The following is a 72089-nucleotide window of genomic DNA, read 5'->3' on the forward strand; positions in this document are numbered from 1 at the left end:
TTATAGGGGTTGGAGATATTCATATATTCGAATATCTCCAAATCAAGAATGTCCTTCTAGTCAAATGGATGACTTTTAATCTCCTAAGTGTCAGTCAATTGTGTGATACAGGTTACACAATTGAGTTTCATTCGAGTCAATGTCTAGTCAAAAAACATTGACACACTTGACACGGTACTAGTAGGCACAAGGGTAGATAATATTTATCAAGTTTCTTTTAAAAGTGCTACTAATGCTCTTGCTAAGTGTTTCATGTCAAAAGAAGAAGAATCGTGGCTTTGGCATACGAGGTTGGCTCATGTAAACATGAAGAATATCCGAAAGCTGGTCAACAAAGGGTTAGTGCGAGGCTTACCAAGCATCAAGTACCAAAAGACCAAATTGTGTGATGCATGTCAAAAGGGTAAGCAAACAAAAACAACTCATAAAGGTAAAAGCGCTGTAAGTACCTCTACAGTTTTAGATTTACTGCATATGGACTTGTTTGATTGTTGTAGTGTCATTTCTTTGAATGGTAGTAGATATTGTTTAGTAATTATTGATGACTTTACGAGGTATACATGGACCTTCTTTTTGAAAACTAAGGATCAAACCATAGATATTTTTATTTCCTTTTGTAGAAGAACTGAAAATGAAAAATCAACAACAATTAAAACCATTAGAAGTGATCATGGTGGGGAATTTCAAAATCATAGGTTTTTAGAATTCTGTCAAGAAAAGGGATATAGGCATGAGTTCTCTACTCCAAGGACCCCACAACAAAATGGGATTGTGGAGAGAAAGAACCGAGTCTTACAAGAGGCTGCACGAAGTATGCTCAATGAGTACTCACTACCGAGTTACTTATGGGCTGAAGCTGTAAATACAGCTTGCTATGTGCAAAACCGAATCCTGATACATAGATTTTTAGGAAAGACTCCCCATGAACTTTGGTTTGGAAAACCCCCTACAATTAAACATCTTAGAGTGTTTGGTTGTAAGGTGTTTATTTTGAACACCAAAGACCATCTTGGAAAATTTTCGGCCAAAGCTGATGAAGGGATACTGGTCGGGTACTCGCTCACCAGCAAAGCCTATCGAGTCTACAACAATAGGACTAAATTGATTGAAGAGTCCTCTGATGTAGTTTTTGAAGAAATCCCTAACTTAAATGATCAATCAAGGGATGTAGGAGAAATTCAATTTGAACTTAGAAGGCTAAGTTTGAATGATCAAAACATAGAAAGAGTCGAAGTTGACTCTGATGATGATGAGCAAAGGCAACAAAGAACTCAATCTGATCCTTTGCCTGACATTGAGTCCTTGCCTGTGCCTAGTGAGACCATTCATGAGGCACCACCAACATCAAGACAATCTAGGATAGCCACTAGTCATCCCCAAGACCAAATTGTGGGAGACATCCAACAAGGGGTTAAGACTAGGTCATTCTTTAGAAATGAGTCTAATGAAGTCGCATTGATTTCAGAGATTGAACCAAAATTAGTTGATGAGGCATTGCGCGATCCTGATTGGATCATAGCTATGCAAGATGAGTTAGGTCAATTTGAAAGGAGCCAAGTGTGGTACTTAGTTCCTAGACCTAAGAAGACCACCATTATTGGAACTAAATGGGTCTTCAAAAATAAATTAAATCAAAAGGGAGAAGTTGTAAGAAACAAGGCAAGACTTGTAGCCAAGGGCTATAGTCAAGTTGAAGGTCTCGATTATGATGAGACTTATGCTCCCGTGGCCCGATTAGAGTCCATTCGTTTGATGCTAGCTTTTGCTGCACATAGAGGTTTCAAGCTCTATCAAATGGATGTTAAATTTGCCTTCTTAAATGACTTTATTAAAGAAGAAGTCTATGTTGAACAACCACCGGGGTTTGTGAATACCGAAGCTCCAAACCACGTGTACAAGCTCAAGAAAGTACTTTATGGGCTTAAACAAGCACCACGAGCTTGGTACGAAAGGTTGTCAACATATTTACTAGAAAAGAGTTTTGTGAGAGGCCAAATAGACCCAACACTATTTCTGCGTAGAGATGGTGAAAATATTTTTGTAGCCCAAGTGTATGTCGATGACATAATTTGTGGCTCAAATAACAAGGGCTATTTGAATGAATTTATTTCTCACATGGAAAGTGAGTTTGAGATGAGTCTAGTAGGAGAATTGACATTCTTCCTTGGACTTGAAATCAAACAAACTCGAGATGGAATTTATGTCCATCAGACGAAATACACTCAAGAGATGCTCAAAAAATTCAAAATGAGTGACTCTAAGGAAGTATCCACTCCAATGGCGACAAACACTCGTCTTGTAACGACCACCCTTCTTGCTACTACTACTACTCTCTAAGGATGACCGTTACTTGACTACTAACTCTACTTAACCGGTATGATTAAAAATCACATAGAAACTCTACCGAAAAATTTCGGCAGAGTCTCCCCTGTACCGGTGACCCCGAACTGGGATACATAACATGTATACTCAGCCACAGGCGGCTGGAACATATAATTTCACAACCACGCAGTGTAATAGCACAATAAAAATATGAAACAACTCTAGCAATGGCAAACAACCATATCACTCCAACAATAGGAGGTATCAAACTACAAATGCGGAAATAAACTCAATTTCAATATAATAAGTTTAAAAGAGAACTAAAAGAAAAGTCTTGACAATTTTGCCAGCTAATTCTGGATCTCTCCATAGTCCACACATCACACACCGTCACAGCACCTCCTTGTCGCCTTCTTCCTTATACTTTAGCTCTTTCCTTTATCTGCAGTAGGAGGAAAATAGTATCTATAAGCTAAAAGCTTAGTGAGCGCTATCCTACTCACAAAAACTCGATATGCATGTATATAAATAAAAACATGCTAAAACTGAATGCTAACATGTAAAGCTACTCATGCTCATAAATAGCCAAGAAATCAACTAACTGGAAAACTAACATGTATAGCTACTCATGCTCATGAATAGCAAAGAAATCATATCATGCTAACTGAAATACTAAACATGTATAGCTAATCATGCTCATAAATAGCAAAGGAACTAACTGAAATACTAAACATGTACAACTAATCATGCTCATAAATAGCGAAGAAACTAACTAAAAAGCTAACATGTAAAGCTAATCATGCTCATAAATAGCAAAGAAATCTAACTAACTGAAATACTAAACATGTATAGCTAATCATGCTCATAAATAACAAAGAAATCATGCTAACTGAAATACTAAACATGTATAGCTAATCATAGAACTATCCTGTGTATCAATAGGAAACTGAACTGATACATTAGCTGATCTAATTAATGCTAAACTGAGTCTAACTTGTATTCACATAACTAATTTGTGAAGTTTTGAAAACTATTTACATAATAGATCAAAATAATAATCATGCTGCTGATGGGCCCGGCAATTGTACTTGCTGTGCGCGCATCCCTAACTAAACCCGGGATTGCAAGTTCCGAGTCTAGTAGGGTTTACTAGGTTATCTAAACCTAGGGACGACTGTGGGAGCCCAACCCAATGGATATCTAATCCAGTACAGTGCCACTGCTGAAAATAAAATACTGATTTCATAATTAATTTTCTTACCTTGCTTTAACTAGGTTATCTGAACCTAGAACTAGGTTATCTAAACCTAGAGGCGACTGTGGGAGCCCACCCATTGGACCGTAGTCCCATATAAGCTGAAGCAAGACTAAATAAGTTATTTTAAATGCTTCTACTGCATTAACTGAGCTACTAAAATGCCTACTGTACACTATATATATGCTGTTCGTGCCCAGTATATCAAGGTAAAACTAAGCTACAAATAGTCTGTTCAAAACTAAACAATTTAAATTGAGTTTCATGGCAACAAGGAAAAGCAAGCACCCTAGCTGTACAGGGAATCCGAAACAAGGAAAGTAAAGAAGTCTAAACTAAGGTACTACCCAATGCAACCCACTGCATGTTCCGAATTAACCCATTTCTTGCTCCATGTTTAAACCACATTTACCAGGCCAATTATAGTAACAATAGGGTGCTATAACTAAGATGTGCGGATCTAAACTGAAAATTCAGAATAGTTATTACATATATATCAGTGACAATGAGATGCTACAGCTGGGATGCTAAAACTGACATCAGAAGGAAGAAATCAAAGCAAGCATGCTACTCTTAACCTCTAACAAATCCTAAATTCTTCAATGCCTAATTAACAAATTTCGGCAGGAAACAACAAGAGGCAAATTCAATCTAAAACCTTGTAAATATTCTGGAAACGAAACTAAACCATCACAAAGCAGCAAACCTCATAGCAAGGGAAATCACAAGCTACTAATCTTATCCACCGAATCCAAACTACAATTCGAAACAATACAATCTGTTTCCATTCTTTGAAATTCTCGACAACAAAGTGAAGTAATTCTGCTTAGTGAAGAAAAACTAGGGTTCACGGCATCAAGATGTGAAACTAGGGTTCACGTGTGCTTCGGAAGAAAAGTGAGAAACTAAAGAAATTCGGAGCTATCCTACTGCAGGTGAGAAGCAACTCACCTTCGTTTCCTTGATTCACAGTCGAAGGAGGAACCTTCTAGTGCTTCTAGGGCTCGGGTGAACTTGAAATCGAGGCCTCTTCCTCGCTCACGGCTTCCTTCTTGACGAGCGACCTCGGATCGACGAAGAACTCCCGGAGTTCGCCCCTCGCCGGCCGCCGGAGGGATGCCCTAGCTTGTCGCGCGAGAGAGGGAAGGGATTCGGGAAAAAAAGGAAAACTTAATTCTTTTCTTATAACTAGGGTTTCAATCATAACATATATATATAGATCTCGCACCCTACCTTTTCGCGAAATACTCGCGGAAGAGTTGGTTGGCTGCGGTTTTGACCAAGTCAAGAGCCCCGGGTTCAATTCCCGGCAGCTACCTCTTTTTCTTCCTTTTATTTCTATTATCTAACTACGGCTTAAGAATATTTCGCACCATATATATTTAACAAAACTTGCTTAGACCAGATGGTTGGCTGCATCCGATTAGAACCTGGTTCGGGTCCGAGGTCTTGGGTTCAAAACCCGGCTTCAACACTTTCTTTTTAAAACTTCTTTCTCTTGGTAAAAATACCAAACGAATCCCAAAAATTCCATAAAAATACTCTAAAAATTTCTAAAAATCTCTAGAATTTTTCTATAGCATTTCTAGATTTTTATAAGGACTTTTAAAACTCGAATTAGAGAAAATTGGGTCGTTACACGTCTTGACAATGATGAGAGTGGGAAACCAGTTGATCTAACGCAATATAGAAGCATGATCGGTAGTCTTCTATATCTCACAGTTAGTCGACCGGACATACTTTTTGCTGTGGGCATGTGCGCTAGATATCAAGTTTGTGCCAAGGAATCTCATTTAACTGCAGTTAAGAGAATTCTAAGATATCTCAAGGGCACAATTAGAGTAGGACTGTGGTACCCTCGTACGGAGTCTTTTGATTTGATAGGCTATACCGATTCCGATTATGCTGGATGCAAATTGGATCGGAAAAGCACTAGTGGGGGTTGTCAATTTTTAGGTTCATCGTTAATTAGTTGGTCAAGTCGGAAGCAACATTCTGTTGCTCTCTCCACGACCGAGGCTGAATACATTGCCATGGGAGAGAGTGTATTACAATTGTTGTGGATGATTCACACTCTAGAAGATTATGGACTTTCATATAAAGGAGTGCAAGTGTTGTGTGACAACATTAGCACAATAAACCTAACGAAAAATCCAGTCCATCATTCAAGGACCAAACACATTGAAGTGCGTCATCACTTCATTAGAGATCACGTAACTAGGGGAGACATTGCACTCACATATGTTGAGTCAAAGTCAAACCTATCCGATATTTTCACCAAACCCCTTCCGGAAAATGAATTTAGTCATTTAAGGAGGGAATTGAGAATGTGTTTGGCTCAATAAGTCATTTTGACCACATCATGATCAATAAGGACAACTAAAACTACAAGAGAAATTGGGAAATTAATTTGGGTAACTTGGGGACATCTCACACAAACTATAAGGTTTAACAAAATATTTTTGTTTGCTAGAAATGGGGTGAGATGCTAGGATCAACTAAATTATTCAAAATGTATCATGCATCCCTTGAATAATTAGGTTGAAGAGACATAAATTGAGTATGGGGAAGACCATTACATAATTCATGTGTATTTGGCTCCTAGATCTTACTCATATATTCCAACCAAGGAATCTTGGTTGGACCTGTGTCTAGAAATCATCTAACCTTGTTGATGTGTTGATTGATGCCCTTGATTGATATCTTCCTGATTTTGATTGAAAATAGGACAAGTTGGTGAAGAAACCTTGACATATTTTGACAAACTTGTAACTACTCATAGCAAGGATGTATTTTGAACTGATAGCCTGAGTCAGATTTATTACCTTGGTTCACTATAGATCATAGTTTCAGCAAACAAACAAAACAAACTTCTCTGATTTTGAAACCTTGAGATTCAACACATTTGTTATGAAGTGTCTGAAACTTTCGAGCCCTAAATAATTCCAAATCATTAGAGCTCATCATTAGGAAATATTCATTGGTATCACTGAATATAATCTGTGGGCTCTTCAGATCCTAGGTTCTGAACTTGGAAGTTGTTGAACGAAATATTCAGGAGGTTCTCTGATCGGTCTCCACGACTGATCAGGAGGCTCATACCTCTGATCCACCTCTGATCGGTCCGGGGACCGATCAGGAGGTTTCCTGATCGGTCTCCACGATCGATCAGGACCCTCCCTGATCGATCAGGACGTTCCCTGATCGGTCAGGATTTCTCCTGATCGGACAGCCGTCCGATCTTATGATCTTATCACCCCCCTTTAACTTCCCCCAATCCTTCCTCCTCTCATTTCATGCCGAAAACCCTAGCCGAACCACTCCTCAGTCCCGACTCTTCTCTTCATCTTCTCCGAAAGCTTCAAATGGTGCCTAGGTAACTTCCTTTCTCCCCGAAATCTGTTCATTTTTGGCATTTTAGCTTCTTTTCACAGTGTATCTCTGTGTGTTGTGTGTGCTGTCTCGGTTCTCGACTCTGTGGCTCCCGTGGACTCCCATTTGCCCCAACCATGTCCCATTTTTCACCTATTTAGGAAGAAATCAGCCGGTGAGGGTACGTCTAAGTCATCTGCTGAGAAGTCCAAGTCCCAGGCACCCTCCCGACCTCAACCTTCCTCTTTTTCAAGATTCCCGAACCGACAGTTTGAACAAGCATTTCAACAGAGGACATTCAAGCTGCTCCCATGTCGATCTGTGGATCGAAAGTACATGGATGAGTTTTGTCCCTCTGTATCCGAAACCCTGGCATATTACAAACTTGACTCGTTAGTCTATCTTGAAAGGGACATCAACCATGACCTAGTATCTGAATTCTACAACAATCTTCATCAGGACAGTGATGGTGCTTATAGAACCAGAGTTGCTAAAAGGACTATCGATTTCTCCATCATAGAATTCTTTGGGTATTTAGGTTGCCGAATGTGTTCAGGAGATCTTTTTTTCCATTTATCCTGATTTACCCCATCCTTTACCTCCTCCATTTGATGTCTCACCTGATTCCATCTATGAGTACTTCTTCGGTCATCCTAGACCAGATGGACTGGATGAGTTGGATGTTGAGTTTCCTACTTTTGCGGCTCTGAGACTATCTCCACCTGACTATATTCTTTTTAAGATAGTCACAAACTGTCTTCTTCCAATCACATCCAAACCTCTAGCAGAGATCCGATCCTATCATTGTTTGATGCTCTATGGTTTGCGTCGGCGTCTCGACTTTGACATTATGTCCAGCATCTATTCTTCGATCATCTCCTATTCTCAGCCTAGCAGCTCCACCATTTATATGCCTTATGGGCATATCATTACAGATTGGCTCGAGACCCTTCAGATAGATGTGTCTAAGGGTAGGATAGTGAAGATGGTCAGACAGGATTGCCGACTTGGGAAACGGGCATTTTCCAAGTCCGGTATCTTGGGACAGAATGGGGCTGTTCGGTGGAAGGATGGGAGAGGACTGGGAGAGTTACCACGGGCACTTCCTCGACAGGTTGCTGCTCCTCCTCCTGCTGCTGATGAGGCCGATCCTGATCTGCGCTGGCAGATCGCTGAGCTAGAGAGCCGCTTCGATCAGCACGATGAGCTACTGGCTGCTGAGCTCCATGGACTGCGCGTTCGGATCGACCAGCGCTATGATGATCTACGCAGTCAGCAGTTGGTGACGCAGTAGCTACTTCTGGGCTGGATGGCCAACTACCCACCTCCGCAGCATTTCTCGGGCCATCCACCTTCGAGCTCAAGCATGCCGCCTCAGGGTTACGTGCCTCCTGCAGATGATGATGAGATTCTTCCTGTTGAGGATATTGATTGATACATTCTGTGTGTCACTTTGCCTGTCTGTATTTTGGTTGCTATCTGTTGGATCTCTTTGTCTGACATGGATACTTATGCTACTCATATGTTTTTGCTATTCATTTGTCTATTTCTTGCTTTTTCTTATGCTTCAGTTCATATTAATATGCTGTTCCTATGTCATGATTTGATTGTATCTTATCTCTTTCTTATTGTCATATAATACACTTAGAGGGAATTCGAGGTGCATTAAGAAAAAGACAGTATGGGTTAAGGGGGAGCCTTTTGAGTTTTGTCACCTCATTTGCACCTTTTCGGTGTTTGACAAAGGGGGAGAGGACACCTAAGTTTAGAGATGTATAAAGGCTTGATTTTAGGGAGAAGATAACGGGAAGGATCTTGATTCCCGTTATTGACTTAGTGGTGTATCCATCTTAGGGGGAGGATCTTGATTCCCTTAAAATTATGAAAATAAGAACATTTCTGATCTAAACTTAAATCGTGTTGTCAAACAACAAAAAGGGGGAGATTGTTGACCTGGCTGTTGTTTTGATGTTGACACGGATTTAAGTTTGTATCAGATGTTAATTAAACACGGTTTGATTAATGATCAAGGTTGATCAAGTGGAAGGGAAAAGTCCAAGTTGGAAACTTGGCACGCGAAGTCGGAGAGAGCTCGTTCTCCGGACTAGGTCAGAGAGGGGTCGGTAGCTCGTTCTCTGGACCTGACGAAGTCGGAGAGGACTCGGTAGCTCGTTCTCCGGACTAGGTCAGAGAGGGCTCGGTAGCTCGTTCTCTGGACCGGACGAAGTCAGAGAGGGCTCGGTAGCTCGTTCTCTGGACCTGACGAAGTCGGAGAGGGCTCGGTAGCTCGTTCTCCGAACTAGGTCAGAGAGGGCTCGGTAGCTCGTTCTCTGGACCGGACGAAGTCGGAGAGGGCTCGGTAGTTTGTTCTCCGGATTAGGTCAGAATGATTCCATGGTTCATTGGATCGGTCGGCAGACCGATCCAGTGACACATAAGACAGTGGATCGGTCGGCAGACCGATCCAATGAAAACTAAGTTTCCATGGATCACTGAGTGTAATCTGATCGGTCTGTAGACTGATAAGGAAACACTCAGTAGCACACTGAGTGCAATCTGATCGGTCTTCAGACCGATCAGGAGATGGTATTGCGAAGAGAAGAAGGCAGGGATCGGTCGTGGAGACCGATCCACCTGCAGCCTGATCGGTCTCCATGACCGATCAGACAAGCTGTGGACCGATCAGGATATGTCCTGATCGGTCTGGTGACCGATCCACATACACAATTAGTTTTGTTTCTGCGATTCCTCCACTGCATTTGATCTGCCTGATTCATATAACCCTCTGTGCTGTTAGCTTTTGAGTTTGCAGGATAACATGTATCATTCCAAGCCTAATTTCAAATTAAGTACATAAGAGGAATACGACAAATGACCTTTCTGCTGTGATTCGCGGCGCATGGTGCATTTGAGGCATCAACGGCTACTGGTGTGATCTGGCTGCGATCCGCTTGTCTCCTGGTGATTGGTTCGAGCTCAGAAGACACCAGTGAAGACTGTGATTTCATTGGTGTGAGTTCAGAGAACCAGTAAGGAGGAAGAGGGATTGGCTGTAGCGATGATTCTGTGCAGATTGACCACGATCCATGACAGCAGAGGACAGGGACTTAAGAAGCAGTAAAAAGCGAGAGAAAAGAAAAACAAGCAAGTAAGAAAGAAAAAAAAAATTCTGTTGATCGTTGAGGTGTGCTAAGTTCTTGAGCTCTCGGGTGAGAAACTGCTGTCTGTGAGTTCTCTGTTTCCACTGATCCTCGCGTGGTTGTAAGCGATAGTTCATTCTTCTTTGCCATCGAGTTCTGTAAGTCTTGTGCTTTAGCATATATATTTCTTGAGACTTTGTGGAGAGGTTACTCCACCGAGAAGGAGGATCTTTAGCCGGAATTTTTCCGGGGTGCGATCTACCGAAGATCGAGGGGTCGTCCACCTTACGGACACGCGGAGGAGTAGGGGCAAGTTATCCCCGAACCTCATAAATCCTTGGTTTAGTGTGCTTGTTTCCTCCTTGTTTTAGTTTTCTATTTCCGCTGTGCTAACAAGTTTATTTGTAGAAATTTGTGTTTAAGTTTTTAAGAGGCTATTCACCCCCCCCTCTAGCCATCTAAGATCCTAACACGTGCATCTAAGCGGACTAGGGGGTCAACTGAGTGGAAGTATAAGATTGGGTTGGCGTGGGACAGATCCGCTCGGCTCCCATGGGCCTCATAGCATATCTTTTTGGGAGTTAGTGCCGCTGACAGCAAGATTGCTCTAGCCAATAGAAAGTACTTTAGAAGCTTACAGTCATCGTGTCAGAAGACTGATAGTTTGCTTAAGGAATAGGGACACTTTTTGGGTTGATCTTTTCATAGGACATGTGGGAATACGTGCCCATACTTTGGGATGCGTGCACACACGCTGTAGGACCCTTATAAAAAGGGGGGGGGGGGTTCCTTCATCAGGGAGGTATGTGCAACATCTAAGACTCTCATGCTCTAGCTACAACATTTTCACTGTTCTTCGTCGGAAATTGACTTGAGCATCGGAGGACTAACGCCGGCGATCCTTTCCCGGTTCGGCACTGACGATTCTTTGTGCTTTCAGGGAACGCGAGAGGTAGTTCTTTAGTTTGTAGATCCATGGGGCGTCGTCAGGGGCGGATCTAGGCGAGGGCTGGAGTGGGCTGAAGCCCTCGCCTAGATCTGCTGAAGGAGCCTAGGAGGAGTCTTGAGTCCATTTAGGTGTGAGGCGTCTGATAAACAGACAGAAATAGGGAAGAACAGCCCCAGGAGAAGGGTGATAATGTGGTTGTTCGAGACTTGCACGATGCACAATGCACGATGCACGATGCTACCTCGTGGAATTGCTTGCTCTCAGGATACGTGAATTGTGGACTTCTCGATCATGCACGAGTCATGTTCGACGATATGCCCCAACAGGGAATAATCTCCTAGAACACCATGATTCATGGTTATGCAAAGTCCGATGACATCACTTTGCAAGGCAACTGTTCGATGAGATGACCAAACGAAACGTGGATTCCTAGACTACTCTGATATCTGCCTATGGAAGATGTTGCCAGCTGGGCAATGGGCATGTCCCAGAAATTGTTCGACAAAATGGCGTCTAGGAATGCTGTATCATGGAGTGCGATGACCACTACTTATGCCCAAGGAGATTGTCCGTCTCAGGCATTAGCTATGTTTGAAAGGCTGAGGAGACTAGATGTGATGCCAAATTGTGCCACAATAGTGAGCTTCCTCTCTGCTCACAGATGGGAGCTCTTGAGCAAGGTAGATTAATTCATAGTTACATAGCGGAAAAAAAAAAGATGAATGTGGACTCAATAATTGGAACCACACTCATAGACATGTTTGTCAAATGTGGTTGCATGAATAGTGCAGTTGAAGTTTTTGACGCATTAGTGCCGAAGGATGTATTCTGATGGGCAACGATGATCGGATGGCTTGCAATGAATGAGTATGTTGCCAAGGTCTTGGAACTATTTGACCAGATGGAGATGGAGGTCGTAAAACCTAATGAAGTTACATTTGTTGTTGTTCTATGTGCTTGGAGTCACGGTGGGTTAGTGGAGCAAGCGATGTACTTGTTCAATTCCATGAGGGTGGTCCACATACTCAAACATTGCAAAAAAAATAAAAAATTCTCTTAGCCCTCGTTAAAAATGATCTCTGGATCCGCCCCTAGGCGTCGTCATCAAGTCAAACTGTGAGCTTCGTCACCGGGTCGCCATCTCCTTAGATTTTGGACAGGATCATCATCCATCGCTGGAACTTTGGTTGTTGACCAGAATGGTACTAAATCGGTTTCCTGCCATGTTGACACTCCGCACACTTTGATATTTTTCAACTTGTAAGATCAACTAATTAGTTTTAATTATATAAAACCCCTTCTTAGTCGGCACTCCGCACGCTTCACATACCTTTTCTTGATGCACCTTTTTTTTTGGTAGTATTGGGCTCTAATAGTAGTTATCCAATTGGCATGATATGAATTTTTATAAACTATCACACTAAAAATAAATCAGATGTCAGATTTGGTGTTTGTAAGATAACATAGTTTTCCTGGTACCACTAGTATTCTGGATTTCACATGGATTTTTATCTTGCTATTTGATGTTAGGTTCCATGAAAGTATCTATTGATTTAATTCCTAGCATGTTAGATTTTTCAAGCATATCAAGGATATACTTCCGTTTTGAAATATAGTTTTACCAACCTCTATACCGACTATCGAGGAACTATCTGAGACGACCCATGTTTTTTTTTGTCTCGATGTATGGATGCAAATAATCTTACAAACGAGTAATTTTGGTGAAGCCATCACCTATAATAATGTCATCCACATAAACAACAAGAAGATGTGCCTTCTTGAATGAACGATGATGAGACATAAATAATAAGAAAGATATGCCTTCTTCAATGATGGATGATGAGGAAGACCATGATCTGTAATGTTGAATTGACAAAGAGCTCAGATACACTTATTAAACCATTCTCTAGGAGATTTTCCATATGCGGAATTTTTTAGCTTACTTAGGCTCCGTTTGGTTTGTAGGATAGGATTAATGGTGTTAGGAATTATTGGTGTGATAGAGAGTGTTTGGTAGGTGGGATATGATTAATAGTATAGGGATTAATGGTGTGATAAATAATCATTCGCTCTCCCAAGGGATTATTTATCACACCATTAATCCTTATTCCACCTATATCATTAATCCTATCCCACCAACCAAACGGAGCCTTAAGAGGTTAATCTTAGACTTTCCCTAATAGATCACCATAGAGGAATCTATCTTTTATGTCAAATTGATGAAGATGTTTATCGGATAGTATCTCGAGTTTGAGATAAAATGTTATGACATTATTAATATTTTATAATACATTGAGCAACAATTGTTTTTTAAATATATTTTTTCACTTAACAATAAATATTTTTATGTAGTTTATCTTCTTTTGTTATAAAAACATATACAAATTTTGGAATATAGTTGTTCTTCAAATTGTTATGGGCATAAGTTTGACAACACATGAAGTTTACTTATGTATGATCAATGATGATTATGGTATGCCATTAATTTATCTACTTTCTCTTTAATTTTCACATGCATGTTTTTTATACTTTTTATTAACTGTTCTCACTTTATATTTAATACATATAAACATTGAGAAAAATATTTGTTATGAAAATAATTTGGTCATTTTCATCTTGCAATAATAACTATTTCAATATCGTCTAATTTATTTTATTTCCCATTCCTTGATAAAGATTTGTACCATGTCAAACATCCACAATAGATCAAGTCTTGATATGCCATTAATTTAGAAATCTTTAGTGAATCTAAAATTTGAGGGAAACTCATAGGTACTTCACAACAATCATATTGCTAACTAAAAGATATATTTTCTTATGTCAAGTACAAAGTTGGGAGGGTAGTCCTAATCAGTGAAGTTAGTGTTAGAATTGCAATACATCATATATGAACTAAAGGATGTATGTACAACAAGATTGGGCTTCTATCAATCTCTAAAGTTCAATAAAAAATCGAAAACAATAGCACATGAATGACTGACCTGAATCCATCGCTAATGTTAATGATTCTTACTTGTCGTCGGAGTTCCTGCTATTGCGGAAAAGTCTTCTACAGGAGTGGGCGATGACAATCCTTGGCTCTCTCTCGATAAGGAAGAGAAGAGGTTGAAGAAACTCTAGAACCTTCCCTAATTCATAAGTCTCATCCTTTATATACCAAGTCCATCCTATAGGGACTATCCTTCTTAAAGCTCATCCATCATTAACAACCCATCAATGTTAATGAACCGGATTTTGGATCTACACATTGAATCCACATCCATTTAATCCAAACCCTCTTTATATGCATGAAACATTAAATCACTTAATTAGGTTTAGTTATTTTAATGACAATTAGTTGTGTGTGTGTTAATCAAGGCTAAACCCACCTTATGGAGATTAAGTTCACTCATGTGGACTCAATTGGATTTAGTCCATCCATGTGGACTTAATCCTACAATCTCTCACTTGGGCTATCCTTGATTCCTTATACACCACACAACCTCTTAGTTAAGCTCAACATGTCAAACTTTATGATTTAAATACCCATTTAAATAATTTTGTTCATTAAATCAATTAGTACATGACTAAAAAAGTTATAGCTACTATAACTTTTAAAGGACTAAAAAAGTCATAGCTACTAAACTGTAACAAGACCCAACAGTAATCACAGTACTAATATTATTAACGACATAGATCAAATGTGGATGTGTAGTAGAAGAATGACACAAAATGTGATTTACAAGTGTCCATTCTCAATAAGTCCTCTTTATGACCCAAATCGAATCCAAATCATATTTACCAAAATCTTATGCTAAACTGCAGTGGTAAATTATGATTCGACTTTATGACTCCAAATGAACATCATATTTACAACAACCAAATGCAAAACCGCAATAGTAAATATGCACATGTGTTAAAGAAAGTTAATATCATGCATATATAGAAAAACTGAAGTGTATATACAATGAGCCAAAATATATGTTCATGAACATAGAACATTATACAAAATACAGATTCCGACATAATGGACACTTCATCAAAAGGAAGAACCCCATATTCAACATATGCTGATGAAACACCTTGGGTGATAAGCCCTTGGTGAATGGATTCGCTAACATGGAATCTGTCGTTATATGCTCTATCATTATTTGACCATTCTGAACTTTTTTTAATCGCTAAAAATTTTATGTCGATGTGTTTAGATTTCGACGAACTGCGGTTGTTCTTGGAATATAATTCTGTAGTTTTGTTATCACAGTTGATCCTCAATGGCCTATTAATGTCTCCAATGATCTGTAACCCAGTGATAAAGTTCCGCATCCATATCCCGTGGTTGGAAGCTTTATAGCAGGCTATGAACATTGCCTCAATGGTGGAAGTGACTATTAGTGTCTGTTTGATGCTTTTCCTGATATAATCTCTTCCGCTAACATGAAGATATAACCTGAGGTGGACCTCCTGCTATCCAATCATCCAGCAAAATCGGAGTCTGAATATCCAATGATCTCCAGATGGCCTGATCTCCGATATGTGAGCATGTAGTCCTTCGTTCTTTGCAAATACCACATAATCCCCTTTGCGGCTTTCCAATGCATTGGTCCAGGGTTACTCAAATATCTACCCAACATCCCCACAATGTACTCCATATCACGCGTACATGCTGTTGGATCGCTGGGCCGGCTAGAAGGGGGGTTGAATAGTCTGCAAAAATAAAAGCACAACCCTTCTCGAACTTTCAACAGAACACTTGTGTAAAATCGAAAAGCAATAAATTAAAATAGAAAAGAAAGAGGCACAAGATGTATACTTAGTTACAACTGGGGAGGTTGTTAATCCAAGGAAGATGTCACACTAGAATATCTCCTTCAGGCGGAGAAGCCTCTTACAGCAATGAAAGCACAAAGAAATAGAAGTTAAACTACAACAGGAAACGCACAAGTGTTGGAATTACAATTTCCGAGTTGTTGAAAAGTTTCTGGACCAAGGTTGTATTTATAGCCTTGGTCGGAGCGCCCCGAAGGGGTTTCGAGCTCCCTGGGGGATAAAACTTTATCCCTCAACGTTCAGATTGCGATTGACGCGATCTGGTAAAAAAGTCAACTCCGGGCGCCCGGAAGGGTTCTGGGCGCCTGGTGGGGTCCGGGCGCCCTAGACAGTTCCGGGCGCCCTAGATTGTTCCGAGCGTCCCGGACAGTTTCGGGCGCCCCGGTTGGGAAAGTCAACCTTGTTGACTTTTTTTAGCCAGGGTCTTCTGCTCCGACTCCGTTCGCCTCATACTGAGTATTCCGCTCGTTTGGGTGATCTCTGTCATCCGAATTAGGGCTCACTTGAACCCAACTTCTGGTCTTTTCGAGCAGGCTTTCGCTCCGGCTTCTAGTCCCTCGGAATCGTCGCGTGCTTCCTTCTCGTCCGCCAGCGTACTCATCCGCAGTCTTCGTCCCTCGGTCGCACCCCATGCCGACCTTCTAGCTAGCTGCGTCTCTTGCTCCTCGAGCAGTCTTCCGCTCCGGCTTCTCGTCCCTCGGAACCACCGCACGCTTCCTTCTCGTCGGCCGGTGTACTCTTCCGCAGTGCCTCGTCCCTCGGACGCACCGCGTGCCGTTCTTCTCGCTAGCTGCGTCTTCAGCTCGACTACTTGTGCTCCTAAGCTCCTGCACACTTAGACAAAGGTTAAAAATACACAGGACCTAACTTAACTTGTTGATCACACCAAAACAATCTTGGGGTTCTAACACATACCTAAGCATACATCAAATTCCTTATTGCTGATGCATAGGGGAATTATTGCATTTCCTTGATCTCAAGTTCATGATGTGGATATTGTTGCAAGCTAAGTCTATCACCCTTTGACACTGGAGTGTCACCGGGTGCACAATTCTGCATGCCATACCGAATGACTACTTTTTCTATATAGACCTTTTGTGATAGTCCAAGTGTGTATCTTGAACGATTACGAACAATCTATATGCCTAAGATAAAAGATGTTTCACCAAGGTCCTTCATTTCAAATTCATTGAATAAAAATGATTTGGTTTCAGTGCTTGCAAGCCATATATCATCCACGTAAAAAACAAGTATAATGAATTTGCTCTCACTGAACTTGATATACAAACATTGATCAATTGGATTTTTCTTGAAATCATATGAAGAAATTACCTGATCAAACTTCCAGTATCATTGATGAGATGACTGTTTTAAACCATAAATGGATTTAACTTACATAGTAGGTGCTTTGAGTCATCCGACTCAAAGTTCTCCGGTTGCATCATGTATATAGTTTTTTCAATGTTTCCATTGAGAAATGCAGTCTTAACGTCCATTTGGTGTAACTTTAGGTCATAATGAGTTATAAGTATTATGATTACCCTAAGGGAGTCTTTCATTGAAACCGGCGAAAAAGTCTCTTTGTAATCAATGCCCTCCTTTTGAGTGAATCCCTTGGCAACTAGGCGTGCCTTATACTTTTCAATATTACCATGTGAATCTCGTTTGGTTTTAAATATCTATTTACAGCCAACGGGTTTCACACATTCAGACAATTCTACGAGTTCTCAAACACCGTTGTCCGCCATGGATTTCATCTCCTCCTTCATGGCATTGATCCATTTTTTCGGATGAGAGTATTGTTTGACTTCTTGGAATGATGTGGGATCATCTTCTAACCCAATATCAAATTCAGGCTTTTAAAGATATACATAATCACGGGACATCGTGGATCTCCTCTCTCTAATGGATCTTCTTGGTGGCACTTGAATTTGAGGTGGTTGGGAGTCATTCTCAACCATAAGAGGGAATACCTCTATTTGAGATGATGTACCTTCCAAATGAATTGGAGGTGACATGAGAATATCATGACCAACTACCCCTTCCGGTTGTACAATTTCAACTATATGTGGAATGATAACAATTTCACTGTCAGCATTAATAGTTATCATATTAGGATCACTAATGTTCTCCTCAATGAATTTGACATTACTTGTCTCGAAAAAGGATCTACTCAAGGAGTTATAAAACTTGAAACCTCTTAAATTTTCAGAGTATCCTACAAAATGACAACTAACGATTCTTGAGTCCAATTTCCTTTCGTTAGACCTATAGGGCTTAGCTTCAGCTGGATAACCCCAGACATGTAGATGCCTAAGACTAGGAGCTCTACCTGTCCACAACTCGTATGGGGTTTTCGTTACCACCTTACTAGGAACTCTGCTAAGTAGGTAAATTGCAGTTTTAAGTGCCTCACCCCACAAGGACTCCGATAGAGAAGAAAATGCAATCATACTTCTCACCATGTCCTTAAGGGTTCGGTTTCGCTGCTTTGCTATATCATTCTGCTGAGGTGTCTCAGGTATGGTGTATTGTGCCACGATACCGCACTCAGTAAGGTAATTCGCAAATGGTCCAGGACGTTGTTCAGATCTACTATAGTATTCATTACCACAGTTTGATCTTTTGAAGGTTTTGAACATGTCCAAGGATTGCGACTTCTCATGAATAAGGTACAAATATTCGTATCGAGAATAGTTATCTATAAAACTTATAAAATATGCTTGATCATTCCAAGAAGCCTTAGGGAATGGTCCACATATATCGGTATGTATAAGTTCTAAAACTTCATTACTCTGCCTTGAATCCTTATTACTTTTGTTAATTGTTTTTTCATACATTCAATGTATATTCCAAAATCTGACATATCAAGAAAATTGAGAATTTCTAATGACATTAACCTTTCTAGACATTGTTTAGAGATATGCCCTAAACGCCTATGCCACAACATAGATGAATTCTCATTTGTCACACCACGCTTTACATCTATACTATGCATCACAAGATTATCCGTATGAGTTTCAGTGTCCAATCTATATAGTTTGTCAATTAAGGAATCGGTATCACACAAGATAGAATTTTGAAAAATACTAAATTTTCCATTTCCAAATGAACAAGTGTATCCGAATTTGTCCAAACATGAAATAGAAATTAAGTTCAGTTTAAAAGACGTCATTACAAACGTATTTTCCAAATTCAAAAGTACATTGTTCTCCAAACAAACTCTGAAGACACCTATTGCCTCTACTTTTGCCTTCTTGCCCTTTCCGGTATAGATGAATCTTTCGACATCAATTGACATTCGGCTCGTGAGACAATCCTATATAGTTACACTTATGTGAGTAGTTGCACCAGTATCTATCCACCAAGTGTTATTAGGTACAGTAGCTAGATTGACTTCTGAACTAACAAGGTTGAGAAGTATACCTTTCTTGGCACGCTAGTTTGCGTATCTAGGGCAATTCTTTTTTAGATGACCTTTCTTTTAACAAAAGAAACAAGTTGGGTCCTGATCTTGTTACTTTTGTACCTTATGCCCTGAAGTCCCAGTCACTGTAAGTTGTTTACCTTTACTCTTACTAGTACCCTTCTTTTTCTTGTTCGAATATTGAGATTAGGATGTATAGTGAGCACTTTGAGATGTGTCAAACTCTTAATCTCTTTTCTTCCTGTATACACTGAGCTATGAGCTCATTTAGTATCCATTTCTCCTTTTGAGTATTATAGCTAATTTTAAAAGGAGTGAACTATGTAGGTAGAGAGATTAAGATAAGGGTCACAAAGATACTTTCAGACATGTCTAACTTTAGTGTCTTAAGCCTTATAACCAAGTTGGACATCTCCATGATGTACTATCTAATGTTACCCTTCCCTATGTATCGCATGGACACTAACTTTGTGAGATGTGTAGTAGTCGTGACCTTTTCATTTAAGATGAATTGGTCTGCTAATTCCTTAAGGAAGGTTTTAGCATCCTCCTTCTCAGCTATCGAACCTCTTAGTGATTCCAGAATTGACATTCTCATGATCATTATACTCGTGCGATTAGATCGCTCCTACTTGTCAAAGGTCACTTTTTGATCCATAGTGGAATCCTCAGTCAAAGATGCAGGGCGATCATGCCTAAATGCAAAGTCTAGTTCTGTGCAACCCAATAGAATTGTAATATGCTCTTTCCATTGTCCAAAGTTTGTGCCAATAAGCACGGATGTTGTTCAAATTAGTAGACATTGAGAGTACTACATAAACAAAAGCAAAGAACATAACTCAATTAAATAAACAAGGCATGTATCTTTATAGTCGTGCAATAATGAAATGCAACAAGCGAAACATGCAACTATATGGGCATTAATAGAGATATCTAGTGCAACATTACATTAAGTTTTTGGACTAAATTGTAACTTGCTATTGGTACTTTCTAAATATCTCATGATTACCTTCATTTGCCACATAACTCGCCTTCCTTTGGGCTGACGCATTATGCGCATGATACTTTATTCATGAGCTTCCTTATGTAGCTTATGTTTCCTAGCATCACTCACAATGTTTTTAATCGGCCACATAGTGTCCCTTCCTTTGGGCCGACATACCATGTGCATGATCAAGAAGTTTAACTTGATTTGTGAGCTTCCTTAAACATACATCCGGCATAAAAAATGATTTTCCTTTGGGCCAATCATCCCTAGCATGGACATACATCCCTCTACACTAATACTCTTAGCCTCCCCAATAGTTCTTGCTTTGACGATAGTATAAGTTTGACTAAGTAGCAAGAGCGAAGAAGAATTCAGGAAGAAATTGCTAAACCTCAGTTAAAGTCTGTTATCAATCGATCAAGAATGGATGTGAATTAATTGATCAATCGATAGAACATGCATGATTCGATCCACTGATCGTTGGGGGCGAGCGAATCGCCTTTTGCCACATGATTCGATCCACTGATCGATCCAGAAGGCTTTTGTTCGCTCGTTCATCCACTCCAATCGATCAACTGATGAATTGACTAATGTCAATCGATTAGCCAATCGAAATCAATTGGTGAACATTAATCGATTAGTCGGTTGATTCAGAAGCTCTCTGCAAACTGCTTATGATTTCCAATCTATTGACTGATCGATTGGTGACCCCAATCGATCAACTGATCGATCCAAAAGCTCTTTGTTCACTTCCTCATGAACTTCAATCGATTAACTGATCGATTGGTGACCCCAATCGATTTGTCGATCGATCCAGAAGCTTTCCTTTGGATTCTTGTCGCTAACGGCAATCCGAATCGATTGATTCCTCATGCTGATCGATTAGTGAACACGAATCGATTAGCTGATTGATTTCGAACCCCTCTGTTCGTGAACTTGAACATTCCAACCGATCAAACTTGCATCAATAGATTGGTTAGCACCAATCGATCGATTCGAGAAGTCTCTCTTCGCAGATTCGTGACTCTCAATCGATTGGGAACCTTTCCAATCCCAATCGATTGATATCAGAAAACACCCATTTCTGAACTCGATTTTCTTCCCTAAAATCACATCGCCAATCTCGTTCTTTGCAGATAATGCAAAAAAACTCGATTAATAGGTTAAATCCTAATCTATCCATACTACATTCAATGAATATATAGCAATTTCGCTCATCCATATGGAATCAAATGCAAAAATTGATGTATATGTGTCAAAACGTTGAAAAATAATCCTTACGCCTTAAAAACTGATAATAAGCCAAACCTAAGTTCTGATACAAATTGTTGGAATTGCAATATATCATATATGAATTAAAGGATGTATCTACAACAAGATCGGACTTCTATCAATCTCTAAAGCTCAATAAAAAACCGAAACAATAGCACATGAATGACTGACTTGAATCCATCGTTAATGCTAATACTTCTTACTTGTCGCCGGAGTTCCTGCTATTGCAGAAAAATCTTCTACAGGAGTGGGTGACAACAATCCTTAGCTTTCTCTTGATGAGGAAGAGAAGAGGTTGAAGAGACTCTAGAACCTTGCCCTAATTTATGAGTCTCATCCTTTATATACCAAGCCCATCCTATAGGGATTATCCTCCTTAAAGTCCATACATCATTAACATCCCATCAATTTTAATAAACCGGGGTTTGGATCTACACATTGAATCCACATCCATTTAATTCAAACCCTCTTTATATGTATGAAGCATTAGATCACTTAATTGGATTTAGTTACTTTAATAATAATTAGTTGTGTGTGTGTTAATCAAGGCTAAACCCACCTTATGGAGATTAAGTTCATCCGTGTGGACTCAACTGAATCCTACCGTTAGATCATAATATTCATGGTTGAACTAGATGAGCATCTAGAATACGATTTCACATTAACTTTATAAGCATATTTATTTCATTTTCCACTATACTTGCTAAATGATTAGTGTTTAGAGTTCAACTATGATAGTATTTATTTATCAATTTGCAGGCATAGGATTCAAAAGTGTCTTTTTGATATCCAGTAAGCCCTATATCTTCAGCAATGGGTACCAAATATGCTTTGATGAGGAACCATCACCTGATTGCAACCTAGGCTACATTGTGCCTGAGTGGGTTGATGACAATCCGAGCCTTTCTGACATAAAAAATTTGTATGGTTCTTCAAAAAGCCTGCCTACAACTGTTCTAATCTTTCCTTTAAAGATTGAAAAAGAGTCAGTTGTGAAGGAACAACTATCAAATTTACAACCCGAGGTCCTACTTTTTCTTTCAAAAATTAGGCAACTATCTGTGAGGGGAGATAGCGATGACTCTAAGTGTAATACTGGCTGCAAGATCTCTATATCTGGTGAAGACAATTGTCAAATGAGAAGGAACATGAATGCCATATCATACACTCTACATCTTACTGCTCAAGAGGGCGACAAGGGTGATGAGGAACGATGCTGTTATTACATGTGGAAGCAAAGGTTCTTTGTAAAACGGGAATGCATTTCAAAGAAGAGGATGGAAGTTGAAAAATGGGTGATTACTCTGGCTTTTCCCTTTGGAAGGCGGCTGAATCGTGGGATGAGAATGTCTGGTGTATATTCCTTTCTTCCTACTGACATGGAGACTGGTTACCCATTTATAATCCAGGCTGATTTCCTTCTTGTTTCTCCAAGGGAGTCGATACAACTAAATAGCCCATGGAATGAAGGAATTCTTAGCTGTGTACCTTCTGCATTTACGAATGCTTTCACTACACTAATTAAAGGAGCACATGAGGCACCCTCATTTTCCTTACCCTTCTTGTTCAATTTCATTCCAGTGGGGGAATCTCATATCAAGTTGCTAGATTCTGTGAGACAATCCATCAAAGAAAAGCTTATTGCTGAGCGTATAATACCATGTGAATTAAAGAATTCACAAAAGAGGTTTTGTAAGCCCAGTGAAATTAAGAGGCTTGCTCCTGCATTTTGGTGTGTTCTAATTAAAGCACAGAAGTCTGGGGTTGATATACTTAACCTGCATTCACATGGAAGTCATATTGTGAATGCCTACTTGGATAATGATGACTATAACAATGTACTAGGATTTCTGGGAGTGGACTACGTTGATTTAGCTTGGTATTCATCATTCATTCAGGGTTCCAATCTTCCAAAGGGAATGCCTGATGATATTTATGTAGAGCTTCTAGACTTTATTGCTCAGAAATGGAACTCTTGCTTTAAGGACATACCTCTGTTAAGGTTTATTGATGCCACTGGCGGCATATCTTTGTTAAGTGTATCACAAGCAACAAATGGTTATAAGAAGCTATGTATTGCTGACGGTGATGAGATCATCACATGGCTTATCAACTGGAACAGGGAGTTTATATCTGCCTCAAACCTATACTTTATGCCGCAGACCATGCAATTGTCTTTAAGAACGTCAAAATTAGGAGTAATGGATTGGCTCAAGAATTCTGTGAAGCTGCAGAGTTTAAGTCTTTATGACTATGGGTCAATTGTGATCAAGTCACTAACTAGTAGCAAGCATGTCATAGCCTTCACTCATTTTCTATATCATTCTCATAAGTGTAATTATGCTTGGGAATGGTGCATAGACATATTGGTCTCTGGCTTGCCAATAGTAGATGAGTATGGAAAAGTGATACTCAAAATGACAAAAGTCCTTGTGCCGGCCAGCATGGGCAAATGGATAACGTTAATGGGTTCAAATCCTTGGAGGGCTGAAAAATATTTTGTACTGAGCAGGGAGTATTTGGCCACTGCCAATTTTGCAGGAAATGTTACATGTGAAGGACAGATTTTGAAGTTCCTACAACAACATGGAAAGGCCTCTGATGTTCCACAAGTTTATCCTCCAAATGCAGCTTTCAAAACTGTTTACTCTCCTTTGACAAAAGACAATGCATTCTTGTTACTTGAATGGATTAGAAATATAAGATCTCGTGGAACTAATTGTAAGCTGCAGAACTTTTTTAGCAGCATCAAAACTGGAAGCTGGTTGAAGACATCAATTGGTTACAAGCCACCTTCTGAGTCATTCTTGCCGAGCTCAGGTTGGGGAAGACTACTTCAGGTAGCATCAAAACTTGTTGATATACCATTAATCCAGAAAGATTTTTATGGTGAAAAGATAACAGAGTACACTGAAGAACTTAAAGAGATTGGAGTCAGATTTGATTTTACAGACGCATCACAATTTATTGGTAGCCATCTCAGGACTATGACAGCTGACTCCACCTTAACCAGAGAAAATGTCTTTTCGCTGCTCAATTTGGTCAGATATTTGGGAGAGATAAGCTTGTCCCCTGACTATCTAATTCAGAGCACCAAAACTGCAAGATGGCTAAAAACATCTGTTGGTTTCAGATTAGCATCAGAATCCATATTGTTGCTTGATTCAGAATGGACACTTGCATCGCATGTCTGTAATCTCCCCTTCATTGACACTTCTTTCTATGGTGAGCAGATTGCTGATTACAAGATCGAGCTGCAATTATTTGGTGTTTTAGGTGAATTCAACAAAAATTATCAGATTGTGGTTGATAACTTCGAAATGCCTTCAAGCTCGGTATCTGCTGATGCTGCCATTTTTCTACTTGATTGCATACGAAATGCTTACATTCCTGATGATTTATTCGGAAAGTTATCACAGACTAAATGGTTGAAGACCCATCTTGGCTATGAAAATCCAGGTGAATCTTTTCTGGCTGTCTTAGAATGGGAATGCCTTCTTCAGGTTGTCAGCGGCATTCCGGTAATAGATGAGGCAATGTATGGCGGTAGAATCAGGTCATATCAGGAAGAGCTAATGAAAGTTGGAGTAGCAGTAACCATAGATGACTTCTCAAAAGCTATTGCTTTTCGATTGAATCGTCTTTTAGAGGGAAGATTTATCACAAACAAAAATGTTCTTGCATTGCTATCATGTTATAGGCAGTTTGTAAAAAAGAAAATTACATTGACGCATGATCTTTTCCTTTTCTCCGTTGAGAAGGAATGGTTGCATACTAATCTTGGATTCAGATCTCCAAAAGCTTCAATCCTATTCAGTCCAGAGTGGCAACTTATCTCAGCTATATCAAATCTTCCACTTATTGACGGTAATTCTGAATTCTATGGTTACTCCAATGAGATCTATGATTTCAAAAATGAGCTCCAGGCCTTTGGTGTTATAGTTGAATTCAAAGAGGGAGCTAAATTTGTCATAGATGGTATTGACCTTCCCAGAGATCCTTCTGTCATTAACCCAAATTGCATTAAATCCTTGCTAAAGTGCATTTGCTATCTTAAGAAGGCAGAGTCTCTTCCAAAAGAGTTTAAGAAAAAGATGAAAAGTAGATGGATAAAAACAGCCCTTGGCTACAGATCTCCAGAAGAGAGCATTCTCTTTGATCCCAAGTGGAGTTTGCAAAGGAAAGACGGTCCCTTTATTGATGACATCTTCTATGGATCTGAGCTCGCATCTTATAAAAATGAGCTTAAAGAAATTGGTGTATCTGTCGATGCCACTCAAGCATGCCTTTTACTAGCCCTTCATATTAAGTGCCACTCTGATATTACTACAATCTCGAGAGTGTACCTGTTCTTGAATGAACATAAATGGGAGGCTAATGATAAAGATGCAAAGTGGATTTGGATCCCAAGTGGTGGCGGAGAATGGGTGAGCTCCAACAACTGCATACTAAATGATACACTTGACCTGTTTGGTTCCCAACTCTTCATTTTGGATAAATACTATGACACAGAGCTTTATGATTTCTTTTCAAGAGTTTTTTGGGTTTCGGTTGATCCATGGGTCGATGACTACTGCAAGCTCTGGTCCTCATGGGAAGTTTCAGTGCACCACCTTACTGTGCAGCAATGCTCTGCTTTCTGGGTGTTCATTGCGGATAACTGGAATTGCTACACACAGAAACATCTGCTGGAAAGCATATCAAAATTACCAGTGCAAAGTAATGATGGGGTCATTCTTTCCAAAAAACAAGATGTATTCATTCCTGATGATCTCTTTCTGAAGGAACTGTTTGACATGGTTTCTGAAACAATCTTTGTATGGTATCCTCCAGTTACCTCTCCTACACTTTCTAGAGCAAATATGAACAAGATCTATAGCAGCATTGGTGTTCAATCAATTTCTGAGGCAGTAGAAAAGGATGAGTCGTTCAAGACCACCGGTGCTAGTGTTAGGAAAGTCAATCAGAAATCTCTGATATTGAACAATGGATTGCTGAGAATTGTGCTTGCTTTTCTTTCTGATACTTCTCTTGGTATAATTGCCAATGAAAGGCATCGTCTTGTCAAATATTTGCTTGATTTAGAAATCTTAGAAATTGATGCTCCTATTACAGTTAGCTACAAGCTAACACTATCATCTGGAATAATTTTAGATTCAAAAGCTACTAGATTGTTCCATTGGGAGAAGGATAAGGCGAAGTTATTCTTACAAAGAGATAAGGGTGGAACGAAGCGAAAGAGAGATGGTGGAATGAAGCGAAAGAGGTACAACATTGACTATGCAACAAATTTTGCAGATGTGATAGCAAAGGGCTTATGTTCTGAAATGCCAGACCAGATTGCTCCACTTGCTGAGCTCATTAGGCTTGGTTGCTTGTTGGACTTTGAGGAGGATACAGTGAACTACTTAATGAAGACCAAAAATCTCCAGTTGTTTCCTGAAGACGAAGAGTTTCTATCATCTACAAAGGTTCAATTTACTATCTACTAATACATTCTTGTTTTGAGCTAGTAAAGTCCTCTCATGTGTTTCAAACTATACTCACTCTTACGTACTGCAGAATGTGGGAAAGATTGAAGCTGGAAAAACTGCTACAGTCCGCTACTAATTAATGCTCAACTGCGCTGCTATTTGGAATCCTTATGTAGGCTTTTGCTTTCCAACATGCTTTTGGTGATGAAAGTTTCTCGAGTCCTTCAGTACTTTGTAGTATATAATTTTGTCTGAGATAGTTCAGTAATTTTCAAGCTTTGTTAAATATTTATGCTCATCATCACTACTACTGAAAGTTCTTAATGTTTATTATGCTTATCATCGCTATTTTGCGATCTTCTACTTGGTGAAAACTTTGCTTGGATTTTGTTTATCTAATTTGCTTCCTTGAATCAATCTTTATTTAGGATGTTATGTTGGATTAGTACCTAGTTTGGATTTTGTTCATATGCAAGAATGTACAATTCTCCATTATTACTTGGGATTGTAAACATTTTTGCAAGAATGAACTATTGGGTTGTTTCTTATATAAGCATTCCCAAAGTTTTGAGCCAGTTAGGGTTGCACTATGAAATCCTATATTTCCTCTAGTTTTGTGCTAACTATGCTCAGTATTTTCAAGTATTTGGATAAGATTGAAGGCTCAACTCGAGCACCTTTGTATTCTCTTTTACTCTATTTTTCTCATTACTTTATTGTTTAGGGGAGTGGATGATTGTAAAACAGCTTAGATTTTGTTTCTATTTTACAATCAATTGAGTGTTAGGCTCTAATGGAATCATTAGGGATGATTCATCAACTATATCATAAATTGTGGATTAGGAGCTCTCTAAACCATGATAATCGATTTTGTTAATGTTGTTTTGTTTGTGTTTTCATATATATTTTTGTTGAATACTCTTGACACTAACAACATACACAATCATATTCACAAATAACTATTTCACTATTAATGTAAGCCCTCTAGGTCCATCAAAATTCCTTGATGCACATAAAGGTCTGAGATAGAAGGAATTTTTAAGTATGGGGTGCATCATGGACTTTTTGCCAAAAATCATTAATAGCATATAAAAGTGTCACATGTAGAAAATTTAGGTATGAAAGACAGAGGGAAATGTTAGGAGTATAAAGGTGAGCTTTTGGACTCGATCAAAACTCTCTGAGACAATCAATAACTATATGCTTGGCATAAAATTCTCTAATTAAAAAAAAAATAAGCATGGAGAATCTGTGAGGAAAATGCACTTAGTTTTGGCAAAATGTCATTAATGAGCACGCAAGCCTTAAATCTAGGGAAATTATGCATGTGAAGACTAAGGGGAACACTAAGAATGCACAAGTCACCTTTTGGACTGAATGAGTCCTCCAAATCCATCAAACATTTTTCAAGGAAACTGAGCATGGAAGAACTGAGCGGAATGTGATGAATGTAAACATGACCTACTCGATCTTATTACTTCATCCGTTAAGGAAAAACTATAAAACTAAAGAGTAGATACTCATACATATATAATTTTATTACATAAGCAAACCACTATAATACACAAGTTATCAAAATAAGGTTTTTAAAAGATAATAAGCTATAATATATAATAAAAACTTTAAATACATTGTTTTACTATCAATAAACTTTTGCTATTTTAAAAAAACTCAATATCTTCAAACAATTGAACAAAGAAATTGAAAAAGAAATGTTAAAGACAAGAAAAAATACATGATTTTTAGTTTATTTAAAACCAAATCAAACAACTATAGAAGATATTTAGTCTTTTTTTTTTTTTCTTGTAATCACTTATTGGGCCCTCTCAAAATTAATCATTCATGACAATGTTCTTTGATGGATTTTATTGTCCTATAAAGAAAACTAAATTTCAAAAAATTATAATTAGATTTTATTGATTATAAATAAGTTAATCTATAAATTTATTAGGAATTATTTTTTTAAAAAAAATAACAAGTAAAAAATATAAAATCATCCCACTATATATATATATATATATATATATATATATATAATTTTTTTTAAAGAAATAGTTTCTTTTTACTATATAAAACTAAAAAATTATTTATTTACATACAAAAAATGAGAAAAATTACGAATAAAAAAACAAATGTAAAAAAAGTGCTGAGTGAATAATTTGAGTAGCAAAACTTTTAATTTACATATGAGATACATAAACGTATTGACATTAAAAATCTCTAAATCTCCTTCGCTTTTCCTAAGTTTTTTATCATCTTGGAATGCAAACAAAAATTAGAATCATGAGTGATACTGGGGGACGAGATCAGATCCTATGTCTCTAAAATTATCTATTCTTGTATCTCATTCATCGCCTCAGTCCATCACTGGTGGGCTCCAGTCGTCGCTCTGATCAACACTATAATCTTTAGGGAATGTGAACCCAGGGGGGTCACCATCGGTATAATCGGCATCAGAATTCGGCCGGATTTGAACATATTTTCCTCCATCGTCGATTTGAGCTATTAGAATTTGAGAGATGTCCTAAGACAATCACCTTATGATTTGTATTATTTATTTGATAAATATAGGTTCACTCTTTGAGTACATTTTATATATTTGATTATCTTAAACTCATTTACTAAATGTCTGCGATACAATTCATAGCATGAGAGAATTTGAGATTGGATTACAACTTGTGATTATCTTTACATATGCAATTATGAATGTATTAGAATTTCCCTAGTCGTCGAATTGATGCATTTAGACATCATCAATTCTGTAAGACTAGTATGAGTCATACTCCTTGGTTCCCCAAACAATTATTTTCTCACAGATTGGAGACATTAGGATGTCAAGAGTTAAACATAGATGTTAGTTATGGTAACTAGTTCATTGGAGTGACTCGCTGTAAGACTTCATGTGATTCTCTATATATATATAGATATGTCTGTAAAGTTCTTACTGCAGCATGAATGTGAGTTTCCTTCGACTGGAGGTAAACAAGTCATCTTGGTCATGGAGACTTATACTTTGACATCTTAAGCAAGTATCTCATCGATGTGTGGACCCGGGATGATTGGGTATAAGTCAAAGTGCCCGAAGGTATTTGGATAGCCCACAGAGGATTCATCGCTCATTGCGAGGAGACGTATACCCTATAATCACTCATTAAGATTATTACTCAAAGTCTTTGACCAAAACATCACATGTTAAGAGTGCGAGACTCTTAGACACATGTACGAGTAATTTGAATCTGCAGAACGAGAAAATATTATTTGGACTAGGTGTGACGTAATCAATCTATTGGGGATAAGAAATATAGACCATGTCCTAAACCAAGTAGGTATAAGACGAGTAAAAGGAACGAAACACGATTCATTGTAACTATTGTAGGGTTCAGAAGTAATTTTGAAATCAACTATGATTTTCGGGCTAATTGAGGATCATGATGTATTACTATGTATCACTCATGATCGTTCCATAATTAAATAATTAATTATGAACAACCAAGATAAACCGAAAATCTATTGGGTCACACGCACTAACGAGTATCTAAAAGACGTAAAGCAAGTTAAAGAATATGATTCTTATATCAAGAGATAAATGTTTGGTTGAATCATACATAAGACAAATATGGAAATATTTGTCACAATGGAAGCGCGGATGGGCAAGATCTCTTATGGAAGAATTGGGTCATATTTAGTTTAATAATGAATTAGTCATAAACCAACTTAGTTTAGTTGTGAACCAAACCAAAGGGCTAATGAGCTAATTTTTTGTTAATGAATAATGGGTTGGATTTGGACTTTCTAATCTAATTCATTAATGAGGTCTATATATTGATATGGTTGAGAGAAAAATGAATACAAGTTTCATTATTTGGTTGATTAAATTTTGAGAAATCAAATCTACCTCTTCCTCCCTCTTCTCTCTCTCCTGCCGCCAACAACAAGGAGGCTCCCCTCCTTGTTGCCTTGAGCCACAAACAAGGAAGAACTTTTTCCTTGTTTGCTTTCTTTTTCTTCCTCTTGATCCCTCTTCTTCGCTCGTGGCTAGTAACTTCTGAATCAGAGGCTTGTACTCATGGAGTTATCTTGAAGAGCTTGGTGTGGATACGAATATAGGTGAGGTTTGACAATGTTACTATGGTTGATACCCTTCTCATTACAGGTCATCCGTAAGGTACACCTAGCGTAAACTTATTTTCTGTAAAAATTTAATTATGTGATCATGTTTGACATGTTGTATCCTTGTATGAGTGTGATGTGTGTGATGTAATAATTTAAGAATTATTATTGTGTTATTTTCTGTTGTGCATGTTTACGAAATATGTTTTAGCACACACTACATCGGGCATATCCCAATAGTGGTATTAGAGTCTGATCATGCTTCGACATGATCGTAAAATTATTTTACGATTCGTAATTTGTGTTGTAATTAATTTTAGAATTTTTCTGGATTATTAAGATTTTTATATTTTTGAAAAGTTTACTAAATGGTTAGAAAAACCATTTTTAGAAAGTTTCTAATATAATTTCAGAAAATTAAATTTTAAAAAATTCTATTAATTTATAAATTACCATTTTTGGAATTTTTTGAAATTATAAGAACTATTTTATTTTTTGAAAGTTTTCTAAATTGTTAGGAAATACTAAATTTAGAAAGATTTAAAAAATCATAAAAATTTAGATTTGAGATATTCTAAATTAAATTATAGAATTAATCTTTTCTAGAATTTTTAGATTTATTAAAGTATTCTATTTTTGAAAAGTTTCCTAAATTGTTAGGAAATATCGAATTTGGAAATATTTAAAAAAAATCAAAAAATTCAGATTTAAGATATTTTAAATTAAATTATAGAATTAATCTTTTCTGGAATTTTTAGATTTATTAAAATATTCTATTTTTAGAAAGTTTCCTAAATTACGAGGAAATACTAAATTTAGAAAGATTTAAAAAATCATAAAAAATTTAAATTTGAATTATTTGGTAATAAATTAAGAAATATTAATTATTTATTTCCTAAATTGTTAGGAATTTAATTTGGAAACTTGTTTCCAAAATAATTAAAATTCTTGATTTATAGAAAGATTCTAGATGATATATGTTAATTAAATTTGGAAATTGGTTTTCTAATTTAATTAGATAAATCTTGATTTATTAAAATAAGACTATAACATTTTTTTATTTTTAAAATAAAATTATAACATATGTAAATTTATGTCATATTCATACTATATTATATGTCATGTAGATGCATTAATTATGACATGATTAGATTTTTCCATACGTGCGATGTGATTAGATATGTGTGATGTGTCATGCTATGTCATGTGTGTGACGTACCATGTCATTATTTATGCTATGCGTGCGACATGCCATGTCATTATTTATGTCATGCGTGTGATAGATATTATGTAGATAGAATTTTGCATGATGTAGATGAGATTTGGATCCTTTACTTAATATTAAAACATACACCTTCCATTAATATGGTAAGAACCAGAGTTTAAGTTCTTGTTTGAGTTGTTGGTCAAATTCAAGCTCAATTTGAAATTAAATATGTTCAACCCATAGTGATCTAATCTTATGATTAACGGGTCGGTTGTTGTTAGCATAATGTGATAGTTGCATATAAGTGATATGCAATCGGTAAATATGTTATCTACCGCTATAACTAAGAATGATTTATTGGTCAAAGTCAAGGTTATTCTTATCTATGGTGGATATCAACCTACTTGGAGAAAACCTACCATCTCCTTAATTCAAAATAAAGTGTTTGAATTTGATAAATAGGCAAGCTTTATTACATGTAAATTGTTTACATAAATAAAATTATGTCTTTTATACATTCTCGTGTTTGTATTTCTAGGTTTATCATTTGACTATAACTTCTGTTAATCTATGTTTGATTTTAGACTCTAACAAACTGACTGGGCTAAACTTTTTGGACTGGTTTCGAAGTTTGAAAATTGTTCTCAAAACTGAGAAGCTAGCTTATGTCCTTGAATAACCTCTTCCCACGAGTCTTGATGCCAATGCAACAATAGACCAATTATTGGTTCATCAGAAACACAAGGATGATTCTGTACTTGCTAGTTGCATCATGTTAGCCGCTATAACTCCTAAATTATAGAAACAACATGGGCATTTGGATGCTTATGATATTGTCTATCATCTTCATGAGCTATTTGATGAGTAAGCTTGATTCAAAAGGTTCGAGGTCTCTAAGCTTCTCTTTTGCTCAAAGATGCAGGAGGGTTCATCTGCAGTACAATATGTACTAAAGATGAATGGCTACATAGAACGTTTAGCATCACTTGATTTTACGATGAATGATGAGTTAAGTATTGACTTAATTCTACATAGTAGTTTGCCGAAAAGTCATTCACAATTTGTGATGAACTATTGGATGAACAATTTGGAATCGACCATCTCCGAGATGATAAACATGCTCAAGACTGTGGAGCATTCTGCTAAAGGTGAATAGAAAACTATGATATTAGTAGACTCCTTCAAGAAAGGTTCTAAGAGGAAGCCAAAATATCAGGCTAAAGGGAAGAGCAAAAATGCCAAGACAGTAGAACCGACACAAAAGGGTTCATGTCATCATTGTTGCAAGATGAGACAGTGGCGAAAAAACTACAAGATTTATCTTAAGTTCGTGAAGAAGAATAAGGCATTCGATGCTCCATCATCTTTAGGTATTTTCGTTATTGATTGTCATGCTATTTCCTCAGACACTTGGATATTGGATACTGAGTGTGACTCACATATATATAATGACATGCAAGGGCTAAGGAATAGCAGAAGACTCATCAAGAGAAAAACAAGTCTGCGAGTTAGGAATGGAGCAAAGATTGCTGCAGTCGCCATTGGAACATACTTGTTAAAGCTTCATAGTGGACTTACCGTAGAACTAGATAATTGTTATTTTATTTTTGCATTAATAAAGAACATTGTTTCTATGTTTTGCTTAAATAGAAAAAGTTTTCATTTGACTTTTAGTAACAATTATTGTTATATAACTTTAAGTGATGTTCTTTATTGCACTGGAACTTTATGCAATGGTATCTACACGTTAGATATATCTAGTGATGTAGTCAATATCAAAATGAGTGATAAATGCGCTTAATTAGATAATCAATTAACTTCTTACTCTTGGCATTGCCGTCTTGGCCATATAAGTAAGAAACGCATGTCTAAATTGTAAAAGATTACAGTTCTCAAATCATTTGAATTGTATACATTTGATACATGTGATTCATGTTTAAAAGACAAGATGACAAAATTATCTTTTTCAAGAAAAAGTTAACGAATTAATGAGTTACTTGGTCTCATACATACTGATATATGTGGACCAATGTCAACTTATGCACTAGGAGGTTATATCTACTTCATTAGTTTCATTAATGATCACTCTCGTTATGGGTATGTGTATCTAATGAAACATAAATCTGAAGCTTTGAAAAGTTTAGAGAATTCAGAAATGATGTAGAGAAACAACTTGGTAAAAATATTAAAATACTTCGATCCGATCGAGGTGGTGAGTATTTAAGCCAAGAGTTTCAAGATTATCTAAGGGACAATGGTATATTATCACAATAGACTCCGCTTTATACGCCACAACATATGGTGTATCGAAAAGGCGTAATCGAACCTTATTAGATAAGGTTAGATCAATGATGGATCGTGTAAATCTTCCCAAAATATTTTGGAGTTGTGCACTCTTAACTACTGTTTACTTACTAAATAGAGTCTTGACCAAGGTAATTTCAACTACTCCATATGAGGTATGGATTAGTAAGAAACCCCTCGTATCTTATTTGAAGATATGAAGATATCCTTCTTATGTGAAGAGGATTGTATCAGACAAGTTGGGCGCTAAGTCTGATAAGTGTTTATTTATTGAATATCCTAAAGAAACTAAGAGTTACCAATTCTATCACCTCTTAGAACAAAAAGTGTTTGTTTCAAGACATGCTACTTTTCTAGAGAAAAAAATTCTCTTGCAAGAAGTAAGTGGGAGTATAGTTGAACTTGACGAAGTTTAAGAGACTCCAATAGACACTAATGAGATGCCGAGTCGAGAATCACAACCGATTATGATACAACCTCCTCGTAGATCAAATAGGACACGTAATGTTTCTGAGAGATATGGTTCTCTTGTAAAAGAATTGAATGACGTATTACTCATTGAGGATGAGAAACCTACTGATTACGAAGAGACTTTAAATAGTTCAGAGAAGGACAAGTGACTTATAGCCATGAAGTCGAAAATGGATTCCATGTACGAAAATCAAGTTTGGAATTTAGTAGATCCATCTGAAGGCATTACGCCTGTAGGGTGCAAGTGGATTTTCAAAAAGAAAACCGACATGGATGACAATGTAATTACCTACAAGCCAAGGTTGGTAGTGAAAGGTTATCGTCAAAGGCAAGATATTGACTATGACGAAATTTTCTCACCTATAGCTATGATTAAATTCATTCGGATACTCCTGACCATATTAGCTCATCATGATTATGAGATATGACAAATGAATGTGAAAACAACTTTACTTAATGGAAATTTGTTTGAGGATGTGTACATGACACAACATGAAGGTTTTACATCTGTTAACAAAAATCAAGTATGCAAATTTCAATGATCTATATATAGACTAAAGCGAATATCCAGGAGTTAGAATATCCGTTTTGATGAAGCAATCAATCAGTTTGATTTCTCACATTATCCTGACGAATCTTGTGTGTATCAAAAGGTTAGTGGGTGTGCGATCGTGTTCCTAGTATTATATGTTGATGACATATTGCTTATAGGAAAAGATGTGTCAATTCTACAATCAGTTAAAGTTTGATTGTCCACAATGTTTTCCATGAAAGATATGGGAGAAGCAATTTACATCATCGAGATGAAGATCTATAGAGATAGATCCAGAAGGTTGCTTGGTCTTTCATAGATGACATATATAATCAGAGTACTAAAACGGTTTAGCATGTCTAAATCTAAGAAAGGTTTCATACCTATAAGACACAGAATTCACCTTTCAAAATCTATGTACCCAAGTACAAAAGACGAGAAGATTTGTATGGATAAGATACCTTATGCATCCACAATAGGATCTATCTTGTATGATATGTTATGTACTAGACCTGATGTATCATATGCTATAAGTGTTATGAGTAGATATCAGTCTAATCTAGGAATGGATTGTTGGGTGGCTGTCAAGATGATCCTTAAGTACTTAAGAAGAACTAAGGAGATGTTCTTGGTATATGGAGATGATGATATGATCATACGTGGGTATACAGATGCAAATTTCCAGACCGAAAAGGATGATTCCAAGTCCCGGTCTGGATTCATATTCATATTAAATGGAGGCGCAGTTAGTTGGAAAAGTTCCAAGCAAGACACTATTGTAGATTCTACCTGTGACGCGAAATACATTGCAACTTCGAAAGCAACAAAGGAAGCAGTTTGGATCAAGAAGTTTGTTACCGAACATGGTGTGGTTCCATCCATTATTGAAGCATTACCTGTTTATTGCGACAACACTGGAGCCATTGCGCAAGCAAAGGAACCGAGACCTCATCAGCGATCAAAACACGTGTTTCGCAGCTATCATCTGATCAGGGAGATCATTAGTAGGAAATAAATACAACTCAAGAAAATTCTCACTGAAAGGTACCTGGAAGATCATTTGACAAAGGCTCTACCATAAAGCAAGTTTAAGAGTCATGTCTGTGCTTACAGTTTAGGACACCGTGACGATTCACTTTAGGCCAAGTAGGAGTGTTAGAATTTGAGGGATGTCCTAAGTCAATCATCTTATGATTTTTACTATTTAATTGATAAATATAGATTCATTATTTGAGTGCATCTTATATGTTTGATTGTCTTAAACTCATTTACTGAATGTCCGCAATACAATTCATAGCATGAAAGAATTTGGGATTGGATCACAATTTATAATTATCTTTACATGTGCAATTATGAAGGTATTAGAATTTCCCTAGTCGTCGAATTAATACATTTAGATTTGAGTGTAAGATTAGTATGAGTTATACTCCTTGGTTCGCCAAGTAGCTGTTTTCTCACAGGCTGGAGACATTGGGATGTCGAGAGTTAAACATGGATGCTAGTTATAATAACTAGTTCATTTGAGTGACTCGCTGTAAGACTTCATATAATTCTCTACATATTTATAGATATGTCTGTAAAGTTCATATTGCAGCATGAATGTGAGTTTCCTTTGACTTGAGGTATATAATGTTGGGGTTGCAAGGTTGTAAATATAGTCCCATATTGAAAACACATGGAAAAGATCATGGGTTTATAAGAGAAAGATATCTCCATTGGCATGAGGCCTTTTGGGTAGAGCCCAAGAGCAAAACCATGAGGGCTTAGGCCCAAAGTGGACAATATCATGTCATTGTGAAGATATCTAAATTCTTTTCGATCCTACAATTGGTATCAGAGCCCGGACTGCCAGAAGGTTTAACCGCCGACTGTGCACAAGAGCTATGATATGATTGAACCATGTGAGTACAATATTGACCTCGAACAAAGAAAGTGGGGGCTCCTATGTTTGGATCAAAAGGACCAGACACCAGGCAGGAAGTCCTAGTAGGTCGGGTGGACCGAGGGGCAGGAAGTCCTAGTTGCGGCTAGGCAAGGAAGTCCTAGTAGGTCGGGTAGACCGAGGGGCAGGAAGTCCTAGTAGGTCGGGTAGACCGAGGGGCAGGAAGACCTGGTGGGTCAAGGATCGGACGTGGGAAGCCGATGGTCCTTTGTTTGAGGGGGGATTGTTGGGGTTGCAAGGTTGCAAACATAGTCCCATATTGAAAACACATGGAAAAGATCATGGGTTTATAAGAGAAAGATATCTCCATTGGCATGAGGTCTTTTGGGTAGAGCCCAAGAGTAAAACCATGAAGGCTTAGGCCCAAAGTGGACAATATCATATCATTGTAGAGATATCTAAATTCTTTTCGATCCTACATATAAGTCATTTTAGTCATGAAAATTTATACTTTGACATTTTAAACAAGTATCTTATCGAGGTACCTTTCTATTGCACTATAGGTCAAAGACATGCTTTTATGATTTGCTTTTATGATTGTAGAAAGCATTGGAAGGGTCTTTAGTGTTAGAGCATATTTAATGCATGGTTTGTCGAAGGTTTGTAAAATAAAAAAATCTCAATAAAAAAGTTTAAATGATAGTGAAGGCGAGATCTGAGGATTTTAGTTGATCGCTTTGAAAAATCAAATCTATTTTTTTTTATTAAAAGTGGAGTCTATAAATAATGATAAGACATATTACATAAACCACCCATTTAAAATAATTAAAAAATAATCAAACATTTAATTATAATATTTTATTTCATAAATGGTGAGTAATAATTAAAGTTATACGTATTTTTTTTAAATAAATATATTTGATAAGTTAAAAATTATACAAATTGACTATAATTAAATTTAAATTTATAACTTAATTAAATATTAAATAAAACTTATAAATTTAATTAAATTAAAAATCATATGTTAATTAAATATCATAATTAATTAAAATATTAATTAAAAATTGTATAGAGATATTAAATGAAAAATAATAAATAAAGATATGCAATTTATAAAGTAGAACCCATAAAAAAGTTATATGAAAATTTTTCATTGTGCAAATTTTTTATTTACTTATGATGTGACATTGATATGCCATATTGGGAAAAAAAAACTTATTGAGATATTTAATCATGGGTGATGCCATAATTTACGAGACTAGATCTTCTAATCCATAAAAAAGTGGATCAAGGGATGAACCATTTGCAATTTGTGGTTGGATTGTGACTATGATCCGATCATAATTGGTTCCGATCTTTCTCTAGGTTATCGTCTCCCCAGATTATAATTTAGGTTAGGACGGATGGTTGAAGGCCGCTCGGAGGCTGTTGAAGGTAGGCAAGTGCCTAAGCTAGCGGGCGTTGAGCGGGGGCGAACTCCGACCACCCATCCCTATCTAAACTATAACTTCGGGGGAGGGGGGGGGGGGTGAATTTAAGGAGGGATCACAATCAATTACGATCAGATCGTGGTCACAATTCAACCATAATTATAAGTGGTTCATCCCCTGGTTCACTTTTTTACGGACCAGAGTATCTGACCTCTTAATTTACATAAAGATCATGACACTCATCAAATTTAGAATAAAGTTCTACAATTCTAAATGAGATTTTTTGTAGCCCCTAATATGACATATCAATATCATATCAAAAATAAAAATCTACTATTCTCTCTACAAAGAAAAAACTTCTCTATAATTTTTTTATCAATTATACATTACAAATGACTCTCTATATTACAAATCATAAATTTTAATGCAATACTATTTTATCATTAATTATGTGCTCTATCTTCAAAAGTTTTTTTTTTTTTTTTTTTGGAGTTTTAATATTGTTCTTTGACTATAAACCTCTGGTCCATAATGATTCAAATATTTTTATTAAGAGTTTTTGATTTTATAAATCTCTCATAAAATTTATATTGGGGATATTCTGAGTCAATAATAAATTTATTTTCAAGTTTATTCTGAATATCATTGAGTTGACGTAGGACAAGTTTGTTGAGAATATTTGTGCAATCTCGCGATAAAGTTAAATACATATACCTACAATAATTCAAAACACATTTTCCAAAATCCATTTTTTTGGGTTAACTTTAACTTAATTCGCCATTTATTTTTTTAAAAAAATATATTATATAATATGAAATTTTAAATAGGTATAAAATTTCTCAACTACATTGTCATCTTCGTAATTATCCTCCTTGATCAATTAGCTCATAAGATATTTTTTCATTATTCCAATATATATTGGCCAGGTCAAATTAATGAGTTCCATTCTAATCATAGTTAGTTTCATTTTATGTTGTGATTATTAAGAGCATCCATATAAGTTTCTTTATTACTATATTTAAAATTTAAGATAAATAATTTACTTTATTAAATTTAGATAATTATTTTTATTTTTAATGTAGATTTTATTCCTTAAATTTAGAGAATTACTATTTATCAAATCTAAATTTAGGAAATGAATAGGATAACTAAAACAGAAAATTTTTACTTATCTTATTTAAAATTTAAAATAAAATCTTTTTGGATAGAATAATTGATGTAAATATTCTAATTATAATTGTAGTTTGCCTAAGGATAAACAACATACTCAAGACTATTAATATAGCTTTAAGTAAATTAATGAAAAACAGTAACACTCATATAATAAAACTCCAGTATGAAATTGGTGAAGCCCTGGATCGTCGGTAAATTTCACCCTACCTGTACAGGCACTGTCCCAACCACTCACAATGAGGTGGTGGGACCCACTACTTAAGTGTGGGCCCCACCATCTCATTGTGAGAGGTTGGGGCAATGCCTGTACAGGTAGGATCGAATTAACCCTGGATCGTCCACTGCATGCAAATTAATCGAAAGAAAGGAATACAGACAGCGCATGCACAGCATCAACTTCAGCGAAAGCCAAAGAGTTCACGAGAAAAGTCAAACTGTTCGTTCTTCCACGCATCATCTCCATCCTAATCAACAATATCGACGCTTCGTATCCTCCTGCATGCATCGAAAACAAGCGATTCTTTATTGTCTCTCACCTCTTCCACGTTAACCGACGCTCCGTACTACCTCCCCTTTTCTTCTTCTTCGTCTTCCTGTGGTTGTGCTGCTGCTGCAGTTGCACTCACTCTTACTCCTGCTCTTGCTCTAATGGCGGCTGCTGCTGTTGCTTTTTACTCTACCCCTCATTCTGCAAAAGGTTGGAACCGTCAACCTAGCGGCCCCCTCAACCCGGCCCCATAAGTATGAGAGGGAGTAAGTCATGGTGAATACGGGCCCAGCTATGACATGGCGGTCTCAGGTGTTTAGCACGGACAGATATTGATGTTATCGCATTTGCTGCCGCAGACCCTCGACCTCTTGACTCATTCTGCAAGAATCCATGTCATAACCAGTTGATCCCGCCCGTGGGGGCTGCTCTACCCCTCGCGAGCACGTCGAGTGGATACGGAGAGAGAGGTACTACATTGGGCGAGATGACAAGAATCCCCTGGCCGAGGACATCCATCAGGCCGTCCTCTACCTCTCTGAAGAGCTTTATGTTGGAAATAGGAATTATGGAAGAAGAAAAAGAATTATAGAAGAAAAATGTGGAAGAGGAGAAATAACTCTATGTGGAAGAGGAGTAGAAGAAAATAGAAAACTCAACTTGTTCATTCATGAAAAAGAAGTACATATTTATAGGCTTATTGGATAAGCACTAATATGAGATAATCATGATATTTAAAAAAATAAATAAATAAATAAATTCTATTTCCACGAACTCTTATCAATTCATCAAGTTCTATCTCTATCCTATCTTTAGTCAAGACATGCCACATCACCATTTTATTCCATAAAATTTTATCAACAAAAACAAGTTTAATTTTCAACACCCCCTCTTAAACTTGATTTTGTGACTCCAAGCAAATATCGCATTTTGATGAAGTCTTCAAATTTGAGTGGCTTGGTAAAAATATCAGCAACTTGATCTTGAGACTTTATTTATTCCACTTGCACCTCTTTTCTTGTAATACATTCTCTGATATAGTGAAAGCGCGTATCGATGTGCTTGCTTCTATTATGGAAGACTGGATTTTTTGCTAGTGCTATTGTAGACTTGTTATCAACTCGTATCTTGGTTGCCTCTTCTTGTGGTAAACTTAACTCATTCAATAAATTTCTGAGCCAAACAGCATGACAAACACATGAAGTCGCAGCCACATACTCTGCTTCACAAGTAGAAAGTGTGACAATAGGTTGTTTTTTCGACATCCAAGTAAAAGCTGTATCTCCCATAAAGAACACAAATCCTGTAGTGCTCTTTCTATCATCTATATCTCCACCCCAATCACTGTCACTATATCCTTCAAGTTTGAAGTGGTTAGATGTTGAATAAAGTAATCCAAAATCTATCGTACCTTTGATATAGCGTAAAATTCTCTTAGCGATCTTAAGGTGGGTAGTAGTTGGATCTTCCATGTAGCGACTAACAAGTCCAACAGCATAAAGAATATCAGGTCTTGTGCATGTCAAGTATCGTAAACTTCCAACCAAACTTTTAAAAAATGTTGGATCAACTTTTTCTTCTTCATCATGCTTTGATAGCTTGACTCCACATTCTACTGGGGTATTTATAGACTTACTGTTATCCATCCTGAACTTCTTTAATATCTCTCTTGCATAACCTGCTTGTGAGATGAAGCTTCCATCTTCCCTTTGGTTCACTTCAATGCCCAGATAGTATGCCATGAGCCCAATATCAGTCATTTCAAACTCTTTAGTCATCACTTCTTTAAATTCTCCAAACATACTTGGATTGCTTCTTGTGAAGATCAAGTCATCGATATATAGGCATACAATCAAAACATCTTTATCCTTACTCTGAATGTATAATGCATGTTCATAAGGACATTTGATGAAGCCTTTCTCTTGCAGGTGCTTGTCTATTCGGCTATTCCATGCTCTTGGTGCTTGCTTTAGCCTGTAGAGAGCCTTCTTCAATTTTAGAACTCTGTCTATTTGTCCTTTAACTTCATAACCTGATGGTTGCTGAATATAGACTTCTTCTTCAAGAACTCCATTTAAAAAAGCAGATTTTACATCCATTTGATGTATTTTCCACTTATTTTGAGCTGCTAAAGCAATGATTAGTCTGATAGTTTCTAATCGAGCAACGGGAGCGAATACCTCATCATAATCAATGCCAGATCTTTGACTGTAGCCTTTTGCCACCAATCTTGCTTTATATCTTTCAACTTCTCCTTTGACATTCTTTTTTATTTTGTACACCCATTTCACACCAATCGCCTTATGTCCTTTAGGAAGTGTCGTTAACTCCCATGTGTCATTCTTCTCTATCGCCTTGATTTCTTTATCCATTGCATCTTTCCACCTTTTGCTTTTTATAGCTTCTTGGAAATCTATAGGCTCGCAATCCGCAAAGAGACAAAATAGAGTAAGATTATCTTGATTTTCAGTTACCTCATAAATTTCCCGTAAGCTTCTAAAGCGTGGTACTCTTTCACTTGAAGTTGATGCAGATAAATTCTCTTGAGTACTTGATGTTGGTGTTACTAGTGGAGTAGTAGGCTCCTCTCTTGTTTGCTCTACCCTTGGTTGCTCCACCCTTAGTTGCTCCACATCTTCTTCTTCAAAGCACGGGAAAAAGTTGTAATCTTCATTTCGAGATTCCCAATTCCATTCTTCTTTTTCATTAAATATGACATCTCGGCTGATGATTGTCTTCCTAGTATCTGGATTGTATAGCTTATACCCTTTTGAGTTAGTATCATAACCAATAAAAATAAACTTCTTACTTTTATCATCCAATTTGCTTCTTGATTGATCAGGCACATGAACGTGAGCTATACTTCCAAAAACTTTTAGATGAGAAATCCCAGGCTTCCTTCCGCTCCATGCTTCTTGTGGTGTCTTGCCCCACACACTCCTTGTTGGTGATCGGTTGGATAAGTATACTGCACATGCAACCGTTTCTGCCCAAAGTTCCTTTGGTAGCCGCTTGTTTTTGAGAATGCTCCTTGCCATGTCAAGGATGGTTCGATTCTTTTTTTCCGCCACTCCATTTTGTTGAGGGGATCTTGGAACTGTCAAGGGTCGTCGTATTCCGTTGGTTTCACAAAATTCTTGAAACTCCTTTGAGGTAAATTCTCCTCCTCGATCAGAACGCATAACTTTGACCTCGAGACCGCTCTCCTTTTCTATGGTAGCTTTAAATTTCTTGAATATGCCGAAGACCTCTGATTTTTGCTTCAAGAAGTATACCCAAGTTTTCCGAGAAAAATCATCTATGAAAAGAATGAAATAATTACTCTTACCAAGTGAACTTGGCTTTATCGGCCCGCAAACATCTGTATGTATAAGTTCAAGAGGCTTTTGAGCTCTTGAACTTGACTCCTTTGGAAAACTTCTTCTAAATTGCTTCCCACGTAGACATGCTTCACATACTTGATCAGGATATTTGATGTAAGGTAGTCCTCTCACCATCTCCTTCTTTGAAAGCAGTTCTAGTCCTCCGAAATTCAGATGTCCAAATCGAAGATGCCATACTCAAGTGATGTCTTTGTAACAAGCTTTGAGACAGTTGACGACATCATTTTGAATATTAAGTAAGAACATTCTATTTTTTGACATAGGCACCTTAGCAATTAAGCAACCAATATGATCTTTCAAGATGAGCATACCATCTTTTAGATGAATATCATACCCTTTTGCCAAAAGTTGTCCTAAGCTTAGGATGTTGCTCTTCATATTTGGCACAAAGAAAACATTTGAGATAAATTCATGTTTTCCATTCTTCAAACGGATGAGAATCTTACCTTTGCCTTTTACCTCAATCTTTGATTCATCTCCGAAGGATACATTACCACCAACTGATTCATCAAGCTCTACGAACATGTTTCTTTTCCCACACATATGATTGCTTGCACCAGTGTCGAGATACCAAATTGTATCTTCTTCTCTTTCATTATCTTTATACACTAGCAGTAGGGTGTCATCTTCTTCTTTCTTTTCTTCCATATAATTTACTCTTTCATATACTTTATTCTTGGGCGATCTACATTCTTTTGCATAATGTCCAAATTTGTCACAATTGTAGCACTTAACTTGAGATTTATTGTACCTTGAGTTTGCATACCCTCTTCCACGTCCTCTTGTTGAATGTTCTCCTCTTTCATTGTTGTTGTTGGAGACCCATCCTTGCTCATTAGAACGGCCTCGTCCATATCCACGACCTCTTCCCCGTTGACTTCTATTATTACTGGAGCTTTCATCTTTCTTTGTCGGTTGAAGAGTCGTCTTTAGGAGTTGTTGAGTAATTTCTTCATTTATCTTCTTCTTTTCTTCATGGGCTTGTAATGAGCCCAGCAGTTGCTCAATCGTCATGACTTGTAGATCCTTGGTCTCTTCGATGATGGTTGTAATGCTATCAAATTTTGAATCCAATGATCGAAGAATTTTCTCAATGATAGTTACTTCTTCTAGTTTCTCACCATTTCTTTTTAGTTGATTGGAAATGGTAGAGACTCTAGAAAAATAATCTGATACTAACTCACCTTCTTTCATACGAAGAGCATCAAATTGACTTCTTAATGTCTGAAGTCGTACCTTTTTTACTTTTTCTTCTCCTTGATATGAGACTTGGAGCTTTTCCCATGCTTGCTTGGCTGAAGTAGCACTTGAAATCTTCTCAAAACCATCCTCATCTAAAGCTTGATAAATGAGGAAGAGAGCCTTCTTGTCTCTCTTTCTTAAATCTCTCAGACTGTCTTTTTCAGTTGAAGATAACGTCGAGTCGTCACGAGGCTCAACGTAGCCTTTTTCTATAACTTCCCAAACATCATGAGCTCCAAGAAGTGCCTTCATCTTGATACTCCAATTATCATAATTACTCGCTTTGAGTACTGGAACTTGGAAGGGAACCATACCTCCATTAGCCATAGCTCTGATACCACTTTGTTGGAAATAGAAATTATGGGAGAAGAAAAAGAATTATAGAAGAAAAATGTGGAAGAGGAGAAATAACTCTATGTGGAAGAGGAGTAGAAGAAAATAGAAAACTCAACTTGTTCATTCATGAAAAAGAAGTACATATTTATAGGCTTATTGGATAAGCACTAATATGAGATAATCATGATATTTAAAAAATAAATAAATAAATAAATTCTATCTCTACGAACTCTTATCAATTCATCAAGTTCTATCTCTATCCTATCTTTAGTCAAGACATGCCACATCACCATTTTATTCCATAAAATTTTATCAACAAAAACAAGTTTAATTTTCAACACTTTATTCCAAGGACGTCCACTTCCTCATGGAGCTTGTTCAGGTCAGTGCAGACCCCGTGGGTCATCCGAGACGGTATGGGACGGGAGTTGCTGCAATGAGGCCGCCGGATCGAAACTCAGTGGCAGCGGGGGAATAAATCTCCTATCCCTGTATCCCACCCGGTCCGTCCCATACTAGCTCGGGTGCTACGATTTACCTCCCTCACGATGGCCGTGGGTCCGGTCGGTGGAGGCCCTGGGGGCGAGGGCTTCGCCTTTTTGCTGCAATTGTTCAGGTCAGTGCAGTTTCTACTAACTCTTTCCGGATTCTAGGTCTTAGTTTGTGCTATGGGTTGCCATCTCCATTAACCATTTTCAATCGTATTTAATTTATCAATTTACATTCGACAGAATGCAGAGGACAACAAGTATGCAGAGGGCGTCACTCCATCCCTTGAGTTTCTGATTACTTCAAAGGATATCACGATGACCGGAGCCAAAACAACACTGCTCCTATTCAACAACGAGATAGGTTTCTCTCCATCGAACATTGATTCCATTTGTAGGATTGGTAAATCAACAAAGAAAGGGAAACGGCAACTTGGCTACATAGGGGAGAAAGGTTTGCACTTTTGTGTAAACATTTATTTCTGTGTGACACTTTATATCGACCTTGCTATGTCACTAGTTCGAGCTCAAGTTTGATCTTAAATGTTATGGCATTATTAATATTTTAAACAATTGTCTTAAATGATTTTTTTCACTGAACAACAAATATTTTTATGTAGTTTATCTTGTTTAGTTATAAAAAACATATACAGATTTTGCAATATAGTCGTTCTCCAAATTATCTAATTTGTTTCATTCTTCAATTACTCAATATCCGTTCCACATCAGTCATATTATTCCATTAAATTAGTAATCTTGAGTGAATCTAAAATTTGAGGGAAAATAACATAAATCCTTCAATACTAGAAAATTTTTCGGGAGCTTATCATTATTACCTTTGTCCTAATCAGTGAAGTTAGATCGTATCTTCTTGCTTCATGGTAAAATTATAAGCATATTTAATTTATTTCATTTTATGCCATAGTTTGTTAAATGATTAGTGTTAGAGTTTGACCATAACAATAATTATTTATGAATTTGCAGGCATAGGATTTAAAAGTGTCTTTCTGATATCTAGTAAGCCCTATATCTTCAGCAATGGGTATCAAATATGCTTTAATGAGGAACCATCAGCTGATTGCAACCTAGGTTACATTGTGCCTGAGTGGGTTGACGAGAATCCGAGCCTTTCTGCCTTGCAAAATTTATATGGTCCTTCGGAAAGGCTTCCTATAACTATTATAATCTTGCCTTTGAAGATTGAAAAAGAGTCAGCCGTGAAGCAACAATTATCAAATTTACATCCGGAGGTCCTACTTTTTCTTTCAAAAATTAGGCAAGTATCTGTGAGAAGAGATAACGATGATTCAATGTGTACTACTGGCTGCAAGATCTCTATTTCTAGTGAAGACACTTGCCAAAAGAGAACAAACATGAATGCAGAATCATACACTCTCCGTCTTACTGCTCAAATGGGTGACAAGGGAGATGAAGAGCAATGCTGTTACTACATGTGGAAGCAAAGGTTCCCTGTAAAACGGGAATGCATTTCAAAGAAGAGGGCTGAAGTTGATGAATGGGTTATTACTCTAGCTTTTCCCTTTGGAAGGCGGTTGAATTGCGGGATGCAAAAGTCTGGTTTGTATTCCTTTCTTCCTACTGACATGGAGACTGGGTTCCCATTTTTAATCCAGGCAGATTTCCTTCTAGTTTCTTCAAGGGAGTCGATACAGCTAAATAACCCATGGAATGAAGGAATTCTTAGCTGTGTACCTTCTGCATTTACGAATGCTTTCACTACACTAATTAAAGGAGCAAATGAGGCATCCTCATTTTCCATTCCATTCTTGTTCTATTTCATACCAGTAGAGAAATCTCATATCAAGTTGCTTGACCCTGTGCGACAATCCATTAAGGAAAAAATCATTGGTGAGCATATAATACCTTGTGAATTAAACAATTCCCAAAAGATGTTTTGTAAGCCCAGTGAAATCAAGTGGCTTGATCCTGCATTTTGGCGTGTTCTGATTAAAGCACAGAAGTCTGGGGTTGATATACTTAACCTGCATTCACATGGAAGTCATATTGTCAATGCCTACTTGAATAACAATGACTATAATAATGTACTACGATATCTGGGAGTGGGCTATGTTGATCTAGCATGGTATGCATCATTCATACGGGGTTCAAATTTTCCAAAAGTAATGCCTGATGATATTTACGTAGAGCTTCTACACTACATTGCTCAGAATTGGAACTCTTTTTTTATGGACTTACCTCTGTTAAGGTTTATGGATGCCACTGGCAGCATATCTTTGTTAAGTGTATCACAAGCAACAAATGGTCATCAGAAGCTATGTATTGCCAACGGTGATGATATCATCACATGGCTTATCAATTGGAATCGGGAGTTCATATCTGTCTCGAAACTATATTTTATGCCGCAAACCACTCAACTGTCTTTAATGGCAAAATCAGGAGTAATGGATTGGCTCAAGAATTCTGTGAAACTGCAGAGTTTAACTCTTTATGACTATGGGTCAATTGTTATCAAGTCACTAACTAGTAGCAAGCTTGCCATAACCTTCACTCATTTTCTATATCATTCTCGTAAGTATAATTATGCTAGTGAATGGTGCATAAACACATTGCTCTCTCAATTGCCAATAGTAGATGAGTACGAAAAACTGATTGTTCAAAAGACAGAAGTTCTCGTGCCGGACTGCATGGGCAAATGGGTAACATTAATTGGTTCAAATCCTTGGAGGGCTCACAACTATGTTGTACTGAGCAGGGAGTATTTGGCCGCTGCCAATTTTGCAGGAAATGTTACACGTGAAGGACAGATTCTTCAGTTCCTGCAAGAACATGGAAAGGCCTCTGATGTTCCAAAAGTTTATCCTCCAAATGCAGCTTTCATTACTGTTTACTCTCCTTTGACAAAAGAAAATGCATTCTTGTTACTTGAATGGATTAGAAATATAAGATCTCGTGGGACTGATCATAAGCTGCAGAAATTTTTTAGCAGCATAAAAACTGGAAGCTGGTTGAAGACATCAATTGGTTACAAGCCACCTTCTGAGTCATTCTTGCTGAGCTCTGATTGGGGAAGACTACTTCAGGTAGCATCAACACTTGTCGACATACCATTAATCCAGAAAGAGTTTTATGGTGAAAAGATAACGGAGTACACAGAAGAACTTAAAGAAATTGGCGTCAGATTTTATTTTATGGATGCATCAGAATATATTGGTAGCCATCTCATCACTGCAACAGCTGACTCCACCTTAAACAGTGCAAATTTCTATTCGTTGCTCAAGTTGGTCAGATATTTGGGAGAGGTAAATTTGTCCCCTCAGTATCTAATACAGAGCACCAAAACTGCAAGATGGCTAAAAACATCAGTTGGCTTCAGATTCCCATCAGAGTCCATATTGCTTGATTCAGAATGGACACTTGCATCACATGTCAGTAATCTTCCCTTCATAGACACTTCTTTCTATGGTGAGCAGATTGCTGATTACAAGACTGAGTTGCAGTTATTTGGGATTTTAGTTGGATTCAACAAAAATTATCAGATTGTGGTTGATAACTTTAAAATGCCTTCAAGCTCTGTTTCTGCTGATGCTGCCATTTTCATACTTGAATGTATACGAAATGCTAACATTCCTGTTGATCTCCTCAGAAATCTATCACAGACTAAATGGTTGAAGACCCAGCTTGGCTATCAAAATCCAGGTGAATCTTTCCTGGCTGTCTTAGGATGGGAATGCCTTCTTCAGGTTGTCAGCGGCATTCCGGTAATAGATGAGGCAATGTATGGCAGTAGATTATGGTCATATCAGGCAGAGCTAAGGAAAGTTGGAGTAGCAGTAACCATAGATGACTTCTCAGAAGCTATTGCTTCTCGATTGAATCTCCTTCTAAAGATATCATTGATCACAAACCAAAATGTTCTCGCATTGTTAACATGTTATAGGCAGTTTGTTAAAAAGCAAATTACATTCACACATGATCTTTCCCTTTTCTCCCTTACGAAGGAATGGTTGTATACTAATCATGGATTCAGATCTCCAAAAGCTTCAATCCTATTTGGTCCAGAGTGGGAGCCTATCTCAACTATAACAAATCTTCCATTTATCGATGGTAATTCTGCATTCTATGGTTACTCCAACCAGATCAATGATTTCAAAAATGAGCTCAAGGTCTTTGGTGTTGTAGTTGACTTCAAAGAGGGAGCTAAATTTGTCGTAGATAGTATCAACCTTCCCAGAGATCCTTCTATCATTAATCCAGTTAGCATTATATCCTTGCTACGGTGCATTCACAATCTGAAGGAAAATGCAAAATCTCTTCCTATGGAGTTCAAGCAAAAGATGAAAAGTAGATGGATAAAAACAGTTCTTGGATACAAATCTCCAGAAGAGAGCATTCTCTTTGATCCCAAGTGGAGTTTGCAAAGGAAAGACGGTCCCTTTATTGATGACATCTTCTATGGATCTGAGCTTGCATCTTATAAATGGGAGCTAAAAGAAATTGGTGTATCTGTGGATGCCACTCAAGCATGCCTGTTACTGGCACATCATATTAAGTGTCACTCTGATATTACTACAATCTCGAGAGTTTACCTGTTCCTGAATGAACATAAATGGGAGCCTGATGATGAAGCTGCAGAGTGGATTTGGATCCCACGGGGTGGTAGAGAATGGGTGAGCTCCATCAGTTGCATACTACATGATAAACATGACCTGTTTTGGTTCCCAACTCTTCATTTTGGATAAATACTATGACACAGAGCTTCTTGAATTCTTTTCAAGGGTCTTTGGGGTTCATCTTGGTCCATGCGTCGATGACTACTGCAAGCTCTGGTCGGCGTGGGAAGTTTCAGCTCACCACCATACTGTTCAGCAATGCTCTGCTTTCTGGGTCTTCATTGCGAAGCATTGGAATAGAAACACAGAGAAACTTCTGCTCGGAAGCATATCAAAATTACCAGTGCAAAGTAATGATGAAGTCATTCTTTCCAGAAAACAAAACGTATTCATTCCTGATGATTTCTTTCTGAAGGAAATGTTTGACAAGGTTTCTGGAACAATCTTTGTATGGTATCCTCAAGTAACCACTCCTGCACTTTCTAGAGCAAATATGAACAAGATCTATAGCAGCATTGGCGTCCAATCAATTTCCGAGTCTGTAGAAAAGGATGAGTCTTTCACAGCCACTGGTGCTAATGTTAGGGAAGTCGATCAGAAATCTCTGATATTGAGCAATGGATTGCTGAGGATTGTACTTGCTTTTCTTTCCGATACTTCTCTTGATATAATTGCTACTGAAAGGCATCGTCTTGTCAAATATTTGCTTGATTTAGAAGTCTTCGAAATTGATGAGCCTGTTACAGTTAGCTATAAGCTGACACTATCCTCTCGAACTATTTTAGATTCAAAAGCTATTAGAATGTTCCGTTGGGAAAAAGATAAGGCGAAGTTATTCTTACAAAGAGATGAAGGTGGAACGAAACGAAAAAGACACAACATTGAATATGCAACAAATTTTGCTGATGTGATAGCAAAGGGCTTATTGTCTGAAATGCCTGACCAGATTGCTTCACTTGCTGAGCTCATTAGGCTTGGTTGCTTGTTGGACTTTGAGGAAGATGCAGTGGACTACTTGTTGAAGACTAAAAATCTCGAGTTGTTTCCTGAAGACAAAGAGTTTCTATCATCTATTTTGTCTACAAAGGTTCAAGTTACTATCTACTAATACATTCCTGTTTTGAGCTAGTAAAGTCTTCTAATGAGTTTCAAACTCTCTTATATACTCATTTTTAATATACTTCCTCTTACTTACTGCAGAATGCGGGAAAGATTGAAGCTGGAGAAACTGCCACAGTCGGCAGCTACCTGCTATTTGGAATCCTTATGTTAGTTTTTTTGCTTTCTGCCCCAGTCGGCTGCTACCTGCTATTTGGAATCCTTGTGTTAGTTTTTTTGCTTTCCAGCGTCCTTCTGTAGACTAGTTTTGAAGTTTCTTAAGTTGCTTGGATGTCCATGCAGTAGTAGTTAATGGCAATGTGAAGTTTAAAAGTACTACTGAAGGTTTTCGACTTTAGTATGCTTATCATCACTATTTTGTGAAAACTTTGATTGGATTTTGTTTATGTAGTTGCTTGATTTGATTGAATCAGTCTTTATTTTAGATGTTATATATATACTTATATTGGATTAGTGCATAGTTTTGATTTCCATGTGCTAATGAGCACACTTTAGTAACTTTGTTTTCCACACTTTAGTATCATTTATTAACACTTGTATAGTTGTGATATATTTTTATGAATCTTTCCATTAAAATTATTATATATATATATATAGACAACCTATACAATTTAATATATTTTAAAATTTTACATAATAAAGCACAATGTCTTTTAAGTGAATATATCGCCTCAAATAAACTATTTAAATTTGAGACTATTGGGTTGTGTACTTAACGCAATTGCAATAATTTATTTCTCACTTGCATCGATATGTGTGAACTTAATTCATTTGCAAGAATGAACAATTCTGCATCATCATTTGGGATTGTAAAGACTTTTGCAAGAATGAACTATTGAGTTATATAAGCATTAGCAAGTTTGAGCCAATTAGGGTTGCACTACGATATTCTATATATTTCATCTAGGGTTTTGCTAACCAATCTCAAGGATTTCAAAAGCTTGGATAAGGTTGAAGGCTTTCAAGGATGAACTATTCATTCGCACCTTGATATTTTCTTTTACACTATTTTTTCTCATTTCAACATTGTCTAGAGGAGTGGATTGATTGTAAAACATCTTAGGTTTTGATTCTATTTTATAATTAATTGAGGGATTGGCTCTAGTGGAATCATTTAGGGATGATCCACCAACTATATCATAAATTGTGGATTAGTAGTCAGACCGCTAAACCATGTTAACTGATTTTGTTAATATTGTTTTGTTTGTGTTTTTTTAAATATATTTTTGTTGCATGCTCTTAACACTAACAATATACAATTAACTATGTCATATTTATGTTTATGTGAAAATTTTTAATTTAAGAGGACATCATGATTTGCAATGGTCTATAATCCTGTTCGGAAGCGGAGTCAAATGAGGGTACCGATGATGATATCGAGAATGTTGATGAAGAGAGGAATCTGGAGCTTGGTACTCATTGCCCTGCAAACACCATAGACCAAGCATCTGGAGGTATTAGAGCAAGGAAGTCAGGATAAAAAGAAAGGAGCAATGAGAAAAAGCAGAGGCTTACTGCGGTGGCACCTTCAGAGAATCAGTCCACCTGAGCCGATAGCGGGAGGGTATCCATTTGTTGTATAGTATCCTCCCAATGAGTCGCTAGTTGTCTCCGTAGAAGGATACAGCTAGCCTGGGCAGCGGGGGGTACGACGCAATCCTCACTCTGAGGGCTTAGTAGCACGAAAACGGAAATGTCGGGACCGGGATGATCCGGGAGCGGTCCCGCTTGAGCCAGATTGAGTAGAAGTAGACGATCGAGGGGAAGAAGGCCCGGCCAGGGCGATTGGTGAGGAGCACCCCTCCGGATCAATCTCTTCCTTAACGATCGGGGCCTTCCCTCGATCGACTCCGGGTCGAGATTTTGGAGGAATAACAAGGTCGCCCGGGTGTTGCCGATCGGGAACAGAAGGTGGCGTTGTCTAGGGCAGGAAGGTCGTAGCATGTGCCTTGGCTACCGGGCGAGACCCAACATGCTTGCGCTTTGGTCGACGCGAGAGTGACTGTTCATCTGAGTCGAACCCCTCTTTCAGAGTCCGGGAGTGACGAGCGAGAGGAGCAGGATGAGTCCGCCTCGCATGCTCTGGAATAGAATGTGCAGGAGGCGTCGCTTGAGGGGCAGCAGGACGAGAAACAGTAGTGGCAGCCACCCCGGAAGCGGCTAAAGTGGAATGTGGAAGGCCCCGCCTACCCATGATTATGCGCCCTCAGCGATTTATTTCCAAAGCACTTAGGGGGAGGGGCCTAGTCAAAGACGATCGGATGAGAGTGTCGGCTACAGCAAAATGAGGGTTAGCACGAAAGACAAGAGAAAGTCAAGGTGAAGATAATGCTTACCAAGGGAGTGCGGTAACTCTGAAGGAACGAACCTCAGCCTAAATAAATACAGCACATCCTCCGTTAACAAGACACTCAGATCGAAGCACCAGTCCTCTAGCTGTGATGACACCTCCATAAAAATAGGGTATGAGCGATAATCTCCCAGAGCGGGCGCAGAAGGGACATAGAAGCGCCGCTCAGTAGGTCACTCCACAACAGAGGAAAAGCGAAAGAAGAAGTATTTATCTATCCAATCCGTTCCCGAAGAGGGTAAGGGTGCAAAAAGGTTGGTCTAGGTATGAGCCTGGAAGCGGAAAATACCCTCACTATGATACCGGGGAGTGAAGATGTAGTGAAACAGGCAAGGAGTCCAATGAATATTGCACAAGTCATAGATCTACATAGGATCCGAATGGAGTTGGGGGTGAGTTGACAAAGAGAAATACGAAAGTAGCGATTTACATTGGAAAAGAATGGGTGGATAGAAAATAAAGACCGGCCACAACCTGTTCTTTGAAAAAAGTCACATAGCCCTGAGGTGGTTGGAAGAGTCGATGGACCTCGGAGGGTATGATGATGTGCATGGCTGTGGATATTTCATACACGAAGCGAAGATCGTCCAGATCTACACCGCTGAAGGTGGAAACTCCAGGAGCATACCTAGGTATGGGAGAATTCATGGGAAGGTTAAGGCCACAAATAGGAGACTAGAAACTAAGAGCACGGAGGGAGGAAGAGAAGGGAAGATCACTTGCTATTCACGAGAAGTCCAAATGAGAGAAGCAGACTATTTATAGTAGTGCGAGGAGATGCTTGGAAGAACGTCTCAACATTAATGCCAATTATGCGATCCATAAATGAGGTAGAACGTCAGCCATAGGCGTAGAAGCAATGGTGGTCGTTGGATCGTCTTGGAATATGGTGCAGAAGTGGTCTTGTCAGGAGAAGTTAGATCTAAGGACACGTGGAGGGGAAGTCTTTATAGCCTCGGAAGTAGACGAGGCTATAGTAAGCTCCGCCCGGGCTAGCCAGATGACCCTAGAATCACTGTGGTTTGCGATCTACCGAGTAGTTATACTACGTAGTCCATCCAAGGAAATGGAGCGGTCGATCCAGATTGACGCCCGATCAAGTAAAATGACCCCTGCTGATGTCTGCCCGAGTATTAAGTCAAACATGCATTCATGAAGGGGATAAACACTTAACACGTCATTCAAACCTACTAGGTGAAATGTCTAAGGGTTTTGAACGAGCCCAATAAACATATAGACACCACATTACACACGGGTAGCTTGTCCATTCACACATCTTCAATAACTTTCAAATTCAAAATTACAGAAAGGTGGGAGACCTTACATCCCCATTGGGAGAGAGTTATAAGGGGGCATGCACTACTCAAACATGGGGAAGGCTTCGTCAGGAAGCTTGTTCAGGAGACGGGTCCGATCCAAGAAGTTTTCAGGGGGAGTTGACCGGAGCAAGCCTTTCTCATGCAGCTGTAGCAAGGCCCCTGCACCACCATAACAAGGCATTTGGTCGATGAGGTTGTCTATCTTCTACCCAAACTCTTTGGAGGCTAGGAAGGAGGTCTTGTGAGCTGCTAGACGAGAGCTCTCGCCCGCCTGATAATTCTTTAGCTCTTCCACAGCTTTGTCTGCGTCATCTCGTGCCTTAGCCAACTCCTGACGTGCGGCCACTATCTCCGCCCTAGCCGCTGAAAGCTTCGCCTGCATAGATTTGTGATCAGCTCGAGCCACTTTCAATTGCTTCTGACGGACAACCTCCCAATCAGTGCTAGTAGACAGATCTGTCGTTTTAGCCGCTAGGTCTGTCTTCAGAGAGTCGTGTGCCTCTTGGAGCTCCCACAACTGCAAAGAGAGGGTGGTCATCTCTGTCTCCTTCGCCTCCAAGTCAGCCAGGATCTGGACGTGCCTTAGGCCCTCAGACTTAAGCTTGGACTCGTTAGTCTTTAGGGCAGTCTTCGAGGACTGCACCTTCTCTGACTCTGAGTGAGTCATGTCCTTGGCAGTTCGCGTTTGCTCCTCCACTGTCTGCAGGTGAGATTGGAGCAGACTCTCATTGGTTATCGGGTCAAAAGCACGACCAGCGATCATAGGAGATGCCATCCCTTGAATGCAAGCCCTCAAGGACTCGTTCTCCCAATGCAGACCAGCCATATATTGGGAGAGGCTAAGCCCCATGACACATGTCTGTCAAGAGCACAGGTAGGATTAGTTGTATTTCAAGGATATGAAAAAGAAGTAGATAAAACTTACCGACATTAGTCGTTAGGAGAATTAGTTGGCCAAGTCCAGTTAGAGGCATTCCAAAATCTAGTCGGCGGTGCTTCCATGAATCAGTCGGGGCACTATGAAGTTACACCTGATCGTAGTTGGGAGAGGAACTGGTAGAAGGAATGAAACCTAGCACTTGAAGGGATGACAGTTGGAACAAAGAAGTGAAGGCATACCATCCCTTGAGGTGCTCCTTGGGGTAAGAAGAGGAAGTAGGAGCCAAAAGTGGTTGTTGGCTCAAGGACAGAGGAGCAGAAGACGTAGTAGTCCCAGGCTGGCCTTCCGCTCGAGGGGTTATCTGCTCCTAGATGGGGATAGGGACAAGAGAGGCTACCACCTCTGACTGAGCTGGAGGGCTTACCCGGGTAGAAATTTTGGCCTTGGAGGATGCCCACGACATAGGTAGCCTTTGGGGTGAAGATTGGACTGATGGAGTAACACGTCGTCTTTTGCATTGAAGGCGTAAGCACTGCTCAGGAGTTAGAGAGGGAGCCCTCTCGCCAACAGCTACCTTGATGGGGAGTGATTTAGTTTCAGGGGCCTCAGGGTCCCACGACTGTTGAGAAGAGGCCCCTGCTGAGCACTGACCTGCCATGATCTTTCTACCTCGCTTCCATAATATTGCACTAGGCATCGTGGAAGAGTTGAGGGTGAAGGCTCAGAACATGACGACTTCTGCAGGCAAAAGAAAATACCTCGGTTAGTGGAGATATGTAAGGAGAGTCAAGTAATGTTACCAAAAGGTGCCCTCAGAGGCGTCTGGATGGGGCTTAGCCTGAAAGTATACAACACACTCTCCTATAGCAGAGAAGAGAGTCGTAGTTACACTCCATCCAGTTTTTCAGAGGCAGTCAAACAAGCAGCCTGGTGTTGATGGTCTCGCAACTCAAAGGGAGAAGGAAGATTGAGGCGCCATTCAACAGGTCAGGTCACAGACTCGGGCAATTGGACATAGAAAAAGCGGAACTTCTAGCCTTTATGTGAAGAAGGCATGCCCTCAAAAAATCTATACCCAGTCTTGGATTGCACCATGAAGATGCCCGACTCTGATCATTTTAGGGAATAGAAATGGTGGAAGAGTTGAGGAGTTAAAAGGATCTTATATAGGCGATATAAGATGACCATTCCACATATAGCGCGGAAGGTATTAGGAGCGAACTAAGACAAGAGGATACCAAAATATTGACTCAAGGAGGAGAAGAAGGAAGGGATTGGAAATCGAAGACCACCAAGAAGCTAGTCTTTGAAGAAGGTCATGAAGCTGGTGGGAGGAGGATAAGGATGCTCATCGGATCCTGGAAGGTGAAGCTTATATGCTTTGGAAAGCCGCAAACTAGATTGTACAGACCTGAGTTCACTCCTATCAAAATCCAAACGAAATATGTGTACCATGGTACTACCATCTTGCTAGCCATTATCGAATCAACAAGCGAAGTAGCAAAAGATGAGGGAGAAGAAGCACTTACACGGAAGGGAAAGCGAACAAGCAGAAATAATCAAAGGAGGAAGGTTGAAGGAAAGACGAAGCGTTGATGAACAACTGTTAAAGGTCTCTAGGGGTTTTAAATCAAAACCCTTAAGAAGCATCGAGATTTGAGCCAAATAATTAAAACGGCGGGGCGCATGATAGTCGTTAGATCAAGAGGGGGAAGTGCCCTTGGGTCACGTGTAGAAAGCGTGTGTCAGGCATCATAACAAGAAAAGGTCATGGGGGCACATGTCAGCTCCCTATGAAATGACATTTATGATGGAAAGGACAAGAAAATCATGGAGTTAATATGCAAACAGTGGCACCATACCTCACGAAGACCATGCCTTGAGGGCCAAAATTTTCATGTGGCTACCTCGGGAAATAAAGTGGAAGACGACGGGAAGTGTCGATAAAAATTTGGCGCCTCGTTACAACCTAGGAATCAGAGTAAGATTCAAATTAACTAATGGCTTATGTAATACGCTTCATGATCGCGGGTGGATTGGGCTAAGTCCACGGACGCATCTCTTTCAATCCCCCATGACCTCTCGATCGGGATTCCTGACTCTCACCCCAGCGCGAGTTATAAGTGAGTATGCTCTCACGCCTCCAAACTCTTGCCCCAACATAAGTTATAAGTAAGCATGCTCTCACAACCAACAACCTTCCGGTCGAACTCCAAACTCTTGTTAGTTGCTACTCGGAATATCGTATCGGTTCCCCTGTACAAAAATTTTGTACAAGTTCTGAACCTTTCCTAATAACCTATTGTGTTCTTTAGAATTTAAATTTGGAATCGCAAACAGAACTTAACATTATTGATTCCAAATTCAACTTATCTGTTCTTAGTGGTTTAGACTTGGATCGCAAACGATGCTTAACATTATTGATCCAAATCCACCCATGTTACAAATTCAATTAGATATTAATTTCAGATATCAGCTTCCAGGTTAAACATGGCGAGGCACTAGGCCTTCTTAGGTATGGGAGCATCCACCACTTCCTAGACAAAGTCTTTCAACGAAATTCAATATTTAATTTTCTTATAGTAACCCTAGGTTTAACCAATAAGAACAATCGAATCACAAGATCGAAAAAATAAAAGAAACACAAACTCGAATCATAAATTTGAAACCTAGAAACGTTAGCCTCTTGTGTTTGGTATTTCAAGATCTAAATAAAAGGATGAACTAGTTATGATGCGGAAACTAATAACTAGTTATACCTTTTATAGCTTATAGACCTCACGATCTTCTGTCGTATTCCTCTTCTTATCTCAGACGTCGTGTGGGCGACGATCTACCGAGACGAGAATCCACCTAAGCCTCCTTCTCCTTGCAAGTTTCGGCCACCAAGAATCTCCTAGAGATGAAGGTCTTCGGCCACCAACCAAGCTCCAAGGGATGCAAAGAAACAAAGCCTCTTTTTTCTACTTCTTCTCCATGCAAAATTCGGCCACCAAGGGTCTCCTAGAGAGTTGATGCCGCTGGCCAAAGAAGAAGAAAAGGGGGAGAGGATGAGGGTTGGCCACATCAAGGAAGAGAAGAGAAGAATACTAGATGTATGTTCTTATGAGGTGAGGCATCTCTACGCTCTCTTTTATATTCCTTGGTCTTGGTAAATAAGGAAAGTTTTAATAAAAACTTCCTTATTTTCCTTGTCATTGAAAGGAAAATTTAATTAATTAAAAAATTTTCCTTTTCTCAATCAATGTGGTCGACCACCTCAATTCCTCCAAGCAAAGAAAGTTTTAAACACAAAATTAAAACTTCCTAATTTGTTTCTGGAATTTTTTAAAATAAAAATTTCTCTTTAAAATTCCCTTTATGGTTGGTTATAAAGGAAACTTTTATAAATTAAAATCTCTCTATTAAAACATGTGGATGATTACAATAAGAAAAATTTTCTCCAAAATTAAAATCTTCCTTTCAATCTACAAATAAGGAAAGATATCAAATCTTTCCTCTTAATCTTTTGTAGAAACTATAAAAAGAAATATTTAAATTTTAAAACTCTCTTTTAAAACCATGAGGATGGTTACAAAAAAGGAAAGTTTTATCAAAAATTAAAATATTCCTTTTAATTACAAATAAGGAAAGATATCAAACTTTTCTCTTAATCTCTTGTAGAAAGTTATAAAAAGAAAGATTTAAATTTTAAACTCTCTTTTAAATCATGGCTTCCACATAAGGAAAGATTTTTAAAAATTAAAATCCCTTTTAATTTAATTTTGGCCGGCCACCTAAGCTTCGGTTCAAGCTAGGGCCGGCCACCTACTTGACCCATCTAACCTTGGTTTGACTGGCCCTAGATTGGGCTCCAAGCTAAGCTTGGTCGGCCACCTTAAGGTGGGTAAGAAGGTGGGTATGGGTGGGTATAACACTTTATAATTAAGAGGCTACGACAGGGACCGAGAGGAGGAATTGGTTTTGCTCTCCCGATGAACTTGAGCTTCCCGTGTTCGTCTTGAATACCCAACTCGAGTTCATCAATAATAACTCATACCACTAAAGAGTTATTATTGAACTACTGTACCAATCCCATATTTCTATATGGGCTCCTTCTTATCATGAGTGTGCTAATCTCCTTGTGTTTAAGATATAGAATGACCACTAATTAAATGAGTTACTAACAACTCACTTTAATTAATATCTAGCTCCAATAGTAGTACCACTCAACCTTATCGTCATGTCGGACTAAGTCCACCTGCAGGGTTTACATGACAATCCTTATGAGCTCCTCTTGGGGACATCATCAACCTAATTACTAGGACACAGTTTCATTCTATAATCAACAACACACAATATAAATAATATCATTTCCCAACTTATCGGGTCTATTGATTTATCAAACTAAATCACATCCTTTGATAAATTAAAAAAATGAATATTGAGTATATGTGTTTGTTATTATATCATGATTAAGAACACACACTTCCATAATAACAAAGGTTTTGTTCTTTTATGCAGTCAGTATAAAAAGAACTTACCTTAAATGATCCTTCTCAATACACTCAGAGTGTACTAGTATAATTTTATAATCAAGATAAACTAATACCAAATTACACTACGACTATTCCAATAGTTTGTTCCTATCCATCTTAGTCGTGAGCTACTATTTATAATTTATAAGGAACTGATAACATGATCTTCTGTATGTGACACCACACACCATGTTATCTACAATATAAATTAATTGAAAAACTATACTTAGCATATAAATGTAGACATTTGACCAATGCGATTCTTTATTTCAAAATAAATGTTTACAAAAAGCTAGGCTTTTAGTATATACTCTAACAACTCTCACCCCAGCGCGAGTTATAAGTGAGCATGTTCTCACGACTAACTATCTCTCGGTCAGGATTCCAGACTCTCACCCCAGCGCAAGTTATATGAGTATGCTCTCTCGCCCCAGCGCGAGCTATAAGTGAGCATGCTCTCACGACCAACGACCTTTTGGTCGGGATTCTAGATTCTCACCCTAGCGCGAGTTATAAGTGAACATGCTCTCATGCCTCCAGACTCTCACCCCAGTGTGAGTTATAAGTGAGCATTCTCTCACGGCTCCAGACTCTCGCCCGGACGTGAGTGAGCATACTCTCACGACCAACGACCTCCCGGTCAAGTTCCTAACTCTCGTCCCAGCGCGAGTTATAAGTGAGCATGCTCTCACGACCAACAATCTCTTGGTCGGGATTCCAACTCTCGCCCCAGCGCGGTTATAAGTGAGCATGCTTTCACGCCTCTAGACTCTCGCCTCAACGCGAGTTATAAGTTAGCATGCTCTCATGACCAACTACCTCTCGATCGAGATTCCAGACTCTCGCCCTAGCGCGAGTTATAAGTGAACATGCTCTCACGACCAATGACCTCTCGGTCGGGATTCCAGACTCTCATCCTAACGCCAGTTATAAGTGAGTATGCTCTCACACCTCCAGACTCTTGCCTTAGCGCGAGTTATAAGTGAGCATGTTCTCACGACCAACGACCTCTCGGTCGGGGCCTCAGACTCTCGCCCCAACACGAGTTATAAGTGAGCATGCTCTCACGCCTCCAGACTCTCGTCCCAGTGCGAGTTATAAGTGAGCATGCTCTCACGACCAACGACTAACGAACTCTCGGTCTGGCTCGAGACTCTTGCCCCAACGCTAATACCATCACGTAATTCGGGGATATTCAAAAATACCCTTTTTGTTAAGGATGACTGTATGGTATAAAGCAAAGAGTTTCAATGGGAAAGGAGCAAAGAAACATGCATAAAGACTAAAACTCAATCAAATCTACATTTACTTGATAAAATACAGGGGGCGCCCCTCAAAATCTCATTCTTACATCTGTACATCTATAAAGGCATAAAGGACATCTAAGCATTCAGAGTTCTCTTCCAGTGCCAGCCGCGAGTTGACACCTCAAGCAAAAGCGTTCTGCCTAACTTGCTTGCTCTAGATGGATTCGAGTCTATGCCAATTCGGCCTGAGTCAATTGAATGATGTGTCGTTATTAAGCGATGGTTTCATCTTTAATTCGGGCTTCTTCCTGAAAAAGGGATACGAAGAGGCATGTTTCTCTTTCAAGTAGATCAGAAATTGGGCTTGACTCTCTAGGTTTGCATAAGCTTTATGTTTCAATGCTACCTCATCCCTAGCCCGAGATTTAGCGGTCAACCAAAGTTCCTCAATTTCTCGGCGAAGGGAAGATTGAAGGTCCCTATCATGCGTCATCTCGACTAAGACAGTACCCTTCTGGGTAAGCTGTATGATCCAATTGTTGACGAAGGTGTTGCAGTTCATCCAACTCAGAGTTTAAATCCATGATTAAGGGGTGTCAATTAGAGGAAAGTGTCTCTCTCTGAGCGGAGGTCAGCCTCTTTTAAAGAGGAGGGGAGAAGTTAACTTCTGCATAAATTAAAGTGGCACTTCCCCTGAGGTTGATTGAGCAATTAAACAGGTTACTGTAAGAAATTAGGACGCTAAATACACTAAAGCGCAGCAGAAAACATCTAGTTCCTCCAGAAGATCCATGCGAAGGGAAAGAAAATAACAACATATACTAAGTTTTACATATAAGAAGGTTATACCTTTGATGCATGCACACGATTTCTCGACAGCTCAGATTTCAGCATGATCAAGCGTTCGTGCCTCTTTCAGTATCCACACGAACAAGTGTCTCTGTTTGTCTCACAAACTCACAAAGTGGAGAAGAAAAACTAAGGTTGTGCTAGCAACCAAGAAGGTGAGTTTTGGCCAATGCAAGAGAAAGAGAGGAAGAAGAAGAGCAATCCACTCTTTCAAAATGAGAGAGAAATGCTTTTGTATTTCATCCAATGAATAATGAGCATTAATTCAATTAATGAACCTTAATGAGCATTAACACTCCATTAAGGACCACCTTTGAACTCTTCATTTTGAATTCAATTTCGAAATTGGATGAATAATTAATTTTGAAATTCTTCTAATTCAAGTGAATGAATTAATCTCCATTAATCCTCTTTAGTGAATGAATTCACTTGAGTCTAAGTCAAGTTTAATTCGGATTTTATTGAATTCATATGGTTGGATTCATTTGAGTCTAACTCAATTAATCTCATGCAATTTTGAATTCAATGAATCACTATTTCATTAATTCGAATTGACTCCTTGAGTTTAGTTTGAATTGGACTCAATCTAATAATTAGACTCAATTGAGTCTAACTCAATAAGTCCAATTCGGATTAGACTTAATCCAATGATTATCATATGAATCAATCTCTAAATCTACTTGTTCTTTGTGTGTGACCTAATAGGTTCTCATAACGTTGGCAATGTATCCAAATCAACATTTATATACATAAGCAATGAGTGACATTTAGCAAGACATCATTGCTACCCAAGTGGCGAGAAAATCAAGATTCGGCCAAACTGTCCGTCGCTATTATCTTGTATGACTTGATCCCTCTATCCTTGATATCTAGATTAATCAATGAGGTATAAACCGTGTCATCCTCTTATCAACCTTTGTGTTTCTTGATCTCTAAGTAGACACATACAATCAAATAAACTCAATATCTCATATTGACTCATTTGAGCATGACTATGTTTTCTTGTGTCCTACGAATCAAGGGGCCCACAGATATCGCTTCTGTCATATGGAAGAGATAGATCCCATCTACATTACTCATATTCCTCCACATAATTCATTGCATACCTAGTGATCGACTTTATTGTCCACCTTGTACATGTGATGTTTGCCGATACCAAAGTACACAACTCCTTACGTAGGGAACCGTAGTGACTTCAGGTCTAAAGACTATTCATACTAATAGTCACATGAGAATATTTATGACACTCATATAATGATTCATGAAACATTCTCATGGCAGGTCATTCAGTACATATTCTCTAATATATACTTATGTGTCAACTTGATATCTCATATCTATGACTTGTGAGATAAAGTTATCCATTGAACTACATGCTAGTCTCAATGCATTAATATTATCTTTGTATATTAATGCTTGACTAGTAATAGTTAAGAGTAGTGTTCTATGTATATCTTCAATATCTCACTATCAATTCAACAAATTAATATGTTGTAGATAATAACCTACTACCCAAAGACATTATTATACTTATTCAATCAACACTGAACTGAAATAAATATAATAACCAACTTTACCTTTTATTAATAATGAAATATGATACAAAATGAGCTCTTTACAATAATCTCATAATTGGTATTAGGGTTATTACTAACAGTTACAATACCGAGGGTTTGGGAAAGGAGCAACATTTATAGTCATAATGGAGAAATATATGAAACCAGGGTTTGAGCCTAGTCAGTCGGACCTGAGCCTCCTTCGACTAGACTTGGAGGGGAGGCTTATGATACGGTGCATAAAGGTGGGGTTCGATAAGGCCAGACAGCCAGAAGTCAAGGGGACGTGGCAGTTAGAAGTCAAAGGGACGTGACAGTCAGTAGTTAGGGAGAAGGAGTTAGACCACCTGAGGTCATCAGCCGCATATTTCTCGGTCGGGTACTGATAGATCAGGATCCCAGATCAGAGACATGAGATGTAGCCTAGAGTAAGGCCTGACCTTCCCTGGCTGGTCTGGTTTTCTCAACCCGATTTGCATAAACAGACCTGATACTTTCAATAAGACAACTCCCGGTCGACCCTTCAATACTCCAAGTGTGAAAGATGGGACCCTCGTCACAGCTTGTCTCCCTCATCAAAACTCGGGCTAGGCGCTACACCCTAGTAGTCATCCTGAACTGGCCGTAGCTAAACCCGAGCGGGACAAAAACACTAGGCGACAACAATGTCAGAGAATCGTAACCTCCTGTTAGGGAATAACTATCATGCGTAAGGGAATATTCTAATGGTCTACTGTCATCTGTGAGTAGAACCTTCTTTCAATCCATAAGAGGGTGTCAGCGTCCTCCCTCATTCGATAGGCCCTGACACTGATGATCCCGTTCGGAAGCTGAGTTGGACAGAGGCTGGCTGTGCTGTCCTTGATGTTGACGGAAAGTAGTGGATGCGCCTTGTTGATCTGGTACCTACTGGAAAGGTTCCCACGGGTGAATGATGGGGGGTGATGACTTGGACGATGAGCCGAGGGCTCTGCACACACTCAGACAAGCCGCCCTCACGTTAGATACCAAGAACCAAGGAAAAAGTCCCCGGATCAGGCCCTCCGACGCTTAAGTCAGGTACTTTTTCCCTAGAAGCACAGTGAAAGGACGAAAAGTAAAAGACGAATGTGTAAAGATGAGTAAGCGTACCTCTGTAAGGGAAAAAGCCTCCCTTTTTATATGGCAGTGGGTACTTCTGGAATCTGACGAGTGTCAGGGAATGTCGGGTGTCAAGATTTGTCTGGCGGTGAATGACACATTGCATCTTCCTATAGGTCAGTGAAGAGATTGTTGGTGCAGCGGGACCGACAAGAGGGGGGTGAATTGCCTACAAACAAAAATTATACCCTCCTCAAGAACTTTCAACTCAAATATAAGCAATGATTAAGAAATTGAACAGAACTAAAATAGAACAGAAAAAGCAGACTCAATGATTGACTTGGTTACAACCGAGACGGTTGTTAATCCAAGGCGGTTGGAAAGCACACTAACAAAGTCTCATTCTCTGAAGGCGGAAAAGCCTTTTACACTTGGAGAGCACAGAACTATTGCTTAGAAAAATGAGAGTACAAGAGTTGTTCTGTTTAGCTGTTCGAGACCCGTTTATATAGGGGTTCCAAGATTTATCAGATCACCTGATCTTCGGGATCAGGTTTTGACTTCGAGAGGGATCGATCGACCGATCCTCAGGTTCGGTCGACCGAACCTGCTGTACCTGCCCAGACTTCCATCCAGGTGCAGTCTCTCTGGATCGAGCTTAGGTTCGGTCGACCGATCCTCGCGTTTGGTCGATCGATCAACCAACGGTCTCCATTCGATCTGACCCGGTCAAATCGCTCGACCAAATCTTTGATTATCTTCGGTTCGGTCGACCGATCAGAAGGTTCGGTCGACTGATCAGCCAACTGCTGGTTGCTAACGTGGCTGGAACGGCTGGCTTTTGAAGATAGGGGTTCGGTCGACCGATCATGGGGTTCGGTCGACCGAACACTTGTCAAGTCAACTCCCGGTTGACTTGCTCTGGTTCAGTTTGCTTGGGTGATTTCGCCAATCGGAATAGGGCTTACCCGAACCCAATTCTCGGCCTTCTCCTCGAGCAGTCTTCCGTCCCAGCTTTATGTCCCTCGAACGTCGCGCACGTTCTTCACGCCCACCGGTGTATTCTTCCACAGCTGTTTCGTCCTTCGGACGCACCGAGCCTGTCGGCTCCCTTCCTATGCCGTCCTTCTCGCTAGCTGCGTCTTCTGCTCGACTTCCTACGCTCCTAAGCTCCTGTACACTTAGACGTAGGGATCAGACAAACAAGACCTAACCTAAACTTGGTTGATCACATCAAAACAATCACGGGGTCCAATAGGGATCGATGGACAATGAGCCCTAGACCGTTAGCATATTCCCTGACATGCTGTAATTATTCTCTAACAGGTTGTTACGATTCCCTGGCTTGATTGTCGTATAGTGTGTGCTCGCCCTGGTCCGTTAACCCTGGACTAGATCCTCGTACCTACAAATCTTGACCTGTGGGTACAGACCTGCATTCCCTGGCGCATTCCCTGGCTTGTGTTTGTCGCCCAGTAAATCCCAATCTGTATGTTCAGCCCTGGATTTGTCATTCTGTAAATCCCGATAAATCCAGACCTGCGCTTATCGCCCTACCCCTCGAGGCCTTCACTTGTCGTTCCTTAAGTTTCTTCCCGTATGCATGGCCCTGCTCCTATTTTATCCTATAAGTTCTGAATCGTACGTCCTAACCCCCATATCCTGTTCTGCATGTCTCGTCCTGTAAAAACCGACCTGTAATCATTAGTCCACCTATCCTGACCTGTACATCTTGGTCTGTGTCTCCTGTTCTGCATGTCGCCTCCTGTAAATTCCGACATGTAATCATTAGTCCGCATATCCTGACCTGTACGTCTTGGTTTGTGTCTCCTGTTTTGCATGTCTCGTCCTGTAAATCCCGACTTGTAAACCTTAGTCCGCTTACCCTGAACTGTACGTCCTGGTCCGTTTGTCCTGAATCGTACGTCCTGGCCCACATATCATGTTCTACATGTCTCATCCTGTAAATCCCGACCTGTAAACCTTAATCCGCCTATCCTGACATGTACGCCCTACCTTCCGAGTTCCTACTCGCCATGTGCCATATAGGTCCAACCCCTGTCCGCTCTGTAATCTTGACCTTTGATTGCCACGTAGGCTGGGCCCTTGACTGCCACGCAAGCTTGACTTCTGACTTCCACGTGTGCTTGACTTCTGACCTCCACGTAGGCTTGACTTCCGACCACGTCAGCTATCCGACCCCTCTATCATGCACCGTATCAACTAGCATTCTCTGACATCGATCAGACTCTAGAGGTACGCATGGTCATATAAAAAGGGAGGTCCTCTCCCTTGAATAGGTACGTGTACATTCACACTTGTCTTTTACAGTTCTTTTTTCCTTCGTACGCTATTCTTCTGGGGGCAAATACCTGACTTGAGTCTCGGATGGCCTATACCAGGGATTTTTTTTCCTGATTTATGGCTTCTAACGCTCCGTGTGCTTGTCTGAGTGTGCGCATAGTCCAAGTACCGTCGGTTTAATCACCGTCATCCGTCAGTCCCACGTGGGGAGTCTATTTTCCTGGGCACATACACTAGGGGTGTCTAAGTTATCTCTCCATCAATACTAACGATATTTCAATCAATTTTCGACTGATTTAAATTCCGGATATGATCAATTCACTATTAAACATTAACATAATATCTTCAAATACGAGAAATTTGATTAAATCATATTGTACTTTAATGTCTTATTTTTTAAAGTTAATTTAACCGTATGTCATTCATCATTAACTAAGTGTGACAAGAAAAATAAATTAAAGAAAATAATATTTGCATTGAATAGAAGGAGAAACATACCAAATTTATGTGCCATGCATTACATGGCAATTGAGCCAGGATAATATGTTAAAGTGCCACATTAATAACCATCTGAAATTAAATTACAGACACATCAGATTTAACAGGTTAGGATAGATCATAAAATTAAAATGAGGATAGATTAAAGTAGTAAAGCTTGAGGCATGTAATGATCACATACATTATGCGGTACGTGTAAAATAGATAGTTCATAGAGAATTTTAGGATAAGGCATCCCATACCCATCAATTAAAACTAGGTCCAGTAAAAGACAAATCAGAATGAAGCAGCAACTTATTTCTTGACTGAAACCATTAAGTGAAAAATCAAACTCGAGGAGACGGAAAGGAAGAAGAGGAAAAGATTGGCGACATTACTTATCTTGTAACCATCAATCGGATTCGACTAGTTGATTGAGGAGGAGCAGCGATGAGAATACTCGCTAGCTAATTTAGCTTTTAGTTTTCTTATATATGCTTTCCTGATTGCACAAAGCATTAGATGGGTCTTTAGTCTAATTTACATCAAGATCATGGCTCTAATGAATTCGTGATAAAGTTACATTGGACAAACTAAGAGACTCCTTCGAGTTGATAACGAATTTAGTTTTCATATTTGTTGAGGATGATTTTGATTTGTGAGTTGATAACCACATGTTTACATATTTTATGAAGGACAAGTTTGTTGAGCATACTTATGAGTAACTTTAGTTATATCAAGATGGTTGATGATAATTTTTGTTGTATTAGTTTTAGGTTTCTTTATTTTTTACTCTAGATGCATCATGCGTGGGAATTTAGTTTAGAAAATCTATAAATTCTAAAATTATTTTTATTATATTGACACAATTGCATGATAAAGTTAAAAGATACACATACAATAAAGTAGCATTGCCACTAACCTTGGTTGGCATCATCTCAAACCATTTTATTTAATAAAATAAATAAAAATTTGTAGGCTAAATTTGTTGAGTATAATAATGGATATTAATTTAGTAATCATATCTTAACCATGGAGTTTTGAACATGTGGATTATATCCATTTCTCTCACCTATGCTTGTGCAATCATCCTTAGGTAGTTGATCAATTTGACTAAGTTTGAGTTGACTTGAGCTTGAGTTTTGATGTTTGACAATGTGTAAGAGAAAAGTCAAGTCAAAGAAGGATCATATACTTCTCTAGGATTCAAGGAAGTTCTAACTGAAGGTTAGGTAATAGATAGATCTAATTGAGATTAGATAGGGTGGAAGTCTACCAAGTGATTAGTCCTAATTAAAATTAGGTACAGGAAAGTTTAAGTGAATTAAGGAGGATCACATGTTGGCAAAAGAAAAGTCTAATTGGGATTAGGAAAGGGAAAATCATAGTTGAGATTAGGCAGGGTGGAAGTCTATCAAATGATTAGTCCTAACTAGAGGTTAGGCAAGAGGAAAACTCAAGTGGGTCAAGGAGGATTACACTTTGTAATCGAAGGTCCAACAGGAAGTTGACAAAGATAAAGTTCAAGTGGGTCAAAGGTTGACTAGAATTTGACACAAGAAAAAAGTCCAAGTGGGTCAAGAGTTGACCAAACACTTGTGGAGAAGTCCCAACAAGTCATCGATGACTTGATGTTGGGCAAAAGAATCCTAAACTCGAGTTTAGAGTTTAGAGTTTAGAGTTATGAAATCAATTAGCCCAAGTCCAATCTATTGGACAGATTGCTTAATCGATTGAGTGCTTTTCGCGAAGCACAATAAGGCATGGAATCAGCTAATCGATTCAGCCTTATGTGAATCAATTGAGTAATCAATTTAGTGTGTTTTTGTGAGAGAAAAGAAGAGTCAGAATCGATTGGGCAAATTGATGTGACCTTCTCTAATTGATTGGACCTTTTTCGTGAGAGAACAGAGATCTTGGGAATCAATTGGACAATCTAATTAGATTGTTTTACCTAGCAAACAAAAGCTTTTGAATCGATTGGGACAATCAATTAGAAGCTACTCAATCGATTGGTATGACTCACTAATCGATTAGATGTTAAAAAAATAGACATTTTGCAATTTTGAATGGCCAAATCCTACATGACAATCGATTAGAGGTAAGCCTAATCGATTGAGAGGCGCTGAAGAACCTTAGAAAAGAATTTTCGTGGACATTTTGAGCTACAACAGTTCATGCCAATTCTTGAGTTTTAGGAGATAAGTGTTATTGTACTTTCCAAGCATCAAGAGGTCAATCAAAGCAAGAAAAGAGAAAGCAAAGTAAAATTCATGTTGTAAAGTTGTTTTCGATTTCATTTGTAACCTAGTTTGTGTTTTTGTTTGTATTTCTTGTGCTTGAGCTTGTACAAGGTTTCTCTATCTCCGGGAATGAGGTTTGCACAATACATTTGTGAGTGAAGAGTGTGCTTTTGAATTAGTCACCTCAAGAAAGTGGATACCAAGTACAATTAAGAATGTTAATATTGTCAAGATCTTTGCTTCGAGTATCCATTTTAAATCATCATCAAAGAAGTGAATAAAATTATTCCTTCCTCTAGCTCTATACGTGTCCTAACAACCTAAAAATATAATAATGGTGCATTTAAGTCACTCTCAATTGTGTTATTATATAGATTTAAACCTTAACTTTTGTCACAAAGTTCTCTTGGTTAGTTTGGTTCAATTAATTACCACTGGGCTATACAACTAATGGTATATATAGGTGTGAACTTTAAATAATAAAAAATTTAAGATTAGATAATAAATAAAAATAAAAAGGATTTAAATTTTAAGATTTATAATTAAATAGAGCAACAAAATTAGCATAGATAAATTAAGACATGGAATTATAGTCCTCTAATTTAACCATAAGTGTGCAAAGCCACTAATGAAGTGCAACAACAATAGAAATAGAATAAGTTTTCAAATGGATTTTGATTTTCTTCTAAAGCAAGGTTGAGGCCTAAATTTTCATGTCATGAGAGTTGAAATAGCTTTGCTGAGATAAAACTAAAAGTTGGAGCCAGAAAGAAAAATATATATATATGAAGCCAGTAATAATATTGTTTGATGTCTAGTTACCTTCACAGTGAATGATTGAATTCTCCTTAAATATAAAAACAACTTATTTTTTTTTATCTAATATGAAAGTGTTTTGCATTGCAAATTTGCCAATACAAGTTGTCGACAATCTAACTTTGTTTACACAAATTGTTGTCTCGTATAGGCCCCACACAAAGTGTAATGTATAAACACACGTGCAAACTACATGCTTAAGGCTCAATACGTTACCAATTAGTTATTACGAAAAAAATTGCATTCTCATTTCCCCTTCTTTCATCTCAACTTGCCCATCCTACTTGATGTACACCCTTCCACCTTGTACAAGAAAAAGGAAAAGCCACGAAAATTAAGGGAAGACAAGGAGGGCATCTAGAAACATGTATGTTGTTATAATAGAGTTCTCATTCTAGATTAGATGAAAAAACTTCGTACAAGCTCTTATAAAATCATTATAAATTAAAGCTTAATATATGAAAAAAAGAGTGTTATAATAGAGTTCAAATAGTCACAGAGATATGTTGTTAATGTTAACTCTAAATCGCTCCCTTAGTCCACTTTTATAAGCTTCGAACATATTTATCTTTTTAGCTAGTGGAAAATTTATGTGAGATTATATCAGCACAAGTTGATATCTGGTGTCAACTAAAAAAAATTCACATTTATCTTTGAATCATTGGGACCGTTGAACTATTGTGTAAATTG

General features: G+C 38.4%; 2 protein-coding genes across 2 annotated transcripts; both read left to right on the top strand.

The window, feature by feature from the left end:
- The first annotated feature begins 11879 nt into the window (after nucleotides 1-11879).
- On the top strand, nucleotides 11880-27141 carry LOC121980126. Its single transcript, XM_042532090.1, has 3 exons — nucleotides 11880-12006; nucleotides 22291-27002; nucleotides 27094-27141. The coding sequence occupies exons 1-3, from the start codon at nucleotides 11880-11882 to the stop codon at nucleotides 27139-27141; spliced, it is 4887 nt and encodes a 1628-aa protein (XP_042388024.1).
- A 20219-nt stretch (nucleotides 27142-47360) lies between these two features.
- Nucleotides 47361-52001, top strand: LOC121980127. Its single transcript, XM_042532091.1, has 4 exons — nucleotides 47361-50688; nucleotides 50786-51729; nucleotides 51843-51910; nucleotides 51989-52001. Exons 1-4 carry the CDS (start codon nucleotides 47361-47363, stop codon nucleotides 51999-52001), a joined length of 4353 nt encoding a protein of 1450 aa, XP_042388025.1.
- The last annotated feature ends 20088 nt before the right edge of the window (nucleotides 52002-72089 follow it).

Source organism: Zingiber officinale, chromosome 5A, assembly GCF_018446385.1.
Source record: "Zingiber officinale cultivar Zhangliang chromosome 5A, Zo_v1.1, whole genome shotgun sequence".
NCBI lineage: Eukaryota > Viridiplantae > Streptophyta > Magnoliopsida > Zingiberales > Zingiberaceae > Zingiber > Zingiber officinale.

Coding starts and splice junctions, on each gene's coding strand:
- LOC121980126 (XM_042532090.1), top strand. CDS start 11,880: ATGATCGGATGGCTTGCAATGAATGAGTATGTTGCCAAGGTCTTGGAA. Junction 12,007..22,290: donor TCTATGTGCTTGGAGTCACG/GTGGGTTAGTGG, acceptor ATCAATTTGCAG/GCATAGGATTCAAAAGTGTC. Junction 27,003..27,093: donor AGTTTCTATCATCTACAAAG/GTTCAATTTACT, acceptor TACGTACTGCAG/AATGTGGGAAAGATTGAAGC.
- LOC121980127 (XM_042532091.1), top strand. CDS start 47,361: ATGTGTACTACTGGCTGCAAGATCTCTATTTCTAGTGAAGACACTTGC. Junction 50,689..50,785: donor GATTTGGATCCCACGGGGTG/GTAGAGAATGGG, acceptor ACTATGACACAG/AGCTTCTTGAATTCTTTTCA. Junction 51,730..51,842: donor CATCTATTTTGTCTACAAAG/GTTCAAGTTACT, acceptor TACTTACTGCAG/AATGCGGGAAAGATTGAAGC.